The sequence below is a fragment of the Triticum aestivum genome, chromosome 4B, assembly GCF_018294505.1.
Source record: "Triticum aestivum cultivar Chinese Spring chromosome 4B, IWGSC CS RefSeq v2.1, whole genome shotgun sequence".
NCBI lineage: Eukaryota > Viridiplantae > Streptophyta > Magnoliopsida > Poales > Poaceae > Triticum > Triticum aestivum.
In genome coordinates this window covers 149,079,752-149,151,840 of record NC_057804.1, presented here as the reverse complement: position 1 = coordinate 149,151,840, position 72,089 = coordinate 149,079,752, and the positions used below count along the sequence as shown (strand labels likewise).

The 72,089-nt window shown below is 44.4% G+C and overlaps 1 long non-coding RNA gene and 1 pseudogene across 2 annotated transcripts; both read left to right on the top strand.

Annotated features, from left to right (window-relative positions):
• The first annotated feature begins 46,154 nt into the window (after positions 1-46,154).
• LOC123094656 (uncharacterized) lies at positions 46,155-47,965 on the top strand. 2 transcript variants are annotated; one of them, XR_006445906.1, is made up of 5 exons: positions 46,155-46,506; positions 46,579-46,706; positions 47,224-47,296; positions 47,387-47,519; positions 47,934-47,965. It is a non-coding gene; the product is annotated as an uncharacterized lncRNA (long non-coding RNA). The 2 variants fall into 2 exon arrangements; XR_006445905.1 differs by lacking the exon at positions 47,934-47,965 and having other exon boundaries at positions 46,250-46,506; positions 47,387-47,574.
• A 208-nt stretch (positions 47,966-48,173) lies between these two features.
• LOC123091556 (ubiquitin-fold modifier-conjugating enzyme 1-like) lies at positions 48,174-54,084 on the top strand (annotated as a pseudogene).
• Positions 54,085-72,089: the final 18,005 nt, after the last annotated feature.

The following is a 72,089-nucleotide window of genomic DNA, read 5'->3' as shown; positions in this document are numbered from 1 at the left end:
CACGGCTGGATGCGGGCGAGCACCAGCTGCCCGTAGCTGCTTTCCGCGTAGAAAATGGAGCCCTGTGGGCAAATCCTGCAGCACACCGCCGCGTCTGGCCTCGCCGGCGGCTAAACGCCGGCAGGATTTGACCCGCTGACCAGCGGGTTTGACCGTTGACATTGACTTGGTGGGCCCAAGCTGACACCCCTGAGTCAATGACAAGTGGGACCCCCCTGCTAACTAACCAGATTAGTTTAACTAAAATTAGTTAGTCTAATTAATTGCTGACAAGCGAGACCCACTGGTCAGGTTGACCTGGACGCCCCGTTGACCCCCTGACGTCACTCTGACGCACTGCTGATGCAATAACTAATTTCTGGATTTATTTTTATTTAGAAAATTCTAGAAATTGTTGCAAACTTCTAAAAATCATAGAAAATCAACCGTAGCTCCAAATCAAATAAATTATATATGAAAAATGATCAGAAAAATCCAATCTATCCATCTGCACTGGTTTCCTGCATGTTAGAACACATTAACCTTGCTGTTTAGGTGAAACAAGTTAATGCACTATTATGACCTCTTAAAATGGGTTTGCATTTGAATCTTTGGTTCAAATGGACTCATCTCAATCTGTTCTAGCTTGCATTAGCCAAAACACATTCTATTTGCCATGTCATAGCATGCATCATATTGTGCATTGCATTGATCGTGTTTCTTCTCTGTTTGTCGGTGTTGCTCCCCCTCGGTAGACGTTGTATCGACGTTGTGATCGTTGACACTGATGAAGACTCAATGCTATCTTCAGAAGTGCCAGGCAAGCAAAACCCCCTTCTTCATTCCGATACAATCCCACTCTCTCGCTCTTACTCTCTTTTACTGCATTAGGACAACAACGATTCATCTGTTACTTGCTATGGTAGCTGAACCCCTTTATCCTCTGCATGACTTGTCATTGCCACAGTAAATAGATGAAACCCACTAGCATGAGTAGGAGTTGTTTGAGCCCTGTTGTGCCTACTCATTCATGCTTGTTTGTCATGCCTGCTACTGCTTAGAGTTGAGTCAGGTCTGATTCATCGGGGATGAATCAGAGGTGTGTGAACATGTCCTATTGTGTGTGAGCTAAGTGTGTGAACACGATTTGGTAAAGGTAGCGGTGAGAGGCCATGTAGGAGTACATGGTGGGTTGTCTCATTGCAGCCGTCCTCAGGAACTGAGTTCTGTGTTTGTGATCCATGAAACAGCTACTACCACGCATTGGGCCCGAAACCAATGGACCCTCTCGGCTTCTTATTCATCCTAGTTCTCTGTCCACGAGTTGCAAGTAGTTTTTGGTGTTTGTAGCTTACTGGAGGCCGTGGACAGCGCTGACCGTAGGGGTGGGCTGTGATGTGGTAGGTACGTGGCCGGGTATACCGGGCACCCGTTAGGTGTCTCGGAACCCTGTTCACATCGTTTGGGGCTGTGAGCGAAACCCCGGCCGGATCTCCTCACGGATGGAACCCGAATAGGCGATAAACCTGGACTAGAGACTTGAGTGTTTAGGTAGGCCATGGCCGACACCCACGTTGGGCTTCCGCTTGAAGGTTGCTGAGTACATGTCATGTAAACGGCGGTAACTGGTGAGAGCGTATGTGAAGAAGTACACCCCTGCAGGGTTAACATCATCTATTCGAATAGTCGTGTCCGCGGAAAAGGACTTCTGGGTTGCCTGTACAGTTCATAGACAAGTGAAAGTGGATACTTTAAAATGCGCAAGATAAGCGTGAGTGCTATGGATGGAGTTCTCGTAGGGAGACGGGAGCAGATCCATAGTGGTGTATTGGTTGGTGAATATGTGGACTCGTGTGCGCCACCTCAAAAGGGTTACTTGCAGTCGTAGTTCAGGATAGCCACCGAGTCAAAGCTGGCTTGCTGCAGTTAAACTCCACCACCCCCTTTGTTGATAATGATGCATATGTAGTTAGTTCTGATGTAAGTCTTGCTGGGTACATTTGTACTCACGTTTGCCTATTTTATGTTTTTGCAGAGAGACTTCAGTCTCACTAGTAGTTCTGCGTGGACTTCGACATTTAGCTTGTTACCTCAGCTACGATCTTGTGCCCTCGGCAGGATCTGGTAGTTAGTCAGGCTTCTCGGCCTTTTTCTTTTGTAGATGTCTGTACTCAGACATGTTAAGCTTCCGCATGTGCTTTGACTTGTATGCTCTGAATGTTGGGTCACGAGACCTATGTTGTAATATCTCGCTCCTCGGAGCCTATTGAATAAATACTTGAGTTGTAGAGCCATGTTGTGATGCCATGGTGTATTTGCACATATCGAGCATATTGTGTGTATGTTATTGAAATGCTTGGTATGTGTGGGATCTGACTATCTAGTTGTTTATCCTTAGTGGCCTCTCTTACCGGGAAATGTCTCCTAGTGCTTCCACTGAGCCTTGGTGGCTTGCTACTGCTCCGGAACACTTAGGCTGGCCGGCATGTGTCCTTCTTCGTTCATGTGTCTGTCCCTTCGGGGAAATGTCACGCGATGAATACCGTAGTCCTGTTAGCCCGCTATAGCCCGGTTCACCGGAGTCCTGCTAGCCCAGTGCTACAGCCTGGATTCACTCGCTGATGACCGACACGTTCGATGCTGGGTCATGGATGCCTGTCCCTGTAAGTTTGTTCCACTTTGGGTTCACGACTAGCCATGTCAGCCCGGGTTCTTTGTCATATGGATGCTAGCAGCACTATCATATACGTGAGCCAAAAGGCGCAAACGGTCCCGGGCCAGGTAAGGTGGCACCCGTGGGAATACCATGCGTGAGGCTGCAAAGTGATATGATGTGTTACATGCTAGATCGGTGTGACTTAGGATCGGGGTCCTGACATGTTCACACTTATCACTGGGCTATAAAAACTACCCACTCGAAAATTACTTCACAGTTCCTCTCCTCATCACCCACAAAACTGGTCTTTCCTGTCAAGTCGTTCCGCCATGACCGGTAGGAGAAGTTTCGGGTGGGCATATAACCACGCAGCAAAGACCAAGGCTGCAGAAGCACTAGAGAGGTCTCGCCACAAAGCGGCAGCCGCAGCAGAGATGTCCCGGCGCGCCGTGGAGCCCTTGAACAAACTCCCATGGGCACGCGAGGGTTCTCACAAGTGCACTCACCACATCGGCGATCGCGATGAGCTGGTGTTGCTAAAGTCCTTGGCCGGCGATGATGACATTCTCGCTGGCCTCATTAAGCAGCAGGAGCTGGTCGACGACCTGATGAAGCTGCTTGAGATCAGTGATGCCTCAGTTGACAAGGCGACCGGCCTCATCAAGCAACTCATGGGTGACAATGCGAAGCTCCTCAAGGCGCTCGCCGAGAAGGAGGAGGAGGCCATCGGCTGGAAGATGTTGCATGAGCAAAGCAGTGCCTTGGGGATGACATTGACAGCAGTCATCGAGGAACTAATGGGTGACTTGAGGAAGCTCCGGATCGAGCGCGAGCAGGAGGTGGAGGAATCTGTGGCTGCTTTCAAGCAAAGTCGTTGGGAGTTGAGGAAGGAGCTGGAAGATGTCATCACCCGGTGATCCATCGAAGAGTAGATACAGTAGCGATCTAGATCGTTGTCTGCAATTTCCTTCTTCTCTTGCCCCCGTGTCTTTCGGGCTTTGCCGCATGTGGCATTTAAAATTATCCGGAATATGTAAGACAACTATTATCTGCGCCATTGTAAATTTGTCGTTGTACTATCCGTTGCCATTTTAATTGTCGTCGTATTATCTGTTGCCCTATGTGGCAATTTAATTTAGGCCGAAATACAAGTTGAAAACACGAACAAAGCAAATGCTGCCATGGAATCGCAACCAAACACCCTCCGTCCACCCCTAGAAAAACCTTTGTCCAGGTGCTTTAATTAACCCATTAACGGAGAAGTTTTGAGCGAGAGAGGAGGCGGCTGGTGTATGGAGGTCAAAGAGCTCGCTTCCCGGTGAGCATGGGCGGCCTTGCTCCTCACACGTGTCCCATCCAGCCTATGAGGTGGACAGGATGCACACATCCCGTCGAGCCTGCACGGCGGACTGCTTGCACGCATCCCGTCGAGCCTACACGGCGGACTTCTCACGCTCGTCCTGTCTAATCAAACAGCTGCACGCATGCCACTGAGTATGGTTAAATATTGACACGGTTCATATAATACAACCATTTGTGATATTAACATGTCAGCTTATTGTTTCAAAAAGGACTTCATTGGCTACTAATGTGTGCGCCTCTTCTCAAACTGGACGATTTTTTTTACCACGGCATATATGTGCCATGTCATGAAACCATGCCAAGTTTCATGTTTTTTGGGTGAGTTTTTGATTTACTAGGATTTAAAAACCGAGATTTTCAATGTTTCAGGACGACGACAAGTTTGCAATTCATTCCCATTCCTTAAATGAGACCTAAACATGCACCCAATGACACACGTATGATTTCCCACCCATTTTGCTTCACTGGAGCATGTGCTTGTAATTCAAATTTGAATTATGGACTACATTAAATGCGTAGAAAACCTAATTAGTAATATATACAATGGCCAAACAAACCCTAAAGAGTTTCAAATTTCGGCACGACACTCCTGCTATTCTATGTTGCCTGTAGAAAACAAAGTTCAAGGCTTGAAGAGGCAACGATTATCGTTTCGCCCACCGAAACCACGAGGGTTACGAGAAGCTTCAGTTTATAAGAGGCTTGTAATATAGCTTCACCCAAATTGGACAATTATATGTACCATGTAGTGACACCCTGCCAAGTTTCACGATTTCCTGGTGAGTATTGGATTTACAAAGATTTATAAATCGAGGTTTGCAATGTTTGTGGCCAAGGCTGGACGACGAGACGGTTGAATTCATTCCCATTCGTTCCATGGGACCTAAACATGCACCCCAAGGACACACATGTACATTTTTTCTAGCCATTTTCATGCACTGGAGCATGTATTTGTAGTTTGGATTTGAACTATGGACATGAAATGCCTAGAAAACTCAATTACTGAAGAAAAAGGGTCAAACGAACCCTAAATATTTTCAAAGTTCAGCGCAAATCTCCCATTGTTCCGTGTTGCGTGTAGAAGAAAATAAGAGGCTAGAAGAGGGAGCGATTATTGTTTGGCCCACAAGGGTACACGTTTCCCTATCGAAACCATGAGAGGGTTCTTGCGGCAGGCTCCGGTTTGTAAGAGGTTTGTAATAAAGCTTGGCCAAAATTGGCAATGTTTTTACCACGACATATATGTGCCATGACGTGACACCTGCCACCTTTGATGACTTTTTGTAGAGTTTTGGATTTATGGGGATTTGAAAAACAAGATTTCAAATGTTTGAGGACGAGCCAGGACGCCGGTAAGGTTGTAATTCATTCCCATTCCTGGCATGGAACCTAAACATGCACCCAAGGACACATGTATAATTTTTCTAGCCATTTTGGTGAACTGGAACATGTATTTGTAGTTCAAATTTGAATTATTGACATTAAATGCCTAGGAAACTCAATTAGTGTATAAAAAGTCCAAACGAACCCTGAATAAGTATAAATTTTAGCATGGATATCATGTCGTTCCATGTTGCCCGTAGAAGAAAATACAAGGCAAAAGGAGGCAGTGATTATGTTTCGACAACAAGGGGAACACGTTTCCCTATCCGAACCACGAGGCTTCTTTGAGAGAATCTCCAGTTTGTAAGAGGTACCAATAATAAAACATGCAACTCAAACCAATCACGATCATTAATTAACCCATAGGACAAAACGGATCTACTCAAACATCATAGGATAGCCATACATCATTGGGAAATAATATATAGCATTGAGAACCATGTGTAAGTAGAGATTACAGCGGATAAAAGAGGGGTTACACCACTGCATAGAGGGGGTAAGAGTTGGTGATGAGGGTGGTGAAGTTATTGGTGTAGATCGCGGTGATGATGATGGCCCCGGCGGCGTTCCGGCGCCATCAGAAGCAAGGGGGAGAGAGCCCTGCTTCTTCTTCTTCTTCCTTGACCTTCTCCCTAGATGGGAGAAGGGTTTCCCCTCTGGTCCATGGCCTCCATGGCTTGGGAGGGGTGAGAGCCACTTCGAGATTGGATCTGTCTCTCTGTCTCTCTCTGTTTCTACATTTCAGATTCTGGCCTTTCACCATTTCTTATATTCCCGGAGATCTGTAACTCCGATTGGGCTAAAATTTTAACACGGTCTCTATATGGATATTATATTTCTTGTGGCAAAAGAAGGGCACCAACCGCCTTACGGGGTGTCCAGGAGGGTCAGGGGCGCACCACCCCCCTGGGTCGCGCCCCCCTGCCTTGTGGGCCCCTCGAGCATCGTCTCGTGTTGATTCCACTTCCCAAAATTCATAAATATTCCTAAAAAATCTCCGTCAATTTTTATCCCGTTTGGACTCTGATTGATATGGGTTTTATGCGAAACAAAAAACATGCAACAAACAGGAACTGGCACTGGGCACTGGATCAATATGTTAGTCCCAAAAATAGTATAAAATGTTGCCAAAAGTATATGAAAGTTGTAGAATATTGGCATGGAACAATCAAAAATTATAGATACGACAGAGACGTATCAGCATCCCCAAGCTTAATTCCTGCTCATCCTCGAGTAGGTAAATGATAAAAAAGATAATTTTTGATGTGAGTGCTACCTAGCATAATCTTGATCATATATCTAATCATGGCATGAATATTAAGACATGAGTGATTCAAAGCAATAGTCTATCATTTGATATTAAGACAATAATACTTCAAGCATGCCAACCAAGCAATTATGTCTTATCGAAATAACATAGCCAAAGAAAGCGTATCCCTACAAAATCATATAGTTTGGACATGCTTCATTTTCGTCACACAAAATGCTCCCATCATGCACAACCCCGATGACAAGCCGAGCAATTGGTTCATACTTTTTAACGCGCTTTAGCTTTTTCAACCCTCACGCAATACATGAGCGCAAGCCATGGATATAGCACTATAGGTGGAATAGAATATGATGGTGGAGGTTTATGTGGAGAAGACAAAAAGGGAGAAAGTTTCACATCAACGCGGCTAATCAACGGGCTATGGAGATGCCCATCAATTGATGTCAATGCGAGGAGTAGGGATTGCCATGCAATGGATGCACTAGAGCTATAAGTGCATGAAAGCTCAAACTGAAACTAAGTGGGTGTGCATTCAACTTGCTTGCTCATGAAGACCTCGGGCATTTGAGGAAGCCCATCATCAGAATATACAAGCCAAGTTCTATAATGAAAATTCCCACCAGTATATGAAAGTGATAACTCAAGAGACTCTCTATATGAAGAACATGGTGCTACTCTGAAGCACATGTGTGGTCAAAGGATAGTAACATAGCCCCTTCTCTCTTTTTCTCTCATTTTTTTCTTTTTTTTGGTGGGCTTCTTTGGCCTCTTTTTTTATTTGGGCTTCTTTGGCCTCTTTTATTTTTCATGAAGTCCGGAGTCTCATCCCGACTTATGGGGGGGTCATAGTCTCCATCATCCTTTCCTCACTGGGGCAATGCTTTAATAATGATGATCGTCACACCTTTATTTACTTACAACTCAATATTACAACTCGATACTAGAACAAAAATATGACTCTATATGAATGCCTCCGGCGGTGTACCGGGATGTGCAATGATCTAGCATAGCAAAGACATCAAAAAACAGACAAGCCATGAAAACATCATGATAGCTTCTTACGATCATGCAAAGCAATATGACAATGAATGCTCAAGTCATGTATATGATGATGATGGAAGTTGCATGGCAATATATCTCGGAATGGATATGGAAATGCCATGATGGGTAGTTATGGTGGCTATTTTGAGGAAGATATAAGGGGGATTATGTGTGATAGATCATACCGTATCATGGGGTTTGGATGCATCGGCGAAGTTTGCACCAACTCTCGAGGTGATAAAGGGCAATGCACGGTACCGAAGAGGCTAGCATTGATGAAGGGTGAGAGTGTGTACAATCCATGGACGCACATTAGTCATAAATAACTCATATACTTATTGCAAAAATTTATTAGCCCTCGAAGCAAAGTACTACTATGCATGCCCCTAGTGGGATAGATTGGTAGGAAAAGACCATCGCTCGTCCCCGACCGCCACTCATAAGGAAGACAATCAAAGAAACACCCCATGCTTCAAATTTGTCACACAACGATTACCATATGTGCATGCTACGGGACTTGCAAACCTCAACACAAGTAATTCTCAATTTCAAATAACTCAACTAGCACGACTCTAATATCACCACCTTTATATCGCAAAACTATTGTAAGGAATCAAACATATCATATTCACTGATCTACAAGTTTTATGTAGGATTTTATGACTAACCATGTGAATGACCAATTCCTGTCATCTCTCTAAATAGAAATAAGTGAAGCAAGAGAGTTTAATTCTTTCTACAAAAGATATTCCCACGCTCTAACAAATATAAGTGAAGCAAAAGAGCATTCTACAAATGGTGGTTTTCTATGTGAAGAGAAACAGACAATCCAAACTTCAAATGATATAGGTGAAGCACATGAAGCATTCTATAAAGCCATACTCAAAAGATTTAAGTGAAGTGCAATGAGCATTCTATAAATCAACCAAGGACTATCTCATACCAGCATGGTGCATAAAATAAAAGTGAAAACTAAATGCAAAAGACACTCCAAGATTTGCACATATCACATGAACGAAACGAATCCGAAAACATACCGATACTTGTTGAAGCAAGAGGGGATGCCTTCCGAGGCATCCCCAAGCTTATACGCTTGAGTCTCCTTGAATATTTACTTGGGGTGCCTTGGGAAATCCCCAAGCTTGAGCTCTTGCCTCTCCTCCTTTTCCTCATACCAAGACCTCCTCGATCTTCGAACACTTCATCCACACAAAACTTCAACAGAAACTCGGTAAGATCCGTTAGTATAATAAAGTAAATCACTACTTTAAGTACTGTTGCAAACCAATTCATATTTTGTTTTTGCATTGTAGCTACTGTAATATAACTTTTCCATGGCTTAATACACTGATAGAAATTGATAGTTTCATCAAAACAAGCAAACTATGCATCAAAAACAGAATCTGTCTTAAACAGGACAGTATGTAGTAATCTGAAGGTTCACCATACTTATGGTACCCCAAAAATTCTGCAAAAATTAGCAAAAATAAACACTTTGTATATAAATACATTGCAGAAAGTTCCAGAACTGTTTGACGTTCCAGTGAAAAATGTAAAATCGCGCACTACAGCCAAAGTTTCTGTCCTGCACCGCACAAACCAACAAGCATTGTAAACATTCTAAAGGAAAACCTTAGCACATTATTTTTATAATACAATGGAATTGTACAAGGGGATAATTATTTTTGTTGAAAAGTTTCTGTAATCAAGATTCACAAAGTTTCCGTGAACATGAACAAAGTTCAAGGCTAGCTCCCACTTTAATAATGCTCGTCTTTCTCACTTTCGCTTTTCTTTTTGAAAAGGTTTTGGGTTCCCCTCTTTATTTTTTTGTTTTTAAACTTTATAAAAGCACTCAACAGAAATAAATGACTCTTGAAAACTTCCGGGTTGTGTCCCTGGTAGCGCTTTCTTTAAAGCCATTAAGCTAGTTATATAGTGCTCAAGTAGTGGATCCACCCGGATCCCAAGGTATATCAAAGCCAATTTTAATTAACAATGATTTGTAATTTAGTAGTGAGCACAAAGTAACATATCTCATGCAACAACGAATTCTAACTCTCTTCCTATGCATCAGCATGTCATAAAAGAACAATTTATGCACACCAAGTAAAGGCCAATGCATAGTATAAGCAGTTTCTTGCAATTCTATCATGTTGGAAACATAAAGAGGCGGAGATATAGTTCCTCTCTCATAATAATTACAAGTAGGAGCAGCAAGCACATGCATATTATATCTATCAAAATCATCATGTGTAGTAGTAAAAGGCAACCCATCGATATAATCCTTAATAAGTGCAAACTTCTCCGATATAGTGTAGTCGGGAGAAGTCAAAAAGATAATAGGACTATCATGCGTGGGTGCAATAGAAACAATTTCATGTTTAACATAAGGAACTATAGCAAGTTCATCTCCATAAGCAACATTCATATTGGCATCATTGCCACAAGCATAGCAAGCATCATCAAAAAGGGATATTTCAAGAGAATTAACGGGATCATAACAAGCATCATAGCAATCATCCTTCGGTAAGCACGAAGGGAAATTGAGCAATGTATGAGTTGAAGAGTTACTCTCATTAGAAGGTGGGCACGGGTAGCTAATCCGCTCTTCCTCCTTTTGTTCTTCGCTCTCCTCATCATCCTTTTCATCCAATGAGCTCATAGTTTCATCAATTTCTTCTTCCATAGACTCCTGCAAAATATTAGTCTCTTCTTGGATAGTGGAGGAGTCCTCAATATATGGTTCAATATAAGGATTAGAAGCATAATTATCATAGAAATATTTAAGTAAGGCCAAATTTTCAGATTTGTAAAGAGTAGCATCATACTTTTCAATCAAAGAAGCAATTTCATAAGCACCCTTAAAAGCAACAAATTCTTCAATTTGTTGAACATCATAGTAATTATAAACACCCTTAGCATACGAAGATACTATTCCATTATCACTAAACTCACATTGGTAGGGAAGGTGTTTCTTAGGGTTTCAGAACAACAAGTAACATCATATATCTCACATAAATTCCAAGCATAGCATTGCAAATGATGAATTTGATCCAATAAAAGTTTCCATTTTCAGATATGTGGTGTCGCACATAACAAGCATGCTCATCTAAAGATTTGCCCTCAACTAATCTAGTTGGGGTTTCAGCATAAGCACAAAGGGATCAAAGATGATCCAAGTAAAAAGCTTAAATAGTGTGATAGATTTTGAGTGGTTCATCAACCATTAGTGTAGTAGGTACAACTATTTTTTTGGTATTTTGCATTTCCTACCCATAACTAAAGATAGAAAACAACTAAGAACAGCAAATAAAAATTACTTAGTGATAAAGCAAACAAGCACACACGAGAATATTCACCCCACGCTATGACTCCCCGACAACGGCGCCAGAAAAAGGTCTTGATAACCCACAAGTATAGGGGATCAATTGTAGCCTCTTTCAATAAGTAAGAGTGTCGAACCCAACGAGGAGCTAAAGGTAGAACAAATATTCTCTCAAGTTCTATCAACCACCGATACAACTCTACGCACGCTTGACATTCGCTTCACCTAGAACAAGTATGAAACTAGAGGTACTTTACAGGTGTGATAGGACAGGTCTGCAAGATAATAAAAAGCACATAAATAAAAAGTAGGGGCTGTTTAGATAAAGAAGCAATAAAGTTAGTTTTAGTAGAGAGCTTTTTTGTCACGAGAAAGTTATTTGTCACTAGGCAATCGATAACTAAGCCGGTAATCACTATTGCAATTTTATTTGAGGGAGAGGCATAAGCTAACATACTTTCTCTTCTTGGATCATATGCACTTATGATTGGAACTCTAGCAAGCATCCGCAACTACTAAAGATCATTAAGGTAAAACCCAACCATAGCATTAAAGTATCAAGTCCTCTTTATTCCCATACGCCATGACCCACTTATCCGTGTTTGTGTTTCAGTCACTCACGCAACGCAGACAATAAGCAAACCATGAACATATTGCAACACCCTACAGCGGGAATCCCTCATGCTTGCGCGACACGGAGAGCACCATAGGACAACACCAATAATAAAACATGCAACTCAAACCAATCACGATCATCAATTAACCCATAGGACAAAACCGATCTACTCAAACATCATAGGATAGCCACATCATTGGGAAATAACATATAGCATTGAGCACCATGTTTAAGTAGAGATTACAACGGGTAAAAGAGGGGTTACACCGCTGCATAGAGGGGGGAAGAGTTGGTGATGAGGGCGGTGAAGTTGTTGGTGTAGATCGCGGTGATGATGATGGCCCCGGTGGTGTCCTGGCGCCACCGGAAGCAAGGGGGAGAGAGCCCCCCTTCTTCTTACTTCTTCTTCCTTGACCTTCTCCCTAGATGGGAGAAGGGTTTACCCTCTGGCCCATGGCCTCCATGGCTTCAGAGGGGCGAGAGCCCCTCCGAGATTGGATCTGCCTCTCTGTCTCTCTCTATTTTTGCGTTTCAGATTTTGGCCTTTGGCCGTTTCTTATATTCTCGGAGATCCATAACTTCGATTGGGCTGAAATTTTAACACGATCTCTATCCGGATATTAGCTTTCTTGCAGCGAAAGAAGGGCGCACACCGCCTTAAGGGGTGTCCCCGAGGGTCAGGGGCGTGCCCCCCTGCCTCATGGGCCCCTCAATCATCGTCTCGCGTTGATTTGACTTCCCAAAATTCATAAATATTCCAAAAAAATCTCCGTCAGTTTTTATCCCGTTTGGACTCCGTTTGATATGGGTTTTCTGCGAAACAAAAAACATGCAACAAAAAGGAACTGGCACTAGGCACTGGATCAATATGTTAGTCCCAAAAATAGTATAAAAAGTTGCCAAAAGTATATGAAAGTTGTAGAATATTGGCATGGAACAATCAAAAATTATAGATACGACGGAGATGTATCAGTTGCTTCGGGAGTCGAGAAAGGATCCCGGAGCGTTGATACAACAACATAAATTTGACTTATGTTATACTACTCTACTCCCTCACGTTGCTGCAAGATGGTGGTTTCCACAAGATTCTAGTCTTCGATAGGACTAGCTTTTCCCCTTCTCTTTTGGCATTCTGCAGTTCAGTCCACATATACAGCCTGTTTCAATTGACACCGATGCATATGTAGTGTAGATCCTTGCTTGCGAGTACTTTCGATGAGTACTCACGGTTGCTTTGCTCCCTCCCCCCCCCCTTTCCATTCTTCTCGGATGATGCAACCAGATGACGGAGTCCAGGAGCCAGATGCCACCTTCAACGACGACTACTACAAACTCGAGGGTGCCTACTACTACGTGGAGGCCGCCGCCGACCAGGAGTAGTTAGGAGGCTCCCAGGCAGGAGGCCTTGCCTTTTCCATCGATGTTACTTTTGTGCTAGCCTTCTTAAGGCAGACTTGTTTAACTTATTTATGTACTCAGATATTGTTGCTTCCGCTGACTCTTGTGTATTCGAGCTTATGTATTTGAGCCCTCAAGGCCCCTGGCTTGTAATATAAAGCTTGTATTATTTTAATTTGTGTCTAGAGTTGTGTTGTGATATCTTCCCGTGAGTCCATGATCTTGATCGTACACATTTGTGTGTATGATTAGTGTACGATTGAATCAGGGGCGTTACAATTGTGATCGGAATTATATATATAATTTTTAGCCTCGTGAAGGAGGAAGTATGGCTCTAGCTTGGGGGAGGCTTAAGTCAATGTTATATTCATGCCCCAATCATGAGCTCTCAAGAGAAATTACCATTCCAATTTTTATGCTCTGCTTTCTCGTGGTGATCAATCCATGGTCGATACTTCTTGTACTAGTTCTTTTATGAAGAAGACTATTGAATTCAGGTGGGATATTTTTGAAAGAATTAAACGCAACTCTGAAGATTGGGAACTCGAAGAAGGTAATTAAGAGTCAAGTATTAAGCTTGAGTTTGATTGTGTTAAATCTTTTATGAATACCAATGCTTTTCACAAGTTTAGCACTAAATATGGACTTGACTCTGAGATAGTGGCCTCTTTTTGTGAATCATTTGCTACTCATGTTGATATCCCTAAATAGAAGTGGTTTAAATATCACCCCCTATTAAAGAAGAAATTAGAGAACCGGACATAGCTAAAGATGAAACTATTATTTACAATGTTGATCCAGTTGTGCCTACTGCTTATATTGAAAAACCACCTTTCCCTGTTAGGATAAAGGAACATGCTAAGGTTTCAACTGTGGTTCACGGAAGTAATATTAGAGCACCTGAACCTGCTAAACAAATTAAAGTAGAACCTAGTGTTGCTATGGTTAGAGATCTCCTGGTGAAAAATATTGATGGGCATTTTATTTACTGTTGTGATGAAGCTGCTAGAATTGCCAAACCCAATGAAAAAGATAAACATAGACCTGTTGTTGGCATGCCCGTTGTCTCAATTAAAATAGGAGACCAATGTTATCATGGTTTATGTGACTTAGGTGCTAGCGTGAGTGCTATTTCTTTTACCTTATACCAAGAAATTATGAATGATTTCAACAAACAAAAGAAATTATGAATGACATAGCACCTGCTGAAATAGAAGACATAGATGTTACTATTAAACTTGCTAATAGAGACACCATCACACCACATGGGATTGTTAGAGATGTTGAAGTATTGTGTTGGAAAATAAAATACCCTACTTATTTTCTAGTTCTTGGTTCCCCACAAGATGATTTTTGTCCCATTATCTTTGGTAGACCTTTCTTGAACACTATCAATGCTACTATAGATTGCCATAAACAAACTGTCAGTGTTCGCTTTGGTGATGAATCTCATGAATTTAATTTTTCCAAGTTTAATAGACAACCTTGTAAGAAATAATTACCTATTAAGGATGAAATAATTTGTCTTGCTTCTATTGCCGTTCCTCCTACTGGTCCACTAGAACAATATTTGCTAGACCATGAAAATGATATGCATGAAAGAAATGAAATAGATAAAAATTTCTTTGAACAACGACCTCTGCTCAAACACAATTTGCCTATTGAAACTCTAGGAGGTCCTCCCCCACCTAAGGGTGATCCTATGTCTGAACTAAAACAATTTCCTAACACTTTGTAATATGCTTATCTTGATGAAAAAAATATATATCATGTTATTATTAGTGCTAACCTGTAACATCCCAATTTTCAATTTGGATGTTATACATAGATCATCATATACATAACATATTTATTCTTGCATTTGGTTGAGATCCTAGAAATCTTAAGCAACTCAAGGACCCAAGGAGAGAGTTGGAGGTTTCACAAAATTCATATTTAAATTTATTTCAAATTTGAAGAAACGGTCAATTTGATTTTATTATTTTCTCTCCAATTATTTCCAAAATTAAAAACATATGAGAGAAGAAAATATGAATTCTTCAACCCAAGAGAAATATTGGAGAAAGAATTTTAAAATCAAATTATGATTTTATTGGTATTTTATTTTCTATTTTATTTGAATTCGAAAAATATTGCATTTTTGAAAATTGCATCTTAGTCCAGAAAAATGTTCATATTGTCCTAAATATTAGGTTTGGACGGTGAAAAATGTATCTAGAATTTTTAGAATTTTTTTATATTTTTTGTTAGGATTTTTCTTTCGGGTGAAATTTGTATTAAAAAAAATCTTTCCGCTCAACTGGGCCGAAGGACCAGCCGAGCAGGCCGAAGCCCAAGCCGCCGCCGCCTTCCTCGAATCCGGCCGGGACATGGAAGTCGCGCCGCCGTCGCCGCTCGGGACTCCGCCCCCGAGGCCGAGCTCCCCCTCCCTTTAAATAGCTGCACCCGGGGGCCCCCTGGACCCCGTCCGCCGCCGCCTCCCGCTGCACCCCACCACCAAGCGTGCCGCCGCTGAACCCCGTCGCCGCCGCCGTCGCCGCTTCGCGCCGCCGCACCGCACCACCGCCCATAGCTGCGCCGCCATCCCGCGAGCCCCGCGCCACCCGCGGCCATCGCCATCTCGCAGGAACCCGCCGCCGACCCCATCGGTTTTTAGGTAAAAACCTAGATCGGTTTTTTAGGGTTTCGTCATTTTTTTTGTTTAGCCGGTTCGTTTATTAGATCGGTTTAGCTTTGGTTTTTCTTAGTAAACGAGCGTCCGTTCGTTCGTTCGTTATAATGAACGGTTTTCGCCGGTTAAGTTCTGTTAGCGAACGTTCGCGACGTAGGATTTTTCTTTTTAGTTTATTTTCGGCCAGGGACCTACCTGCGAATAGTTTTATCATGATTTAGCCCCTGATCTTTAAACTAGCGTAAATCTTTACTCGTTTATGCAAATTAGATGAAACCAACGCCTAAATCTTCGTATCCTTCTGTTAATTCCAGTTAACCAACTTGAACATGATTTTGGTACTGTAAAATTTAAGTTTAGTCCAGATTAGTAAACTATCTTGTTTCGTTCGTATTTTGAGTTTTGTTTCTCCGTTTGAGCTGAATCTTTTTGGGAACCGTAGCTAATCACTTGTACCTACTGTTAAGATCTAATCCACATGATAGTATTTCTGTTAGGTTTTGTTAGTTTAAGCCATTTGCTTGTTTCGTGTTCGATTTGGATATTTTCTCGGTTTTTCTCGTGTTTTGTTTGAGTGATTGCTTATGTGTGCTACTGTTTGTCTACGCTAGATTACCCGGAGTGCGAAGCTTGTTACTCTGAATCTCTAGAGTTTGCAGATCGTCAGCAAGGCAAGGTACACTTTGATCATATTCTTTTATACATAGTTTTTACTATGCATTAGTTCTGCCCCTGAAATATTTGCATGAGTAGGATTGGGAACATTGGTTTGGTTGTAGTGCTTGAGGTAGGAACCTAATACCTTTTGATCACCACAGGAATATACGTTATGCTTATTTATTGCTTAGCCATGCTCATAGACGGGGGTTGGATCGTGATTCACACATGGGAGTTTGAGAGTTATTTAATCATGGATAACATTAAGGTGGCAACTTTAACATACCTCTGGGTGGGTTGGTTGAGGCACCTGGGGAACCCAGTGTTGTCTATTTTGGGAAATCACGGAGTACCTGTGTGATTTTTCCTATGGAATGCCACCCAGGCTCTAAGGGATCATAAGATTATTCATGCTAGGAACTTCCCGTGTGCAGCCACAAGCCATTATGGGCTCTGGCATAGTTGAGTAAGTTGTGTGAGCTATTGAAGAGGTGGACTAGCAGATGTAGGGGGATTGTAGGTGTACTGGTCCACCCGGAGTAGAGAGTAAATGCTTTAGAAAGACTGTGTCTCGGTCATCCCATTCTCAAACACCAGGCAGTGCGAGGACTTCAAGGGAGGCGATCGAGTCTTGTGGGGAAAAGTGTGCAACCTCTACAGAGTGTATAAACTAATCATGGTTAGCCGTGTCGCCGGTTATGGACATCTTGAGTATCTAGTACTTGAATCTATTGATGTGATCTCATCACATTACTTTAATTAATTTGATTTGGGTTAATGATGATATTCTTAATTGGGATTTGAGTTGGGGTTACCTTCTCAAATATTGGGCAACTTGGGAGTAGTTAAATAAATTTATTCCTTTGTTGTAGGGAAAAACTAGCTTTATGCAAAATCATAAACTTACAGCCTCCACCAGCAAAATATTGCATGTAGATATAGTTCTTGCATTTCATAGCTTTACAGTGTAACTCTGCCAGCATATTCAATGTGCTGACCTACACGGCTGCAACGTCTCATGTTGTAGACTACTCGGACGACGAATAAGGTGCGATAGGTTGTTTTTTTACATCAGCTATGCCGTTGGAGTTGATGGACTCATTTACCTTTGAAGCTTCCGCAGTTATCAAGTTTAGATGGTCTTCAGCCATGATATTTTTGTGTAATCATACTCTTTATGAGGACTCGATGTAATAAGTGTGTGATTGAAACTATATTATAATTCCTCAAGGACTGTGCGTGCCAGCAATTACCGATCTAGGGATGACACTGATGCACAGAGACCTGACTGTTTGAGGTCTGGTCGCTACAAGATGGTATCAGAGCACACGCTGACTATAGGACGCGACCACTAGAATGAGCCACAGGATTTCTCTTCTCTACTCATTTCTAATTCTCCTTTCTTTCTACTCTATAGATGGCGGATCCCAGGAACAAGTTCACTCAGCCGGATGACGACACCCCTTTCGGAAAACACCTGAAGGAAGTCACTAAGTATCTAAACATCGTACTACCAAGCTTCACGGGGACTTTCTCTACATCAGTATCGGAAGAGGAGCGCTGGAAGATCAAAGTCTGGGTACCTGGGAAGACATTTGCGCCAACAATGAAGCCTATTGAGTTCTACCTGGATGCACCAAGCTGGAGTGTAGGAAAGAGCATGGCAGCACATATCACCTTTGGACGCATATGTGAGGTGTATCACAAGGAGCTGGAGAATACCGTTTATCAAATATGTGGCCGTCGAGATGACAAATGGGAGATGATTCATACTAGGAGGGATGGATCAATTGCAGCCTACATTCAAGAGATGGGAGATCATATTCGTCGACAGGAGAATCAACAAATTATCCACATGAAGAAGATCAAGAAACTGGTGAAGAGAAACAACGAGCTAGAAGAGGAACTCAAGTCTACACGTGATGGATATGAGGAAGAGATTGCCGTACTACCGGAGAAGCATGAAGACCTGAAGAGGAAGATGGGAATATCAGTGGAGAATATGAAGCGAGCAACAGAGATCCGTTCGGAGGACTACATCATCTTGGACGACACCGACACGGATAGTGATGCAAATGATGACAGCGATGACGACTACATTGACGAAGCTAGAGCAGATATCATGGAGTCTTTCTCTGATGAAAATTTCTAGATGACCACCATTGTAACTAGTAGTATTTCCCTCCAAGTAGTTAGCAATGGTCGAGTTTGTAATCATAGATTAGACCGATTGTGTGATCTTGTGTGATATTGATTGAAGTGAAATTGATTGTGTTTGTCTCATGAGCATTATGGGTAGTGAATTTCTCTTAGACCTCACTTCTGTTCTGTTTTCTCACCCCTTCTCTCCCATTAGATGCCTCCGAGACGTGACAATGGATTTGCCTTCCCATCGGAGCTCACTCAGTTGATCCAGCATCAGAATGCCTTGATGTAGATACTAGTTCAGAACCAGAACCAAGGCAACAACAACAACAACAAAAACAACAACAACCCACCACCACCACCCTGTCAATCACCTAGCCCACTTTCTAAGGTTAAATCCGCTGGCGTTCTCTAGTAGCACTGAGCCGATTGTTGCAGATGATTGGCTCTGCAAGATTGGAAGAGAGCCGACCACTGTAGGATGCACAGATGCGGCGAGAGTGTGTCTTGCCGCACATCAGCTTAATGGACCCGCAACATCTTGGTGGGAGAATTTCACAGCCACTTACCCCATTGACACTGTTACATGGGATCAGTTTCAGCAGGCTTTCTGCACTGCCCATGTTTCAGCAGGAGCTATGAGCATGAAGAAGCGCGAGTTTCGCAACTTGCGCCAAGGAGGGCATACAGTGGGCCAGTATGTGGATGTGTTTAGCAAGTTAGCACGCTATGCCCCTGATGACGTAGCCATAGATGCCGCTAAGAAGGAGAAGTTTCTAGAGGGACTGAATGATGAGCTGAGCATGTAGTTGATGGTGGCAACATTCAACAACTACCAGGAGTTGGTAGACAGGGCTCTCATGATTGAAGGCAAGTAGCAATAGATTGATAATCGCAAGAGGAAGTATGGACAAGGGAGGTACACCTCTGGAGCATAGCAGAAGCCCCGCTATTCCCCGTACTCAGGAGGACATACCCACAACCATGGAGGCCATAACCATGGAGGACATACGCACAATGGAGCAAGTTCGCACAACCATAGTGGACCCAAGAATGGCAATGGGAATGGAGGAAGCAGCAGCCAGAACCATTCGAACCCTTCAACACCAGCCAAGAGGGATCTGAGCTACATTACCTGTTTCAAGTGCCGGAAGACCGGACATTATGCTACTGAATGTCCTGAAGCTAAGAATGGAAATGGCAATGGAGGTTCTGCTAAGAAGCCCAACCCCTTCACAAAGGTTAGGTGAACCACATCAATGTGGAGGAGATTGAGGATCAACCCGACGCAGTTGTCGGTAAGTTTTTGATTAATGCATTTTCCGCATTTGTTCTTTTCGATACTGGTGCATCGCATTCATACATATCAAGGGGATTTGTGGATAAGTATAACCTGCCAACCGTAGCCCTTAAGTCACCTATGTTAGTAAGTTCTCCAGGAGCGGACTACATGGCTAGTAGGGGATGCTATCAGTTGCCACTAAACATAGGTAGACATGTTTTCCCTACCGACCTGATTGTTCTGGAGTCACAAGGATTGGATGTGATACTAGGAATGGATTGTCTATCCAAGTTTGAAGGAAATATCGGTTGCGCCAGTAAATCAATTCTTCTCACCACCCAGAAGGAAAGAGGATCAAGTATGTATCCCGGAATGCGCCGAAGAGGACTCAAGTGAATTCCTTATCAGGAGTTGTACAGGAGGAAGTACCAGTGGTGAAGGATTACCCCGACGTATTTCCGGAGGAGTTACTAGGCATGCCACCGGATCGAGACATTGATTTTTTGATATAGCTATTGCCAGGCACCGGACCAATATCAAAGAGACCGTATCGGATGCCCGCAAATGATCTGGAGGAAATTAAGACGCAGATAAAGGAGTTACTGCATAAATGTTAAATTTGACCGAGTTCATCACCTTGGGGAGCCCCAGAGCTTCTAGTGGAGAAGATGGATGGATCTTTAAGGATGTTTGTTGATTATTGTGCTCTGAATGAGGTGATGATCAAGAACAAATACCCTTTGCCGATGATCAATGATTTGTTTGACCAATTGCAAGGAGGTAAAGTTTTCTCTAAGATCGATCTTTGATCAGGTTATCACTAGTTGAAGATCCGAGAGCAGGATATACCTAAGACAGCTTTTACCATAAGGTACGAGCTATATGAGTATATTGTTATGTCATTTGGTCTGACTAACGCGCCTGCCTATTTCATGAACATGATGAACAAAGTGTTTATTGAGTTTTTGGTTAAGTTCATCGTGGTGTTCATTGATGATATATTGGTCTACTCGAAGAATGAAGAAGATCATAAGGAGCATTTGTGTTTGGTTCTTGAGAAGCTCGGAGAACATCAGTTGTATGCCAAGTTCAGCAAATGTGAGTTTTGGTTAAAGGAAGTTGGATTTCTCGGACATGTTATATCCAGAGAAGGAATAGCAGTAGACCCTATGAAGGTTACTTCTGTTACTAAATGGGTGGCACCCACATCAGTTGGAGAGATCGGGAGTTTACTTAGACTCGCAGGTTATTATCGGAGGTTCATTGAGAATTTTTCCAGGATTGCAAAGCCCATGGCGGAGTTGTTGAAGAAGGGCACCAAGTTTAAATGGACTAAGGAGTGTGAAGCTAGTTTTCAGGAGTTGAAGAAACGTTTGGTTACAGCACCAGTGTTGATTCTCCCAGACCAACGTAAGGATTACCAAGTTTATTGCGAAGCTTCACGACGAGGACTTGGAGCTATACTTATGCAGGAAGGAAGAGTTGTTTCATATGCCTCACGACAACTTAAATCTCATGAGCTGAATTATGCTACGCATGATTTGGAGTTAGCAGCGGTAGTGCATGCGCTGAAGACATGGAGACATTTTCTTATCGGAAACCATTGTGATGTATACACGGATCATAAGAGTTTGAAATATTTCTTCACGCAGAAGGAGTTGAACCTCAGGCAAAGGAGATGGTTGGAGCTCATCAAGGATTATGATATGAAATTGCACTATCATCCCAGAAAGGCCAATGTCGTAGCAGATGCGTTGAGCCGCAAGAGTTATGTTAACACGCTCATAACCGGAGGATTACCTAAGGAGTTAGCAGATGATCTTCGAGAGCTTTGCTTTGAGATAGTTCCGAGAGGTTATGTTGCAGCATTGGAAATTCAGTCAACTCTTTTGGGTAAGATCAGGGAAGCCCAAACGACTGATAGGAGATTGTTGAGATAAAGGAAAGGATGAGTAAAGGAAAGTCTAAATGATTTCGTGAGGATGAGCACGACACTTTATGGTTTGAGGATCACATATATGTGCCTAACGACCCCGAGATCAGGAAGTTGATTCTGCAGGAGGCCCATGATTCACCATACTCGATTCACCCAGGAAATACTAAGATGTATCTGGATTTGAAGGAAAGTTTCTGGTGGACAGGAATGAAGAAGGATATTGCCGAGTATGTAGCAGAATGTGATGTATGTCAGAGAGTCAAGGCAGAGCATCAGAAGCCAGCCGGATTGCTACAACCATTGCTGATACCCAAATGGAAGTGGGATAAGCTTCGCATGGATTTTATCACTGGATTACACAGGACTTGTTTAGGCTATGAATCTATCTGGGTTGTAGTCGATCATTTGACGAAAGTAGCTCATTTCATCCCCGTGAAGACAACATATACGAGTGCTAAGTTGGCAAAGATATACATGACCAGGATCGTATGTTTGCATGGAGCTCCGAGGACCATTTGTAACGCCCCGAATTTGATGCGCCAGGTGTCTTCCAGTTATTCGCCGTTGTTGCCATGTCATTTTCTTGCGTGTTGCATTTTTCCATGTCATCATCTGCATTTCATCTGCATGTTTTTCAAAATTTGCATCCGTTCGGGTTCCCCCGGTTCTCTCTGTTGTCCGTTCTGAGCCCAGACACACTCGCACGCACCTGTGGCACCTCCGAAATATTATTTTATAAGTGGCATAAAAATGTTCTCGGAATGGGTTTAAACTTGGTGTGCGGTCTTATCATAGTGTACGTAGACCGCCTCTCAAGTTTCATCGCATTCGGAGTTTGTTTGATAGTACAACCATTAAACTTGTAACCGCAATGTAGTCGGTATATTCGTCGGGTGTTTTTGGTCTCCGAAAACCCGTGTCGGGCTGCACTCTTTCCCTCTCATCTCAGCCCAACTCCTCTTCATAGCCCACTAGCCCACCTACCTAACCCCCCCCCCCGCTCCGGACCGTCCGATCAAGATCGAACGGCTCCGAAATGGTCTCAAACCCCTAACCCTAGCCCCCTTACTATATATAGAGGTCTCCCCTGCCAATTTTGGCCTTCCCCTTCCTCCCACCTTGTTTTCCACGCAGCCCAATCATCAGCGCCGCTGCTGTAACACCCACGATGCGACTATATCTCCCACATGTCGAAGCACGACTTAGAGGCATAACCGCATGGTGGTTTTGTCGCAAGAAGGGTCATCTTCACACAATCCCATGTAATGAATAAGAATGGGATAAAGAGTTGGCTTACAATCGCCACTTCACACAATGAACATATAATTCATACATCATTCAGAGTGCACACATATAGTCCGACTACGGACGAAGCCAAAAGAAAAGAAGATAACCAAACTGCTAGATCCCCGATCGTCCCAACTGGGCTCCACTATTGATCACCATGAAACAAAACATAGCAACGACCAAGATCTGCGTTGAGCTCCCATCTGAGCTCAGTTGCATCATCTGCACTGGTATCATTGGCACCTGCAACTGTTGTGATAGTATCTGGTGAGTCACAAGGACTCAGCAATCTCAAAACCCGCGAGATCATGAATATTTAAGCTTATGGGTAAAAAGGGTAATGAGGTGGAGTTGAAGCAAGCACTAAGAAAATATGGTGGCTAACATACGCAAATAAGAGCGAGAAGAGAAGCAAAGGAACGGTCGTGAAGCTAGCAATGATCAAGAGGTGATCCTGAACTCCTACTTACGTCAAACATAACCGAAAACCGTGTTCACTTTCCGGACTTCGCCGAAAAGATACCATCACGGCTACACACGCGGTTGATGCATTTTAATTAAGTCAAGTGTCAAGTTCTCTACAACCGGATATTAACAAATTCCCATCTGCCACATAACCGCGGGCACGGCTCTCGAAAGCTTATACCCTGCAGGGGTGTCCCAACTTAGCCCATCACAAGCTCTCACAGTCAACAAAGGATATTCCTTCTTCCAGGAAGACCCGATCAAACTCGGAATCCCGGTTTACAAGACATTTCGACAATGGTAAAACAAGACCAGCAAGACCACCCGATGTACCGACAAATCCCGATAGGAGCTGCACATATCTCGTTCTCAGGGCAACACCGGATGAGACTAGCTACGAGTAAAACCAGTCCTCAAGTTTCCCCAAGGTGGCCCCGCAGGCAGCTTAGTTCGGACCAACACTCGAAGGAGCACTGGACCGGGGGGGTTAAAATAAAGATGACCCTTGAGTCTGCAGAACCCAAGGGAAAAATGCTTAGGTGGCAAATGTTAAAACTAAGGTTGGGCCTTGCTGGAGGAGTTTTATTCAAAGTGAAATGTCAAGGGGGTCCCATAAATCACCCAACCGTGTAAGGAACGCAAAATCAAGGAACATAACACCGGAATGACGGAAACTAGGGCGACAAGAGTGGAACAAAACACCAGGCATAAGGCCGAGTCTCCCACCCTTTACCAAGTATATAGATGCATTAATTAAATAAAAGATATTGTGATATCCCAACATAATCCTGTCCGTCATGGAGCAATCTTCAACTTCACCTGCAACTAACAATGCTATAAGAGGGGCTGATCAAAGCGATAACATAGCCAAGCAACGGTTTGCTAGGAAGGGTGAAAAAGGTTAGAGGCTGACATGGCAATTTGGGAGGCTTGAAGAGCAAGTGATAGGTAGCACAGCATAGTGATAGAACGGAGCAACTAGCAAGCAAAGATAGAAGTGATATCGAGGGTAATAGTCATCTTGCCTGAGACCCCGCAAGGAAGAAGAACGAGTCCATGAAGAAGACAAACGGACGTAGTCGAACAAATCCTCACAACTCCGGAACGAAACCGAAGCTAACGAGAGAAGCAAACCGGAAAGAAGCAAACAACATAGTAAACACACAAGCATAATCATGGCATGATGCACAATCAAGTATGATGCATGTCCGGTTTAATGAGGCATGGCATGGCAATATGCACAAACAACACTACAAGTTAAGTGGAGCTCAATATGCTACGAGTTGCCTATTAACGAAACACCACATTCATGTATTTAGTTCACTCTCGTTTATGCTACTCATCAATATTAAATGTTGTTAAGCATGGAAGGGGTGAAGCATAATAAAACTATCTATTTAGGCAAGTTTAAATGAGGCCGGAACAACAAACAACAATTCCGGAAAATCCCCGTGTGCATATTTTAGATTTGGCACTGTTCTGACTAAAACACCATTTTAATGTTGTTAAACAGGGAAATAAAGTGCAGCATGTTAAACTATGCATTTTTCCACCCCATTTACTATAAAGTTTGTTTAATTTGGATCTACGGTTATTTAGTTATGAAATAAATCATTTTAGCATGGCATTTATGCAAAATAATAGCAAACATCAAGTTAAACATTTAACACAAGGATGAAAGTGGCATAATGTGAAACTAGATGTAATTCTAAGCACTTTGCATATATAGTTTGTTTAATTCCGATGCATGGGTGAAAAGTTATTAGATGCATGACTTTGGGGACTAAACTGTAAAACAGTTGTCCTGGACAAATGGAAAAACCGTTGAGCAGAGAAAAAAAACAATACTGGGCCGGAATGAGAAGGTCAGTGCAGACCACCGGCGGATGAGGCCCAAGAGCGTGTGAGTCAGCGTTGACAAAAGATCCAGAGGAAAAACCTGATGCGCCTGGGACTCGATCCCAGGACCTCTTGGACAGAGCAAGGATTTCTGACCAGACGGACTACTACTGAGCTCGTGGAGAAACCTAGTGGCAATTATAAATGAACTATACATGCCAGAACGGATCTAGGAAAAGAAAGAAGGTTCGGTTATGACGGAAGTTGCTCACAGCGAGGAAACAACGAGGCCGGTGACCATGGCGAGGCAGGGGCGCAGCTCGAGGTTGGGACTTGAGCGGCTGGTGCTGCTGGCGCGGTGGGGAGGTGGAGGAGGCCGGCGAGGAGGCGTGGAAGAAGGTGGCGGCTCATCTGCTGGGTTTGCCGGTGAGAGGGTGTAGCGGTTGCTGCTGTTGCCTGAAGAAAGAAAAGAGAGAGAGATTCAGAGAGGGAACAGGGGAAGGAAGCAAAGAGAGACGACAGGATAGGGGTCTCCTACTGCCGTCGTGGAGGAACTCCGGCAAGGTTCGACGAGGAGGTCCGAGCGCGGAGCTTGATGAGGACCGAGAGCCATGGCGCTCTTATTTGAACAAAGAAAGAGAGACAGGGAGGTGAGACGAGGAAAGCAGAGGAACAACATGTGACGCCCGGATAATCAAGCTACAGTAATCCCGTGTTAACGATGCCACGTCACCTCGATTATTGTTGATAATCCCACGTTAGATCGAAATAGGTTCAAATTCTAAATTTGAATTAAAGTTAAAACAATTAAAGTTTTCAAAAGTCAAAACTAAATTGTTCCTAATGTGTCAAATAATCCATAATAAATGTTGGTGAAGAAATCATCATTTAATAAAATATTTAAATGCACTAAATAAACTAAAACAGTAGCAAACACAATTATTTAAATGCTTTTAAAATGATAAACGATTACAAACTAATATATTTAGGTGCCAAATTAATTGTGGCAGTGGTATAATTTCTATTACCAATTTAGGGATCATTTTTGTACTTTACAAAACTAAAATACAATGAGGAACAAAATAAAACAAAAAAGAAATAAAATACATAAAAGAATAGAGAACTAAAATACAAAAAAGGCCCCTGGCCAACTGGGCCAACGGCCCAGCCGGCCACCTCACTGGCCCAACCGGCCCCAGCACCACTTAACCCCCCCCCAACCCGACCGAAACCCTAACCCGACCGCACTACCCCACTCCTCCCCCCCACATCGCCCACTCCCCCCTCGATCTGGATCGAGATCGAGGGCTCGACCCCGACGCCGCTCGGTGCTTCCTCACTGTCGCCGCTCATCCCCTTGCCGCCCTCGTCGCCGGCGGCCCGGTTGCTGCCCCGTCCTCACCTCCTCCTGACTGGTGCCCAGTGCTCGGGGCCCCCACCCCGTCATCGCTCGACGCCGCCACCACCGGATCGCCCGCTACCTCGCCGGCATCGCCTCCCCGCCAGACTGCGTCGTCCCTGTCTTCTTCCTCGACCCCCACTGCCCGGACCCTACATCCCCTCGTGAGATTCCTCTCCTCCGGTCCCCTTGCTCGCCGTTCCCCGCCTGTGGCCTGCACCCGCTAGCTCCCGCCGTGCTCCCCTGCTGTCGCCCGCGCTGCCGTGTGGCCCGCTCGCTCCCCCCACCCGCGCCCCCTCGCGCTCGTGCCGGCGCCTGGCCATCGGCTCGCGCGCCCGCAGTCCCTGGCCACCGGCCTTATCCCGGTCCGCCACCGCGGTGCTCCGGTGCTCCTCCGTCGCCGCCGCCGGTGGTCACCTGCCATGGGTCTGCCATCGGCCATGGCCTCGCCCCCTTCTGTGCGGGTGCCCGATCGGTCCCCGCCCCGCTTTGCGCCCAGCGCCCAGCGCCCTGCGCCCGATCCGCTAAGGCCCCCGGGGCCAATGACAAGTGGGCCCCGCCCAGAGAACATTTTGATAAAATAAAAATAAAAATATAAAATAAAAATAATTAGAAAATAATAATAATAATAATAATAATAATGAAATTAATTAATTAACTAATTAATTAACTTAATTATTTCTAATTAAATTAACCAATTAAAATCAATTAACCTAATGATTAATTAACTTAATTAACTACTGTTAATTAGCTAATTAATTAGTATGACAGTGGGGCCCACCCCCTTAATTAATTATGATTAGTTTTATTAATCTGTTAATTAAAATGTGTCACTGACCAGTGGGACCCACTGGTCAGGTTGACCAGTCAACTCTGTTGACTGCTGATGTCAGCATGACATCATGCTGATATCATTAATTCATTTTCGAATTAATTAAATAATTAATTGATTAAATTCCAGAAATTAATAAAATCTTTAAAAAATCATATCTTTTAATCCGTAACTCGGATTAAAATAATTTCAACATGAAAGTTGCTCAGAACGACGGGACGAATCCGGATACGCGGTCCCTTCGTCCGCCACACCCCCCTAACCTATCGAACTCGCAACTTTCTCCCCCTCCGGCTCCTCTGCCCGAAAATACGGAACCCCGGGAATACTTTCCCGGATGTTTTCCCCCCTTCACCGGTATCACCTACTACCGCGTTAGGGCACACCGAACACCGCGTATTGCCTTGTTATATTTTGTGATGCTTTGTTTGCTCTGTATTCATTATGTCTTCCCCCCTCTTCTCTCCGGTAGACTACGAGACCGACGCTGCTGCTGACCAGTTCGACTACGGAGTTGACGACCCCTCTCTCTTGCCAGAGCAACCAGGCAAGCCCCCCTTTGATCACCAGATATCGCCTACTCTTCTCTATACTGCTTGCATTAGAGTAGTGTAGCATGTTACTGCTTTCGTTAATCCTATTCTGATGCATAGCCTGACATTGTCGCTACATCTGTTGATACCTTACCTGCAATCCTAAATGCTTAGTATAGGATGCTAGTTTATCATCATTGGCCCTACATTCTTGTCAGTCTGCCTTGCTATACTATCGGGCCGTGATCACTTGGGAGGTGATCACGGGTATATACTATACATACATACATACTATACAGATGGTGACTAAAGTCGGGTCAGCTCATTGAGTACCCGCAGGTGATTCTGACGAGGGGGCTGAAAGGACAGGTGGCTCCATCCCGGTAGAGGTGGGCCTGGGTTCCCGACGGCCCCCGACTGTTACTTGTGGCGGAGCGACAGGGCAGGTTGAGACCACCTAGGAGAGAGGTGGGCCTGGCCCTGTTCGGCGTTCGCGGATACTTAACACGCTTAACGAGATCTTGGTATTTGATCTGAGTCGGCTACGAGCCTATACGCACTAACCATCTACGTGGGAGTAGTTATGGGTATCCCGACGTCGTGGTATCAGCCGAAGCACTTCAGACATCAGCGACGGAGCGGCGCGCGCCGGATTGGAACGTAAGCCTGCTCTTGTATTAAGGGGGCTAGTTCTGCTTCCGGCCGCCCACGCAACGTGCAGGTGTGCTATGGGCGATGGGCCCAGACCCCTGTGCGCTTAGGTTTAGACCGGCGTGCTGGCCTCTCTGTTTTGCCTAGGTGGGGCTGCGACGTGTTGATCTTCCGAGGCCGGGCATGACCCAGGAAAGTGTGTCCGGCCAAATGGGATCGAGCGTGTTGGGTTATGTGGTGCACCCCTGCAGGGAAGTTAATCTATTCGAATAGCCGTGATCTTCGGTAACAGGACGACTTGGAGTTGTACCTTGACCTTATGACAACTAGAACCGGATACTTAATAAAACACACCCTTCCAAGTGCCAGATACAACCGGTGGTCGCTCTCTCTCAGGGATACGAGGAGGGGATCGCCGGGTAGGATTATGCTATGCGATGCGACTGGAGATGCTACTTGGAGTTGCTATTTGGAGATGCTATTTGGAGATGCTACTTGGAGGACTTCAATCTACCCTCTTCTACATGCTGTAAGGCGGAGGCTGCCAGAAGCGTAGTCTTCGACAGGATTAGCTATCCCCCTCTTATTCTGGCATTCTGCAGTTCAGTCCACTGATATGGCCTCCTTACACATATACCCATGCATATGTAGTGTAGTTCCTTGCTTGCGAGTACTTTGGATGAGTACTCACGGTTGCTTTCTCCCCTTTTTTCCCCTTTTCCTTTCTTTCTGGTTGTCGCAACCAGATGCTGGAGCCCTGGAGCCAGACGCCACCGTCGACGATGATTCCTACTACACTGGAGGTGCCTACTACTACGTGCAGCCCGCTGACGATGACCAGGAGTAGTTTAGGAGGATCCCAGGCAGGAGGCCTGCGCCTCTTTCGATCTGTATCCCAGTTTGTGCTAGCCTTCTTAAGGCAAACTTGTTTAACTTATGTCTGTACTCAGATATTGTTGCTTCCGCTGACTCGTCTATGATCGAGCACTTGTATTCGAGCCCTCGAGGCCCCTGGCTTGTGTTGTGATGCTTGTATGACTTATTTTATTTGTAGAGTTGTGTTGTGATATCTTCCCGTGAGTCCCTGATCTTGATCGTACACATTTGTGTGCATGATTAGTGTACGGTCAAATCGGGGGCGTCACAAGTTGGTATCAGAGCCGACTGCCTGTAGGAATCCCCCTTCCACACTCCTTGGCCGAAGTCGAGTCTAGACATTACAAAAACTTTTACTAACTTGGCTGTGTGCCTTACGGGCCCACGTCGCCATTGGGTGGTATTAGGATCTTTTACTCCTCGACCTTTACTCTGGGACTCTGACATCTCTTCTATTCGGGTTAAATGAATTTTACTAAATCTAACATTAGGATCTCGTTATCATTTTCACCCGGAGAGCCCCTTATTATTGATGATCGTCTGCTGCACCAGAAGATTCCGAAGATACTCTACGATGTGCTCTCGAGACTATGTGCCATCGCTTTTGCAATTCACTTCCATCGATAAATCCCTCTGGATAACTATTTACACCTATCGTTCATATTGTCATCCCCAGTTGCTCTTGTTATTACAAGATGTCCTGAAATACTCTTCGATATTCCGAGAATTCTTTACGCTTACTGCCCTGCAGTTCCTTGCTGCATGAATACCCCTACGAATAATTACTCGCGCTTGCCGAGTATCCGCTCATCCCCAGTTGTTCAGGTGTTTCACAAAAATCTTCAAAATAATATTCGATCTTCCAAAAATCCTCTGGAGCCTTTGGCTCTTGAAATTCTTGCTTGCTTGCATTATGGTTAATCCCATAAGTCTCGTAGTCCTAATGACATTCCTTGTCATTATCATTTTGAGTCTGTTGACTCAATATGTTTGCGAATACACGCAATCATCATTGATCCTTATAAATTACTTTTCCGGCCAAGCTGCCATTCTTTTAACTGGAACTGGTTCCCGACCAATCCAATTGTCTTTGATTGTACCCTAAGTCTATTGAACTTATCCATCCTTGGTCAGAGCGTCTGCTTCTGATCCTTTGTTTTGGAAATCATAATTCCTTTGTTATCTAAGCATCAAATTATTCAGTTGTCCTATAATATGATGCCTGTGCATTTTTTTTCTTCCTCTGATTGAGTACCGATACTCACATCAGCTCCGTTGTGGATCGCCCGATCCATTGTTGGATTTTACCTGACAACGCCCTTCATATTCAATAACCTTGTGAGCCTTTCCTCGGATACGTAATGCCTTTGGTAAATTGTATCCTCTGCTTTGTCAACCATGCTCTACCTCCGAGCTTGAGTTATTTACCCCTGAAGTTGATGGTATACGTTCCTAAGATGCCACGATGGGTTGAACGTATACCTTCCTTAATTTGTGTGAACCCAAGAGTTTTCATGGGTCATAACGTTCCGGTATTCCGCAAGTTAAACTTTCAAACTCTAAACATTCTTAACTTAGAGTAGTAAATGGGAAGTTGTGTATTGGAGAAGTGGGAGTCGACCTTGAACCTTGCGTTCATGCCCATGGACACGATGCTAATCTTATCATGGGTGCTCCTCTTAAACCCTCTTTGGTATAAGTTTTTATATCTGGGATTCGGCCTTTTGCAATCGTGGTTCCGGCCATGTTCTCCTTTTTACTACCGTTTCTTGGACAAGTTGAAGTACTTGCCTTCTGCAGATCATTGCACCTGTCCAACCTTTACTTTGCTCTACTGTTGAGTATTAAACTCTGGTATCTCAAGAATATCATGGAACTGCATAACTTATTATGTGTTCTTCATCAACTATTAATTCTCACTGATTCCAATTTTCTCGGGTTCTGGGTTGTTGTCAATCGAGAACACCGATTCCACATTTCGGTTCGATAACCCTAAGTAATTTTCGTTGCTTATGAGTTTAATATTCCTTCCCATCATTCCTAGCCTGTTCGGCTATATCATTGTCGTGACGATTCTAACGGTGCTACCTGGTCCTTATTCTCGGAGCACCAATTTTCGACGATGAACTATCCTTACGTCGATTTTCCTCGTCATACCCTTTCACCTTAAACAACAAGCTTGAGTTCGAGTTTGTGTCGTGCCTATGGTTCCAATAACCTCTTGCTTCATTATTCTTTTGACTTGATGTGATCGCGGATCGATTACATCTTCGTGGAATCTCTCGACAAATGTGTCATGATCACCATCTACATTCTGATGCTCTTCCAGGATATCAATTGAATTAATGATGAGAAATACCATCCTTGCCCTCGATGATTTGTGTTGTCATCAACCTCTTTATTGCGTTCCCTCCAACAAAAACTTGTTCGTGTTTTGTGTTATACCTTGAGACCCTTGCTATCCAGCATTGTTCTCCTTTACCTTGGAGTATTGCCATCTTTTATGTCAAGAATGTTGTGAGAATTTCACCACCTCTCAAGAATTCTTGGTATCGTGATACTTCTCACCATCACCATTCTTTCTTGGTCCTCGTGTTGATTCCAACCGGGGTACCAACAAGTGAACGGTGTTGTTTGGATTCTGCACTTCTAGCAACCCTATTGCTTTGAAGTTAATGGTCGGTCGTTCGTTCTTAAACTATTGATTATTGAATCACCATTCTAACATTGGTCGTGCAACCCAACCCATATTTTGGGCGCACCTTTCAACCAATGTTTAATTGTGTATGTTTTCCGCGAGCATACATCATTATACCATTTGAGCTGACAAATGTCATCTTCTTGTTCACATTATCGTGGAAATCCATCCGTTTGGAATTCTCGATGAATTGTCGCTGAGCCCATCAGCCACCTTCTCATCCCCTCCTTGGTTTAATGATGAACTATTGCTTCAGAAACCCGCTCCCATAGTTCATTTCTCGAGAATCTTGCAATGTCATTTCGTCGATTTGTGTTGCACCTTATCCTCTCGGACCCCCTGAGTCTGAGGTATCATGACACCAATTGGATATGAATCTCGGTCAGATATGATGGTTGGGACAACTTTCCGAGAGTTATGATGTTGATCCTTTGGTGACCCGGTAACCTGATGTCATGCCTAGCACCCCCCCCCCCCGGCTGGAGGACCTATCCTTATAGATTCCTTTTCAGCAAGGTTATCCGTTCATCCATGAGGAAATTGTAAGACTTATTCTACAAGTTATTCCTGATGGATCCTTCGTGTTTCCAAAGTCTGATCTCCACATGAAGACCATGTCAATGCTATCTCGAAGCATGTCTGCGATACTCTGATTTTCAACAAGAACATCCGAAGCCCAATGCTAAATGTTTCTTGCTCAATTATCCGAACACCGTTGTATGGGTAATGTCATGAAATTTCTCTCCCCTACCTAAAGGGTTTTCTACATTATATCCTGTCATGGATATCATGCTCTGCTTATCCTTGGGAAGGATATACCCCCGAAATATGTGTTTAAACACATTTTTCCTTTCCATTGTTCTGTTTAACCTAATGATCACATTTTCCTTTCCATGGGTCTGTTTGACCCTTCTTGTGACCTATATAATCTAAGCAGTGATAATCCCCTGCTTAGGTAAGCACCTCGTTGTACCACTCTGTAAGTAAGACCCTATTACTATTGTTGATGACATTCCGGTAACCACCGATGGACGAGAACCTTGCCTATTGGTCCGCCTCGTTCAACGAGCAGGAAAATGGTTCTCTTCGACCCTCGCCCTTGGTACCTATGTTGTTGCCGACATGACCCTCAGACTCTCCTCTGACATGCCTAGCTTACATGATCATGCAAGATGTCACCAACCTTTCTACTTTTAACCACATGGTGGGCCCATAACCCACAGTTCCACAGGATCGGAACCAGACTCTCCTGTACACCCCCTGTTCCCAAAGTTATTCCTCCCGCGTGGACTCGTATGTAATTCACGGGCCACCGTCATAGTGATCTATTCTGGTATCAGACGCGATACTTACTCTCGCTACTCTGAACCCCTTTCTCACCGCTTGGAGCCTATTATGGTACCTTCGTACCTTACTCTCGAGGTATTACATATGTTCAACTCGAGAGATGATCTTATACTAATTCATGGGTTAGCCCCAGATTGTTTCCCTTAAAAGCTTTATGTCGTAGTGAGCTGGCCCTTATCTTTCGTAAGTATGATGGAGTTCCCGAAGAAATGATGACCAGTCTATCATGATGCATCGGAATAAAGGATTGAAGACATCAACGAAAGGGATTAACTTCTTCGAGAAGATCCGTTAGATTATCGTAACCAGACCTTTCCCCCTTGCTCCCCTCTTAAATCTCGGGACGAGATTTCTTGTAGTGGAGGAGAATTGTGACGCCCGGATAATCAAGCTACAGTAATCCCGTGTTAACGATGCCACGTCACCTCGATTATTGTTGATAATCCCACGTTAGATCGAAATAGGTTCAAATTCTAAATTTGAATTAAAGTTAAAACAATTAAAGTTTTCAAAAGTCAAAACTAAATTGTTCCTAATGTGTCAAATAATCCATAATAAATGTTGGTGAAGAAATCATCATTTAATAAAATATTTAAATGCACTAAATAAACTAAAACAGTAGCAAACACAATTATTTAAATGCTTTTAAAATGATAAACGATTACAAACTAATATATTTAGGTGCCAAATTAATTGTGGCAGTGGTATAATTTCTATTACCAATTTAGGGATCATTTTTGTACTTTACAAAACTAAAATACAATGAGGAACAAAATAAAACAAAAAAAGAAATAAAATACATAAAAGAATAGAGAACTAAAATACAAAAAAGGCCCCTGGCCAACTGGGCCAACGGCCCAGCCGGCCAGCTCACTGGCCCAACCGGCCCCAGCACCACTTAACCCCCCCCCAACCCGACCGAAACCCTAACCCGACCGCACTACCCCACTCCTCCCCCCCACATCGCCCACTCCCCCCTCGATCTGGATCGAGATCGAGGGCTCGACCCCGACGCCGCTCGGTGCTTCCTCGCTGTCGCCGCTCATCCCCTTGCCGCCCTCGTCGCCGGCGGCCCGGTTGCTGCCCCGTCCTCACCTCCTCCTGACTGGTGCCCAGTGCTCGGGGCCCCCACCCCGTCATCGCTCGACGCCGCCACCACCGGATCGCCCGCTACCTCGCCGGCATCGCCTCCCCGCCAGACTGCGTCGTCCCTGTCTTCTTCCTCGACCCCCACTGCCCGGACCCTACATCCCCTCGTGAGATTCCTCTCCTCCGGTCCCCTTGCTCGCCGTTCCCCGCCTGTGGCCTGCACCCGCTAGCTCCCGCCGTGCTCCCCTGCTGTCGCCCGCGCTGCCGTGTGGCCCGCTCGCTCCCCCCACCCGCGCCCCCTCGCGCTCGTGCCGGCGCCTGGCCATCGGCTCGCGCGCCCGCAGTCCCTGGCCACCGGCCTTATCCCGGTCCGCCACCGCGGTGCTCCGGTGCTCCTCCGTCGCCGCCGCCGGTGGTCACCTGCCATGGGTCCGCCATCGGCCATGGCCTCGCCCCCTTCTGTGCGGGTGCCCGATCGGTCCCCGCCCCGCTTTGCGCCCAGCGCCCAGCGCCCTGCGCCCGATCCGCTAAGGCCCCCGGGGCCAATGACAAGTGGGCCCCGCCCAGAGAACATTTTGATAAAATAAAAATAAAAATATAAAATAAAAATAATTAGAAAATAATAATAATAATAATAAATAATGAAATTAATTAATTAACTAATTAATTAACTTAATTATTTCTAATTAAATTAACCAATTAAAATTAATTAACCTAATGATTAATTAACTTAATTAACTACTGTTAATTAGCTAATTAATTAGTATGACAGTGGGGCCCACCCCCTTAATTAATTATGATTAGTTTTATTAATCTGTTAATTAAAATGTGTCACTGACCAGTGGGACCCACTGGTCAGGTTGACCAGTCAACTCTGTTGACTGCTGATGTCAGCATGACATCATGCTGATATCATTAATTCATTTTCGAATTAATTAAATAATTAATTGATTAAATTCCAGAAATTAATAAAATCTTTAAAAAATCATATCTTTTAATCCGTAACTCGGATTAAAATAATTTCAACATGAAAGTTGCTCAGAACGACGGGACGAATCCGGATACGCGGTCCCTTCGTCCGCCACACCCCCCTAACCTATCGAACTCGCAACTTTCTCCCCCTCCGGCTCCTCTGCCCGAAAATACGGAACCCCGGGAATACTTTCCCGGATGTTTTCCCCCCTTCACCGGTATCACCTACTACCGCGTTAGGGCACACCGAACACCGCGTATTGCCTTGTTATATTTTGTGATGCTTTGTTTGCTCTGTATTCATTATGTCTTCCCCCCTCTTCTCTCCGGTAGACTACGAGACCGACGCTGCTGCTGACCAGTTCGACTACGGAGTTGACGACCCCTCTCTCTTGCCAGAGCAACCAGGCAAGCCCCCCTTTGATCACCAGATATCGCCTACTCTTCTCTATACTGCTTGCATTAGAGTAGTGTAGCATGTTACTGCTTTCGTTAATCCTATTCTGATGCATAGCCTGACATTGTCGCTACATCTGTTGATACCTTACCTGCAATCCTAAATGCTTAGTATAGGATGCTAGTTTATCATCATTGGCCCTACATTCTTGTCAGTCTGCCTTGCTATACTATCGGGGCCGTGATCACTTGGGAGGTGATCACGGGTATATACTATACATACATACATACTATACAGATGGTGACTAAAGTCGGGTCAGCTCATTGAGTACCCGCAGGTGATTCTGACGAGGGGGCTGAAAGGACAGGTGGCTCCATCCCGGTAGAGGTGGGCCTGGGTTCCCGACGGCCCCCGACTGTTACTTGTGGCGGAGCGACAGGGCAGGTTGAGACCACCTAGGAGAGAGGTGGGCCTGGCCCTGTTCGGCGTTCGCGGATACTTAACACGCTTAACGAGATCTTGGTATTTGATCTGAGTCGGCTACGAGCCTATACGCACTAACCATCTACGTGGGAGTAGTTATGGGTATCCCGACGTCGTGGTATCAGCCGAAGCACTTCAGACATCAGCGACGGAGCGGCGCGCGCCGGATTGGAACGTAAGCCTGCTCTTGTATTAAGGGGGCTAGTTCTGCTTCCGGCCGCCCACGCAACGTGCAGGTGTGCTATGGGCGATGGGCCCAGACCCCTGTGCGCTTAGGTTTAGACCGGCGTGCTGGCCTCTCTGTTTTGCCTAGGTGGGGCTGCGACGTGTTGATCTTCCGAGGCCGGGCATGACCCAGGAAAGTGTGTCCGGCCAAATGGGATCGAGCGTGTTGGGTTATGTGGTGCACCCCTGCAGGGAAGTTAATCTATTCGAATAGCCGTGATCTTCGGTAACAGGACGACTTGGAGTTGTACCTTGACCTTATGACAACTAGAACCGGATACTTAATAAAACACACCCTTCCAAGTGCCAGATACAACCGGTGGTCGCTCTCTCTCAGGGATACGAGGAGGGGATCGCCGGGTAGGATTATGCTATGCGATGCGACTGGAGATGCTACTTGGAGTTGCTATTTGGAGATGCTATTTGGAGATGCTACTTGGAGGACTTCAATCTACCCTCTTCTACATGCTGTAAGGCGGAGGCTGCCAGAAGCGTAGTCTTCGACAGGATTAGCTATCCCCCTCTTATTCTGGCATTCTGCAGTTCAGTCCACTGATATGGCCTCCTTACACATATACCCATGCATATGTAGTGTAGTTCCTTGCTTGCGAGTACTTTGGATGAGTACTCACGGTTGCTTTCTCCCCCTTTTTTCCCCTTTTCCTTTCTTTCTGGTTGTCGCAACCAGATGCTGGAGCCCTGGAGCTAGACGCCACCGTCGACGATGATTCCTACTACACTGGAGGTGCCTACTACTACGTGCAGCCCGCTGACGACGACCAGGAGTAGTTTAGGAGGATCCCAGGCAGGAGGCCTGCGCCTCTTTCGATCTGTATCCCAGTTTGTGCTAGCCTTCTTAAGGCAAACTTGTTTAACTTATGTCTGTACTCAGATATTGTTGCTTCCGCTGACTCGTCTATGATCGAGCACTTGTATTCGAGCCCTCGAGGCCCCTGGCTTGTGTTGTGATGCTTGTATGACTTATTTTATTTGTAGAGTTGTGTTGTGATATCTTCCCGTGAGTCCCTGATCTTGATCGTACACATTTGCGTGCATGATTAGTGTACGGTCAAATCGGGGGCGTAACACAACATGAGGAGGAGAAGGGCAGTGGTGATTATCTCATGGTCGCCGGCGGCAGCACCGGTTGCCAGACAACGAGGCGAGGTGGAGGAGCACGGGGAGGCTCCCTGGATTGCGGTCGACGGCGGGAGGCGGCATGGATGCAGATCAGTAGCTGTTGGTCTCGAAGAAGCAGGGCGACGGCCATGGTGGATGGATCGGGAGGAGGGTGTGGCTGGCTACCTGCGAGTGGAATTTGGGCGGCAACGAGTGGTTGGTCCGGTTGGAAATTCGAGGGAGGATTTGGATCGGGGAAGAACCTGAGGTGGGAGGAGACTAGAGGAGTGGCGGCGGCGGGTAAGAGGATCCCTGGAAATTAGGGATTTGGTCTCGGTTTAGACTAATATATATATATTGAGTGGGTTAGGTTAGGGGATATCTCGTCCCTCCAATCATAATCGGACTGTCGAGAATAAATAGGGTAGGAAGTCTAAATAAGAAAACGGAGATATTTTATAGATGTTAGGAGATGATCTGAATGCAACGGTGATGACTGAGCAGTTCAGGTTCGGGGCAATTTTCGGATGCACGCAAGAGGGGGTCGGTGGTTTTGCAGAGAGGTTGCGTAGGCAGACAAATAAGAGGGGAACGAAACTCGGTTGGTCTGGAACGACCAACGAAGGCAAAGCGGCCCGAGGAGGTCAACGAGGACAAGGGGCCTGACAAAATGACAATGGAGGCAAAGAGAGAAAGGTCAACTGCGTACGGTTACGAGTTTTCTTAAAACATGTAGATGCAATGTGCATGATGCAATGATGAATGCAACAAGCAAAACAAACACACGACGAAACTCAGAATAGCTGGAAGTCTTCTGGAACGTCGGTCTTGGGGCATTACAACACTCCACCACTACAAGAGGATCTCGTCCCGAGATCTAGGATGGCACCAGAGAGAAACGGAAGAGGAAGAGAAGAGGTAAAACTAAGTTGCTTCTTCGACAAAAGAGTGAAACCAATGAACCTCGAGAGGTTGAAAACTTGAAAGAATAACACAATAGAGTTGAACAAAATTGAGAGCACTGCGGTAGAGAATAGAAAGAAGGAACACCATGTGAACCTTGGAGGCTGTAAAGCTATGAATGACGAGTACAATGGACAAGAAGGAATTGAAATCACTCTGGTTGAAACGAGATAAACAAGGAACAAGGAAGATCAAAATCGGACAGCACTCCGGTTGAAAATAGATGCAAGACTTGATAAGATGAAAAAGAACTTAAAAAAAACACGACACTCGGTTAAATGGATAAGCATGGAAAGAACACGATCCTGACAAAACAAGATGATGAGTGAAGAGAGCAACATCACAATGCCTCCAGAAGAAAGAATAGAAGATAGATCATTGGAATAACAGAATGGTGAAGAAAATAATAACTTCTACCACAATTGAATTTGGAAAGCATCCTTGCAAGAAGGTTAGAGCGGAGTTGTTGGGAAAAAACAACAACAAAATGAATAAGCTTGTAGTGGGCTTATGGAAAACATCTCAAAACTATGAGGTGACAACCGGCCACTAACTGAAACAATTTCTTGCTTGAGATCAACGAAGAGATGAAAAACTTCTTCACCGAGATGAGAAGGAGAAAATTGGATCATTGATAAGCACCACAAATAGCTACATTCCTTAGGGAAGGCTGTAGGTGAAATCTATACCAAGATAACTCCAATGAAGAGATTGATGGATTGAGAAGAACTCATGCTCGAAGGAGTTGATGGGTTTAACTACCTCATTCTTGACAACTGTTGAATCACGAAACATGAATGAAAATTGTCAAGAATGATATAACACCACCTCAAAAGATAAGGTAGAAAGAATTGCACTTCGAAATTCAAGAAGAAGAATACTTGATCTCCTCAAAACAAAGCATGTGTTGAGCACCATGTTTAATTTTGAGTATAGCTTGGCGGATCATAACTTCGAGAGAAATCTTGAAGAACAATTGAAGAATGAAAAGAATCCTTGACGAACCACCATGTAGAGCCTCCATGAAGAACTCCGGTAAAAAAAGGATGATAAAAAGAAAGGGAAGTTGAAAACACAAGGTGAAGCCTTGCAATGATTTAGATGGAGCTTCGCGACGAGATAAAGCGGAAAACTTGGAACTCCGGAAAAGAAAAGAAGAAACACATATAACTGAGAAATTGATATCACTACGAACTCTGGAAGAAGGAATTAATCACTTGGATGAAACAAGAACAAGAATTATGTTATGCGTATCCTTCACCAATTTAAATTGATAACAAGCAACGGATTTGGCATGCCACTTATTCTTCTTGAAAAGATTGACGAGATAAATAGCGCAACTTGGGAAGGTCTTCCATGAACCACTGGTGGGATTTGGAAACAATGAATGAATTGATACGATAATGAAGGAAGTGAAATCTTGAACGAACCACCGTAAGAATTGAAAATGAACGTAGCAAAGGCACAATTCACCGAGAATAATTGGAAAATGAATGAAGATACTTGAGGGGATTTAGATACATGAGAACGAAGAGATCATAAACTGATTAGAGGATATTTGAACGATGCACCGGAAGTATTCAAGAATGAGAGCTGAAAGCTGAGAATGAGTAATTCTGAGATGATTGGCTCCGGAGATGAAACTGAAAAGACTCCTGAATTGCTCCGGATGGGTGAAAAGAATTCTCACAGTCGAAAGCAATTATGAGAGGATGGCATCACGCTAGAACCATGAATCTTCAAGAGAACGGACAAGATTTAAGAGAACCTCTTCTTCGGTCTTCACATGCTGAGAATGATGACGAGAACCACCATGAATTGTTGAGGCACTCCGGAATGACAATTTGAAAGGTTGAACCAACAATGAAAGAATTGGAAAGCAATCTTGAAGAAGACATCTGACTGATGGAAATTCATTCTTACGTCAAACTTGGAAATGAATTTGAGAATCGCTCCTGATACTTAGAAGAGTCAGGTAAGATCCTGGAAAAAGACCTGTGGGTTAGGGCCCACTCAAAAGAAAACACCGTTGAACAATTTTGAAGAGAGATTGCACCGGTTGAATTAAATGACTAGAATGAGATAATAATCTCCAAATAGCTTGAACGGATCTTGAATGAAAAGACGAGCCTTCTGAGATATATTCAACACTCGAGAACGAAGGAATATCGAGAAGTGAATGATTAAGAGGTGCACCGGCATGAGAAAACATTTGAAACGAGGAAAGGATATGATCGACAAAGCTCGAATTGAATCCACCAGAGAAGAAAAGAGAACAAAGAATGATAAACTTGAAGCTTCCTTAGTATCTTCCTGAGAATCACTGGATAAGAACATTGACGGAAAAGAATGGAGAGACTTGCCATCAATAAAAGGATACATGATTAAGAAATCTAAGTCCTTGAAGAAAAAGGGTGGGAAAACAAGGACAACTTGGGACTGATGAAACAAACGCCGTTGAGAAAACTTAGAATTGATCTCGCAAATGTTGAAATGATCGGATTCATTTGAAGAGAAGCACACCGGTCGGAAAGAATTGACATGACAATCTCGATGATCAAGAAGGATTAGTATTCACATAGCAATATGAGAACAACGTTTAGGAAAGGTATGGATCAACACTTGACATCGAAGCAACTCGAATACCACATATAACACAAAACAAAGGATTTGGCTTGCAGAATAAGCCGAAACAAACATATCATAGAGATTTCGTCCGAAGTTTTTGTGGTGGGGCCCACACGGGCTCGATTGTACAACACCATCATGTACAAGGCAGTGCACATGACATATGAAGTGTCCCCGAACCAGCATAGCCAAGGGTTCTTTAAGACACAACGAGACCACTGTAAAAACGACCGTGGATAGGCGGACCACTAGACGTCGAACCCCAATCTCATATCATGCATCTGTCGGAAAAAAAACTAGAGCTACTTGAATTCCCACCTATAAAACTCCCGAAACTTTCTGGTTATGCAATCTGGTGTTGGGGATACAGGGGAAGCAATATATATCTCACCCGAAACTAACAATACCTACATCCAAGTTGTATCCATCTGTCAACACATAACCAAGAAAACTCCAGAAATCGTGAACCTCAACCTTCGAGAAGCATCCGTTATACGAGCTATGGCAATACTCCCGAACTCCCGCCCCAGTACTGGGTGGCGTCGAGGTTATCTCACCAACAACTGCATAAAAGAGATTTTCGATGTCGGCAAAACTCAGGTATTCCAGAACTGCAACGATAAAATTATGACGACAACACCTCGAAGCTCAACTCCCCGGGACACTGCCACAACCCCTAAATGTCAGGACGCACCAAGAACAATGTTCTCATCATAAGAATATCGGAACGATCCCAAGTGACCCGCGTGATCCTAAATTTTTTTTTAGTGAAATTTGAGGCGAGGAAAGACAAAACATCTACGTCAGGAGGCCTCACCAGAGCGACGAAGGGCTGAGGAGTAAAAATAATCCTACTCTCCGATATATATAATCCTAAGACTCAAAACATTTTTGTTCTAGACTCAACAACGCCAACGATTCGATCAAGCAGGGGGCTCCTAAGTCGGGGATGGCTCTGATACCAACTTGTAACACCCATGATGCGGCTATATCTCCCACGTGTCGAAGCACAACTTAGAGGCATAACCGCATGGTGGTTTTGTCGCAAGAAGGGTCATCTTCACACAATCCCATGTAATGAATAAGAATGGGATAAAGAGTTGGCTTACAATCGCCACTTCACACAATGAACATATAATTCATACATCATTCAGAGTGCACACATATAGTCCGACTACGGATGAAGCCAAAAGAAAAGAAGATAACCCAACTGCTAGATCCCCGATCGTCCCAACTGGGCTCCACTACTGATCACCATGAAACAAAACATAGCAACGACCAAGATCTGCGTTGAGCTCCCATCTGAGCTCGGTTGCATCATCTGCACTGGTATCATTGGCACCTGCAACTGTTGTGATAGTATCTGGTGAGTCACAAGGACTCAGCAATCTCAAAACCCGCGAGATCAAGAATATTTAAGCTTATGGGTAAAAAGGGTAATGAGGTGGAGTTGAAGCAAGCACTAAGCAAATATGGTGGCTAACATACGCAAATAAGAGCGAGAAGAGAAGCAAAGGAACGGTCGTGAAGCTAGCAATGATCAAGAGGTGATCCTGAACTCCTACTTACGTCAAACATAACCGAAAACCGTGTTCACTTTCCGGACTCCGCCGAAAAGATACCATCACGGCTACACACGCGGTTGATGCGTTTTAATTAAGTCAAGTGTCAAGTTCTCTACAACCGGATATTAACAAATTCCCATATGCCAAATAACCGCGAGCACGGCTCTCGAAAGCTCATACCCTGCAGAGGTGTCCCAACTTAGCCCATCACAAGCTCTCACGGTCAACGAAGGATATTCCTTCTTCCAAGAAGACCCGATCAAACTCAGAATCCCGGTTTACAAGACATTTCGACAATGGTAAAACAAGACCAGCAAGACCGCCCGATGTGCCGACAAATCCCGATAGGAGCTGCACATATCTCGTTCTCAGGGCAACACTGGATGAGACTAGCTACGAGTAAAACCAGTCCTCAAGTTTCCCAAGGTGGCCCCGCAGGCAGCTTAGTTCGGACCAACACTCGAAGGAGCACTGGACCGGGGGGGTTAAAATAAAGATGACCCTTGAGTCTGCAGAACCCAAGGGAAAAAGGCTTAGGTGGCAAATGTTAAAACCAAGGTTGGGCCTTGCTGGAGGAGTTTTATTCAAAGCGAACTATCAAGGGGGTCCCATAAATCACCCAACCGTGTAAGGAACACAAAATCAAGGAACATAACACCGGTATGACGGAAACTAGGGCGGCAAGAGTGGAACAAAACACCAGGCATAAGGCCGAGTCTTCCACCCTTTACCAAGTACATAGATGCATTAATTAAATAAGAGATATTGTGATATCCCAACATAATCTTGTACGTCATGGAGCAATCTTCAACTTCACCTGCAACTAACAACGCTATAAGAGGGGCTGAGCAAAGCGGTAACATAGCCAAGCAATGGTTTGCTAGGAAGGGTGAAAAAGGTTAGAGGCTGACATGGCAATTTGGGAGGCTTGAAGAGCAAGTGATAGGTAGCACAGCATAGCGATAGAACGTAGCAACTAGCAAGCAAAGATAGAAGTGATATCGAGGGTAATAGTCATCTTGCCTGAGATCCCGCGAGGAAGAAGAACGAGTCCATGAAGAAGACAAACGGACGTAGTCGAACGAATCCTCACAACTCCGGAACGAAACCGAAGCTAACGAGAGAAGCAAACCAGAAAGAAGCAAACAACATAGTAAACACACAAGCATAATTATGGCATGATGCACAATCAAGTATGATGCATGTCAGGTTTAATGAGGCATGGCATGGCAATATGCACAAACAACACTACAAGTTAAGTGGAGCTCAATATGTTACGAGTTGCCTATTGACGAAGCACCACATTCATGTATTTAGTTCACTCTCGTTTATGCTACTCATCAATATTAAATGGTGTTAAGCATGGAAGGGGTGAAGCATAATAAAACTATCTACTTAGGCAAGTTTAAATGAGGCCGGAACAACAAACAATAATTCCGGAAAATCCCCATGTGCATATTTTAGATTTGGTACTGTTCTGACTAAAACACCATTTTAATGTTGTTAAAGGGAAATAAAGTGCAGCATGTTAAACTATGCATTTTTCCACCCCATTTACATATAAAGTTTGTTTAATTTGGATCTACGGTTATTTAGTTATGAAATAAATCATTTTAGCATGGCATTTATGCAAAATAATAGCAAACAACAAGTTAAACATTTTTAACAAGGATGAAAGTGGCATAATGTGAAACTAGATGTAATTCTAAGCACTTTGCATATATAGTTTGTTTAATTTCGATGCACGGGTGAAAAGTTATTAGATGCATGACTTTAGGGACTAAACTGTAAAACAGTTGTCCTGGACAAATGGAAAAACCGTTGAGTAGAGAAAAAAAACAATACTGGGCCGGAATGAGAAGGTCAGTGCAAACCACTGGCGGATGAGGCCCAAGCGAGTGTGAGTCAGCATTGACAAAAGATCCAGAGGAAAAACCTGAGGCGCCTGGGACTCAATCCCAAGACCTCTTGGACAGAGCAAAGATTTTTGACCAGACGGACTACTACTAAGCTCGTGGAGAAACCTAGTGGCAATTGTAAATGAACTATACATGCCAGAACGGATCTAGGAAAAGAAAGAAGGTTCGGTTATGACGGAAGTTGCTCACAGCGAGGAAACAACGAGGCCGGTGGCCATGGCGAGGCAGGGGCGCAACTCGAGGTTGGGACTTGAGCGGCTGGTGCTGCTGGCGCGGTGGGGAGGTGGAGGAGGCCGGCGAGGAGGCGTGGAGGAAGGTGGCAAGCTCATCTGCTGGGTTCACCGGCGAGAGGGTGTAGCGGCTGCTGCTGTTGCCTGAAGAAATAAAAGAGAGAGAGATTCAGATAGGGAACAGGGGAAGGAAGCAAAGAGAGACGGCGGGATAGGGGTCTCCTACTGGCGTCATGGAGGAACTCCGGCAAGGTTCGACAAGGAGGTACGGACGCGGAGCTTGATGGGGACCGAGAGCCATGGCCCTCCTATTTAAACATATAAGGCTGCTAGCCAACTTGCCTCCACGGTGCTCCCCCAATTTGGCCTTTGTTGGCCGTTGGATCTGGTCATTTAGAGCGTTTGAGCCGTTGGATGTTTACCTGCTGTCAAACCCAATTTCACCTCGTGGTCATTTTTGCCGTCCAATGACTGGTGGGCTCGCGCTATGCGTTTATTGGCTGGGTCGATCGTTCTCGCGTGGAAGAGGCTTTTGCCCAATCCCCGCGCGTGCTCCACTTCCAATCCTCCTCGCGGGGTTGCTGCGCCAGAGCCCATACCCGCCCCAACCCTAGCCGCCACACCTCTCCTTCCTCCCTCGCTTGACACCATAGGCGTTGCACCCCCTCCCCTCCTTCCTGCTCGGGCGGATAGCCGCCGGTCGCCGCATCCCTTCTCCCCCTTCCTCCTCCTTCCTCCTTCCCGCTGGCGCCCATCGCCCTCGTCCTCGGACAAGGGGCCTTCCACAGGGATGCCCACGTCTTCAAACCAGGGGCAGAGGAGCAGGGGAGGGCCAAGAAGCCGGCATTGGGGGTGGAGCAGCCAGGGCAAGGAGGACCCAGGTGGTGGACGCGTCATGGGGTTAAGGACAGGCCGATGATATGGATAAGTAGGAGGAGTGCCATGGATCTGCAGGGAAAGGAGGGCGACGCCCTCGGCGGGCGTCCGAGCAGGAAGCCGGCAGGGAGCACGTCATCGTAGGCATCAAGGGAGCCATGGACAAGCCGCCAGGAGGAGAAAGCTCCCAGTTTGTGGAGGAGACTATGTGACAGGTGTGTTTCTTCCTGTTTTTCTAACCCCTTTTCTCATCTTTCCATGAAGACCTGCAAAATTTTCAAGTTTTTCAGGTGGTGTTTTGGAATCTAGATTGATTTAGTATTGTATGTTGTGTGATGTGCCCTTGCCAAGAATATTTGATGTGTGTGATGACACGAGCAATTGTAGAGGTAAAGATTACTCTCTCTGGTTCAAAGAGCATTTAGATTTCAAAAATTGATTGCTTATATCATTGTCCAAAGGAGTGAACACCATGCTCGATTAGTGGACTGCCGCTTGAGAAGAAGCTTGTCATTTGTCTCTTCGAGCCGCGGCGGATAGGGGCCTTCGAAGAACTTGGGGTTTGACATAGCCATCGAGGAAGTGCAGGGTAATACTCTTATATGAAGCATGATAATTCCACATGTGGTGATGTTGGCATATGTTTTGGTATGATAAACTTCAAAAAAATACTGAAACGTGGAGCTACAACCTGTGGATAATCTATAAGCCAACCAAGGTGGCACTGTTTCAGTTGATGTGTTGATAAATCCATTTTAAGTGCAGCTCACTAGAAAGTGATTGATCTTACATGTATTTTTTCCTCTTACTGGATGCAAGAAGCAGCAGTGTTAGTAGAGAAGAGGTGGTGTTAGTCGGGATATTTGTGAGCTATGAGAAGCCTCTCTTATACTACTAAGTTTTTTAACTCCAAGCAACCAAATGTTCAAAGTATGTTTCCTTTTTATTTGAAAACTACTTATTAGATTGGGATCTGGGAGACGATCATGTTAAAGATCATCTCAATTCTCCATAGTTAGAAATCAATATTTAAGAACATGCATGCAGTATTTTTTTCGAAGCATTATATTGTAAATCTTCACCAAGCTGCCATTTGTTTTTTGCAGATACAAACCAAGTGTAATCAAAGAGGATATGGATTCAGTACAGACATGAGTGAAGGAATGTTACTCCAATTTGGTACTTTATTTTATTGTTTTCATTTAGTCTGCATTAGCTTAACAAATAACATTTGTGGGACAACTAATATTTGAACATGGATTTTTTCAGGATCTTGGAGAATGTTTTCTCAGTGTGGTTCAGGTTAAATTGTTGTCCTACTGTTCCTGCTCAACCTCCTAATGTTCTATGTCTTCGCCGTGCCTTCTTCCAACTTCTCTATTGGTTTTCTCTTCACACCGATGTAAGTGCATGACCTTTTCACACCGATGTAAGTGCATGTTTCATGCGTATAACTAGAGCCATATTGAAAATGCAAGTGGTGCGAAAAGGTCACATCCATGTATAAATTAATAGCTAGGTTGTGTTTAAGAATACAACAAGGTCTTATCAGCATACAGAAAAGATATAGCAATGTTATATTAAGTTATATTGCATTTGTGTTATCTCCTTCCAATAATGAGATGGTGTAGGTGTCATTTCTTTATATTTTAATTAAATAGTGTTATCGATGATATGTAGTATTTGAAGTTCAAACAGACATATGTATTATATTTATTTATTACATGTTTCGTTAAATTTGTCGCCATATGTGCTTGCCCGAAACTAAATCAACTAAACCATGGATTTCCTTTCATCGCTAACATGAAATCAGCAGGTCTCTGCGCCATTTGGCGCAACGGGTCCACTAGTTTAAAACAAAAATGAGGCTAGCCAACTCACCTCCAGAAGGCTCCCCCGATTGGGCCATTTGTGGCCGTCGGATCGGGGTAAAAATCCCACCTCGGCTCTCCTCATCCGTTAGATATTCACTGCGTGTTTCACCTTACTGTTTCTTTCACGCGTGTATGACGAGTAGGCCGCTTGCGATGTGTTGGCTGGGTGCGGGGTGAAACGGTACGATTGGTCATTCATCCTGAAAAGCCCATTGGTCGCCCAAACCCCACAGCGCACGCCCCCACCTCCTTCCTCCCTCACTCGTCTCAGTCGCATGAACCCTAGCCGCCGCCCCACCCGCATCCGTCCTCCATCCCTGGTACGATCTCTTCCTCCTCTGTCTATGTCTGCCCCGAGCTCTTCCTCCTCCGTCCTCACATGCTCCACCCCGAGCCCCGCCTCTTCCACCCCACCTGGACTTCGCCTCGTCTGTTCGCGCACCAGTTCAAAGGGCAGGGCCAGAGAGCCGTGGAGAGTCCTCGGGAGAGGAGAGAAAGGCAAAGGCGGAGCAGAGGAAATCAAGAAGGTCAGGGGGCGAGGGAGGGATGGGACAGGCCATGAAGAGCATGATGGGCGAGATCCCGTTGCTGTCGACACGGGCGGGTCCATGGGTCTGCGATGCGTGGCAGCGGCGGCTCAAGGAGGAGTACCACGCCCTCATCACCTACACCTCGGTGAACAAGGCCAAGGACAACCACTGGTTCCGCATCTCCGCCGTCTCGGTCGTCAACCCATAGGGCACCCGCTGGGAGGGCACCTGCTGGTACGTCCACAACCTCAGCCGCTATGAGTTCCCCCTCCGGTTCAACATCCCCCTTGCTCACCCCACGTCGTGCACGAGATCGAGCTCCCCACGCTTGATGTCAAGCCCCACAAGGTATGCATCCTATTTTCTTTTCCGTACTTTCTACATGGGTGGATTCCTGATTGTAGATTGTGATTCTTGTTGTGGATGAGATATTGATGCAGATATACCACGAAGGGAAGATCTGCCTCAATGTGCACTTCAGGCGCGCGCGATGGTACAGGATTGGCTTCCTGGTGGAATCAGGTGCGCATCGTCCATGGTGGCCTGTCGTGGGTGTTGGTGGGCGGCTGTAGGCGGCTGTAGCAGGTCGACTTATCTGACTACTGAAAATGAGCTTCAGAATATCTGTAGAACGTAGCCATTTCCAGCCAAATATCAATTATGATAAATCCACCATGTACCATGATCATTTGAATAGTCTTGCTTAAGTTTATGTTAGCCCTGTATGCTAATTTGAGGAGATTGTTAACTTTAAGGTGTGAACATTTATAAAATGATAATTGTACCGATTTTTTGGGATTTTGCGATTCCTATGGAATTAATAGGTCATCTATTGGCCTATCCCTATTTGTAATTTCAAATAGTTATTTTTTGGTGCACTTCTATTTTAGAAATGAATCACTGAGGGAGATGGGGTTGATGGAGAAGAAGAGGAAATAGAGGTGGGTGTTCTTGCGGCACTCGGCTGGTTCCAAAACCGTGAGGGGAAGGACTTCATGGTGCGCGCGTGCTTTGCCTTCGAACCAAATCGAACCCAATAGAAAAACACACGCACATGCATCTTTTCCTTGTCCCTGATGTTGTGTTGTGATTGGTGTAGCCTCTGGAGGGGAAAGAGCAGAGGATTCGGGAGAAGAAGCAACCAGAGGAGCCGGAGAACATGGCCCCTGTCCTGTATATCGGCTAAATCCCCCATGCTTCTATGAGTACCAGATGCAAGGTATGTCTCTATCAGTAGAGCTTGGACAAGTGCAGGTGATGCAAGGGATCTGTTCCTAATGTCATTTTTGTTGGTTTGGATGGGTTTGCAGGTTTCTCAGTAACTTGGGGCTATTAAGAAGAGGGTCAGTTGGTCAGTATTGCCCGGAACTGCAAGATATCCTATACTGCATTATTACAAGATATCTGGCGATTTGTGTGTGTTTTCTACAAGCCTCTAACTTGCTGTTTGGTGATATATATGTAGACAGGAAAATCTAAGCATTTAGATAGTTATAAGTACATATATTTCAGTTGCAACTAAACTGTACATGGCGATGAATGAATATTAACTAACTCATTCACACAAATAAAAAAGTATCACGGCTAGAGTGAATATCCAGTTATCAGTTGATGAAGTCAGACAGATAAAAAAACTGATTCTTAAGCACGAACAAATAGATAGAATCTCGCACAATTGCGACACCTTCGCCTTATTGTTGTTACCTTTTTTGCTTCCCTTCTCTTTATTCCCCTTAATTCTGTTTATCCTACCCCTAGATCGAATATCATTTGGCGGGTGGATGTTAACTTCATTAGTAATGGTGCAGCCAATAAATTCTTCACACTCTTGTTGTACAGTTTGTTGTTTTGCTGGGACATTCAGTTCGTTGCTTTCCATCTCTAGAGAGCATGCCTCATTCTGATTGTTTAGTTTGAATTAGCACATCGAGGACAAAACATCTCTTTTGGTTCCATCTACTGCAGAACCTACTGGACAGAACAAAGTCGAGGGAAGAAGTATGCGAGTCAAGTATCCATGATGACCAACTGATGAAAATCACATTTGAGTGGCCCAGTCGTTTGATCTGCTCCAACACTACCGTTCCGACTCTCAGATTGAGTAACCTATACCCACGTCTACTGGAAACCTACTAGACAGAATAAAATCGAGGGAATAAGTATATAAACTCGTTAGTTAATCAAGATGAATAGATTTGCCTATCCGCAGACAGCTCTGAATCAGTTTTTACCCTTTCTTTTCTAGAAAGATAAGAACGATACCCAGTACGATCCTCTTCTTCTGTACTAGCTTCACTGAGGAGCCAATTAGTACAAAAATGTCTTTTGAATTTCATAGTTTTTGTCATGATGCCATCATACGCATGCATGGTGCTTATGCAACTATAAGTATATAACTACAGAAATGTACCTTTTTTGCCTACAGCTAAATATGACCCATCTTAGATGGTTTGGAAGAACTAATATATGTACTCTCCCTTTTGCCTACTTTTGGGTATGAATAGTTCAACTGGTTTTTGGTGATTCAGATTATAGTCTCCAGCTTTCCTAGCTCTATTTCGTGCATCTAAATTTTTTGTGTGCAAAAATGTTCCTAAAAATACATGAATTGTATAGTTCAGCATCCTGCTTTGTGGTAGGTTGATAATATTCCATTTTTATGATTACCCTGCTTTAGATTATTCTTGTGTGCCTTGTGCAGCCTTTCCATTCTAGGCATCATTTCTCAATTGTTTGGGGTCCAATTCTACAAATGCTTGGATGTGTTGGTTCGGCCTTCTGTTAATCTCCAGATGATAGGTGAGGCAGGCAAGTTCACTCTCTGGTTTCTCATGATACTTCTAAAATCTATTGCATAGTAGGATACGTGCCTCAAATGTGTGCACACTTACAATTTCGGTTGTTGTGGAGTTCAATTCTAAATCGATTTAGTACGATAGATATATACAAAAAAAGCTTTCAACCAAGCAGACTATTCTTTTAGTATATAAATAGTATGGCTATATAGTATATGCACTGATTGCAAAAGATATTTGTTCGCCACTTATGCTTATATTCTCCTATTTTGTTTAGCTATCGTCCTTTGCCATTTTCTTTATGCAATGGTTGGTTGATCAAGCTGAGGACTTCCCTGCGGTGCTTGGTTTGTTGGACCATGTTTCCTTCAGCTAATAAAATAGTATATATGTGTGTGTGATTGCTTCATCAATTTTCTGAAACATTTTTTGCCCAGTAGCTTCCAAATAGTAGTTTAGCTTTCTTTGTTGCATCTATATACTTGCACCATCATGTTCGCAAATTGTCTCTATGAATGTCCTTTCTTTACTCATTTAGGACTTATGAGTTGATTAATATGTCACTCTCAATACAGTGTTTTCTTTAAATGAGGAATGACATATATAATTGGTTCTATTATAGTAGCTAGCATCCATATTTTCCAAATAAATTGTACTGCCTTTTGCTTTATCTCTTGGTATATTTTTCATTGCTAAAAATTCATCTGCATAGATGCTATTCTGTCAAGATTTTCTGCTATCAAATAATTCATGGCTAGCTACAATGTTTACCCTTTTATGTAACTATTGAGACCCTCTCAGTTGTGCGATATAATCTCAGCTCTCAGCACTCCCGCCTCCATTATATATTTTTTCTCTTACTTGAAATTTCTGCCATGTAAAGCTAGGTTGTCTTTGATTTGCTGTTGTGTTAGGTATTGAATAGACTGGCTTGTTTGGCTAACCTTCCTTTCGTTTTATTTTGCAGGCTCTAGAATCACTAACGTTGCTCCTTCTCTGTCCCTTTGGTCAAGGTTTGTCCTTGTCATTCTTTTCTAAGCACTGCAATTTTCTACCCTATTTGTTTACTGCTTATTGTCGTGTTAATTCCTCTGTTCCTGATTTTTCCAGGTGTCGTGTTTGTGTGTTTGTTTTTGTGGTGCTGCTTATATGTGTGACTACCATATGATCGTATATATATGCTGAAAAGTAAAATGATTTTTCCTTGGCACGGTACATAATTTGTAATGAGATGGTAGTGCATCAGTGTATTTACATGAAAAAATTATAGTCGTATATATATATATATATATATATATATATATATATATATATATATATATATATGCTGAGAAGGGGAGCCTTGGCGCAGTGGTAAAGCTGCTGCCTTGTGACCATGAGGTCATGGGTTCAAGTCCTGGAAACAGCCTCTTACAGAAATGTAGGGAAAGGCTGCGTACTATAGACCCAAAGTGGTCGGACCCTTCCCTGGACCCTGCGCAAGCGGGAGCTACATGCACCAGGTTGCCCTTTATATATATATATATATATGCTGAAAAGAACATTCTTCTACTCTTTCTTGATGTATGCTATCATATATTGCTTCTCTACTTGCTCAAAATCAAATTTGCATCTATGAAAAGAAATTAAGGCCAGTGAGATGGCAGTAGATTGGCATGTTTACAGAAAAAACAAATAGCCATGCAAGTTTGAAAGAACATCTTTTTACTATTTCTTGCTATATGCATATTTCCCATCTTCTTCCTTCAGAATCAAATGTGCGTCTACTAAAGGATAAGAAATTAAGGCTGCAATCTAAGAATAGAATCAAATGTGCATCTACTAAAGGATAAGAAATTAAGGCTGCAATCTAAGAATACTTTTATTTGCCATTCTGAATTTCTATCACAGCACAAAGGAATGAGGAAAGGATACTGGAGGCATGGCGTAAGCGTAGGGGTCAGCCAGGGCACGACGCAGGAGTCTGCCCATCTCCTCTCAAAGTTAGTTCTTGCTCTTGTCCCTGCTACCTCGCCTGCAAACTCTCTGATAGAGTATTTTATTTCTGCAATGTATTATATTCTTTGAAGAAATTACAATTTTTTCTTAGCTTCTTGGCATACTATGGATTGAATTCTTTGTGAGAACAAGCAAATGATGGTAGCAGTTCCTACAAGAAGATACCAGACATGTAATATCTTGATAGAAGAGAAAATCTACATTTTATTCATGTGAAAATTTAGGGTGGATTTGTATTTTTCAGAAATGAGGCAACCTTACATGTTGACAGTAAGTTGACTACCAATTTAAAAGCTTATGTTTGCAAAGTGTTTCCTGGGATAACACCCCCCTCTCTCTTGATTGATATATCCATATATCATAGGGGAATGATAGTTACTTTTAACAGGGATTGGTGGTTCATCACAATTTTTCTAGCTTCTTTTGTCCTCCAAATGATAAAGAAGGTAGTCAAGTTGCATCCTCTAATTTCTCGTGATTTTTGTAGGACCTACTATGATGCATATTTGAAAGAGTGCATCTATTGTTTCAGCTGAAAATTGATCTCTATTCGAAGGAGTGCATCTATTGTGCATCTACGCCAGAAGACAATGTGCTGTTTTTTATTCCATGCTCCAAATATTTCATGTTCGATTCATAGACATCCTTGAATTGCTTAACGATGATGGCATGTTTGGTGTTCATATTTTTGTCAGCCAAATAATAATAGGTGCACTTGACTGTTTGAGGAAATGCCAACTGAAAGCTAAATTTAGTTAGAATTAGATTTTTGCACGTGTGTTTTTGATGCTTCATGTTAGATTTTTGCACGGGTCAACTAGTTTGAACAGAGAAAGAGAGACAGGGAGGTGAGATGAGGAAAGCAGAGGAACAACAGGAGGAGGAGAAGGGCAGCGGTGATTATCTCATGGTCGTCGGCGACAGCGTCGGTTGCCAGATGATGAGGCGAGGTGGAGGAGCATGGGGAGGCTCCCTGGCTTGCGGTCGACGGCGGGAGGCAGCATGGATGCGGATCAACAGCTGCTGGTCTCGAAGAAGCAGGGCCACGACCATGGTGGATGGATCGGGAGGAGGGTGTGGCTGGCTACCTGCGAGTGGAATTTGGGCGGCGATGAGTGGTTGGTCCGGTTGGAAATTCAAGGGAGGATTTGGATCGGGGTAGAACCCGAGGTGGGAGGAGACTAGAGGAGTGGCGGCGGCGGGTAAGAGGATCCCTGGAAATTAGGGATTTGGTCTCGGGTTAGACTAATATATATAGCGAGTGGGTTAGGTTAGGGGATATCTCGTCCCTCCAATCATAATCGGACTGTCGAGAATAAATGGGGTAGGAAGTCTAAATAAGAAAACGGAGATATTTTATAGATGTTAGGAGATGATCTGAATGCAACGGTGATGACTGAGCGGTTCGGGTTCGGGGCAGTTTTCGAACGCACGCAAGAGGGGGTCGGTGGTTGTGCAGAGAGGTTGTGTAGGCAGACAAATAAGAGGGGAACGAAACTCGGTTGGTCTGGAACGACCAACGAAGGCAAAGCGGTCTGAGGAGGTCAACGAAGACAAGGGGCCTGACAAAATGACAACGGAGGCAAAGAGAGAAAGGGCAACTGCGTACGGTTACGAGTTTTCTTAAAACATGCAGATGCAATGCGCATGATGCAACGATGAATGCAACAAGTAAAACAAACAGACGACGAAACTCAGAATAGCTGGAAGTCTTCTGGAGCGTTGGTCTCGGGGCATTACAGCTGATCCCCTCCATTTCTGCGCCCCTCCAACCCCTGCTTGCCACTTGGCGAGTCACCAATGGGCGCGCCGCCGCCGGCCGACGCTCTCGGCCTCTCCCGCGCTGCCACGCATCCCCTATCCAGCCCTGCCGCCGCGGCCTGCGAGGACCCAGATCGGGCACTGGGAAGCCCATCTAGGCCCCGAGCCGCCTAGCTCCTGCGCCCGAGCGGCTCCCTGCTCGCCCGACCTCCAGCCGACCTCGGTCGCCGCCGACCTTGTCATCCGTACCCTCTTGCCACCTCGCCCTTGTTGGATCCTCGCCTTCGGTCTTCTCCGCCTCGCCCTCAACTACGGATCCGGCTGCTCCCTCCGTTCATGGCCTGCCGAACCAACACCGGCGCCCCTCTCCTCGCAGCAGAGCCTCACCGCCCTCCATGGCGCGGCCTCCCAGTGCCTAGTCGCTGCCCGGCCCCGCCATCGCCCAGAAACGGAGCCGCCGCCTCCGGATCCGTCGCCTCGCGTCCTTCCTCGACCTCCTTGGACGCCCCTCGCCGGAGATCAGGTCACCGTCGTCCCTGCCTCATCCTGGAGCGAGAGGAGGACGGCCCCCGTGGCCTCCTCGCTCGCCCTGCGGGTGGGACGCGTCCTCGCTCGCCGGCCCACCGCTGCTGCTCCCCGCGTCGGCCCTGCGCGCCGGCTTCCAAGGCCCAACCTGAGCTTCCCCACCGACCGGGCCAAGGCCCCTAGGTGAGCGTCGCCCGCCTAAGTTCCGCCCGAGTGCAATATTGCTATCGTGCGCTCACTTGTATTTTTTTTCAGATTTTGGCTAAGTCCCTGGAATTTTAATTTCATGTGTGCTAGTTTGTCATGGTGTAACTTTGTGCTTGTGGCTCCGTTTTGCGTGTATAGTATGTCAAAATGTTCATATCAGAGTGCTCTCATGATGGTTCAGTTTGCATTCATGTTACTGTTCATATTGATGCCTTAAGTTTCATTGCAAAACTGCTATATGATATAAACTGCTAGAATCTACTGATTGTTAACATCATTTATGCATCTTGTGAGTGTCAGAACTTTGTCCTTGTTGATCCTATGATGATGTTCTTGATATGCACATGTTCCACTATTCATGCTCTACATGATGGTGTGCTTTGCATTCATGTTAGGGTGCATCTTGATATCTTAATCCCTGTTACAAAAGTGCATGTTGCTGTTAACTGCTAAAAAACTGTTGTAACTTGCTGACTTGTCATTTTTGTTGCATTTTGTGTGTGCATCCTATGAGCATGATGTCTACATGTTTTAGGAACATATTTATGCATCTTTACACGGGTGCAATGCATGTATCTTTATATGCCCTGTATTGAGTGCATCAAGCTTGTGAAGTGGGCTACATGCTGTTAATGTTCTGTCAATGCTGAAACTGCTATATAATGTTGCCATGTTTGCTTGATGCTACCAATTTATCCATGCATATTCGAGAGATTCTTAGTTGACATGCTTTGTTGTACATATTATGCTATATCATTCAATGCCTTTTGATGCCTCATATATGTTCTGTAGCATATGTTTTCATTGCCATGAACATGCTTATATACTGTTCCAGATTTCTGTTAACTTCATGATGCTATGATGTGAGCTTGATAGTAATTATTATATGCCTCTTATGGAGATGCTCCATTTACATGATTTTAAGTATATTATGAGTGAGTTATTCACATGCCATGTTTGCTAATTTTGGAGATTATATGCCTCTGTTCCATGCTTGTGAACATGCTATCATAATGTTGCTGTTTTACACTTGCTGAAATTGTTTCAACATTCAATCTTGTCTTGTTGGTTCCCACTATTCCATGAGCATTTTGTATATGATGCCAGGATTTTATTTGCTCTTTGTTATGTGTAATTTGATGCCATGCCCTTGGTTGCTATGTTTACTTGTTGTAGCTTGTCTCTTTCTTGCTCTCAAGTTGTCATCATATTAACTCTGCTCAGGCATATGCTGCTGTGTTATAAAGTTGCATTTTGCATTGATCATATTGGTTTAATCTTAATGCCTATGAAACTGAACCTTAATTACATTTGAAGTATGTTATCTGTACATGAAGAGCATGTCAAGTTTGTGCTCATATGATTCATGTAGCATGTTGTTTTGATATTTGCAAAGTGCCTACTTGCTGTTTTGGGCAGATTGTTGTTATAACTTGTTTGGAGTGTATGTGTTGCACCGTAGCTCCGTTTTGAGCATGCTCTAGATGAAACTTGCTTAGAATTGCATGTAGTTTCATCATGTCATGTTGCATCCATGTGTTGAGAGTGTTTGCTTGATGTTTGAATGCATTTTGCATCAATGCCATGTTTGACTAGTTTTGCTCATATCTTCTAGGCCGTAGCTCCGAACTAAATGAACTTTATATGTAACTTGACTAGAATTTCGTGTAGATCATCTTGGTGCATCTTAACTTGCTGTTTAACAACTTGAACATAAGGTTTATTCAGATCTGGACCAATTTCGAAATTAGCATATGAGGACTTACCGGATTTGTTATATGTTGATTCCAGCCTCATTTAAACTTGCTTTGATGTGTTACTCTTGTACAATATAGCCTTGTCATGCATCATACTTGGTTGAGCATCATGTCATGTTTATATGTTGTGTGTTTACCTTGTTGTTTGCTTCTTTCCGGTTGTGCTTCTTCTCGATAGTTCCTGTTTCGTTGCGATCGTGAGGATTCGTTCGACTATGCTTCGTTCATCTTCGCCCATTCATCTTCTTCATGGACTCGTTCTTCTTCCTAGCGGGATTTTAGGCAAGTGATCGTTACGCTGGACCGCTACCTATCACTTGTTTATCAAGCCTCCCAAATTGCCATGTCAGCCTCTAACCTTTTTCATCCTTCCAAGCAAACCGTTGCTTGGCTATGTTACCGCTTTGCTCAGCCCCTCTTATAGTGTTGTTAGTTGCAGGTGAAGTTGAAGATCGCTCCATGTTTATATGATTATGTTGGGATATCACAATATCTCTTATTTAATTAATGCATCTATATACTTGATAAAGGATGGAAGGCTCGACCTTATGCCTGGTGTTTTGTTCCACTCTTGCCGCCTTAGTTTCCGTCATACCGGTGTTATGTTTCTTGATTTTGCGTTCCTTACGCGGCCGGGTGTATGGGAACCCCTTAACAGTTCGCTTTGAATAAAACTCCTCCAGCAAGGCCCAACCTTGGTTTTATATTTTCCTAACAACCTATAACATTTCCCTTGGGAGTAATTAACCCAAGGGTCATCTTTATTTCAAACTCCCTGGGCCAGTGCTTCTCTAAGTGTTGGTCCGAACTAGAGCCACTTGCAGCGCCACCTCGGGGAAACTTGAGGGCTGGTTTTAGCTGTATGTAGTGTTCATCCGGTGTGCCCTGAGAACGAGATATGTGCAGCTCCTATCGGGATTTGTCGGCACATTCGGGCGGTCTTGCTAGTCTTGTTTTACCATTACCGAAATGTCTTGTAACCGGGATTCCGAGACTGATCGAGTGTTCCCGGGAGAAGGAATATCCTTCATTGGTCGTGAGAGCTTATAATGGGCTAAGTTGGGACACCCCTGTAGGGTTTAAACTTTCGAAAGCCGTGCCTGCGGTTATGTGGCAGATGGGAATTTGTTAATATCCGGTTGTAGAGAAGTTGACACCAGATTCGAATTAAAATGCATCAACCACGTGTGTAGCCGTGATGGTCTCTTTTCGGCGGAGTCCAAGAAGTGAACGTGGTTTGGGTTATGTATGAACGTAAGTAGTTTCAGGATCACTTCTTCATCACTTCTAGCTTCTCGACCATTGCGTTGCTTCTCTTCTCGCTCTTATTTGCGTATGTTAGCAACCATATATGCTTAGTCGCTGCTGCAACCTCACCACTTATCCTTTCCATACCCTTTAAGCTTTGCTAGTCTTGATACCCATGATAATGGGATTGCGGATTCCTTGTGGCTCACAGATTACTACAACAAGAGTTGCAGGTGCAGGTAATGCAATAATCATGACGCGAGAGCGATGCTTGCTTGTTTTGAGTTCTTCTTCTGATTCATCGTTCAGGGGATAGGTTCCTGGTCGGCAGTCTGGGCTAGCAGGGTGGATGTCGTTTGAGTTTCTATTTGTGTTTCATCCGTAGTCGGATGCTGCTCTTATGTACGATGTTGTTGTATTCATGAGGCATTGTATGCCTCTTGTATGTATCCCCAACTATTATGTAATGGTACGATGTAATGATATCCACCTTACAAAAGTGTCTCCAATATGCGCTTCTATCCTTGGTGGGACCTTCGAGTTCCTTTAGGATAGGGTCGCATATTGGGCGTGACAAGTTGGTATCAGAGCCTCGACCGACCATAAGAGCCCCCCTTGATTGTCCGTAGTTGGCCGTTATTGAGTCTAGAAGAAAACTGTTTTCGGAGTTTAGTTATATCAGAGAGTAGGAATTCTTTTTACTCCTCAGCCCTTTCGTCGCTCTAGTGAGGAATCTTGACATAGGTGTTTTGACTTACTTCTCTTCCCCTTCAAAAAAAATTTAGGGTCGCGCAGTTGGTTTTTCGTTCGTTGGTTCTCAGCTATTTTCATCCGGTGCGTTTCTCGTCAAGTTGACTCGAGCCTCTTCATCTTTGACATTATCAATCCTTAGTTCTTTCTCAACCAAGTTGTTTCCTCGTCCTCAGTTGTTTTCTTTCCCACCCGTCCCCCTTTTTTCTCTTCTCGGAGCAGGAGTCACTAATCGAGTATCCATCCTACTCGTGCGAAGCCTTTGCATTCTTTCAATCGGTGTTTTCTATTCAAGTTATTCATCGGTTCCCCCTTCCAAGTTGCCTTTGTTTTTCCCGCCCTCCCACCCTCTTCTTCCCGGAGTCTGCATCTCTATTCGACATCAATTTCATTCGTGCGGAACCTCTTCAGTCTTCCCTCAATTATTTCAACCGGTGAATTCTCGTTTCGTTCAACATTCTTCATCTCCTTTTCTTTTCCAGTCGACTCAATGCAAGTATTCGGTGTTGTTCATATTCTTGTTCGTCTGTATTCAATTAATTCGAGGTTGTCACCTCATTCAAATATTTCAACTGTTCCGGTACATCATCTATCTCGGCAACAATCTTTTTCAATGGTGTTTTCTTTTTAGTGGGCCCTAACCCACATGTCTTTTCCCAGGATCTTACCTGGCTCTTCTAATTATTCCGGAGCCATAGCTAGTTCTTTTTGGAGTTTGACGTAAGAATGAATTTGATTAGTCAGATGCCTTTCCAAGATCGATTTCAAATCATTTCATTGTTGGCTCAACCTCTTCGCTTTTCATTCTTCTGGAGTGTCTCAACAATTTTGGTGGTGTTTCCCGTCGTCATTTGAAGACCGAAGAAGAGTTTTTCCTCTAAATCCTGCCCGTTCTCTCGAAGATTCGTGGTTCTAGCTTCAGGTTATCCTCTCGAATTATTCCATTTGTCAGATATTCCTTTTCTTACCCATCCGGAGTATGTCAGGAGTTGTTTTCCATTTCTTTTCACCGGAAGCCATCATTCTAGAAGAATTCTTCGTCCTCACATTTTAGCTACCATTATCCAATTATCCCGGCGCTTTGTTCAAGTGTTCTTTAATCAGCTCGTGATCTCTTTGTTCTTTTGCATCTAAATACCCTCGAGCATATTTGTTCCTCTAATTCTTCCCGGTGATTCATTCTCTTTTGTCAGTCATTTTCAAATTCTTACGGTGGTTCCTTTAGATTCCTTTTCCTTGATTGTCATTTTAATCCATTCGTTCTTTCCAATCCTACTGGTGGTACATTGGAGACCTTCCTCAAGGTTGCGCCATATTCCCCTTAATCCTTTTTGAACAAGAATAAGTTGCATGCCAAATCCGGTTGTCATCAATTAAATTTGATGAGGATAAGCATAACGTAATTCTTATTCTTACTTCATCGTCATCAAGTAATCCCTTCCTTCGGAGTTTGTTCTTGATGAATAAATTCTAGTTCCAAGTGTTTTCATCTTTTCTTTTCCGGAGTTCAAATTTCCTCAGCCATTTCATCGGAACCTCCATCTAGATCACCACGAGGCTCATCTTATTCTTTCATCCTTCATTCTATCTCATCATCCTTTTGTCACCGGAGTTCTTCATGGTGGTTCTTCATGATTTAATTCATTTTTTCAAGTGTTCATCAAGATTCTCGATGGAGGATCTCAACTATCTTTTCTTCTTACGTCTCGAAGTGCAATTAATTTTGCGTATTCTTCTGAAGTGGAGTTTTGCATTTCTTCGTTCTTCTCAGCTATTCAGACATTTGGTTGTGCTTTAATTTCACCTCAAGTTTTGAGATGTTTTTTTGATAAGTCCACAACAAGCTTATTCCTTATTATTGATTTTCTCAACAACTCCGTTCAAAACTTCCTTCTAAGGATGCTATCTAATTCATTCGTGGTGGAAGTTCTTATTCTCTCATCCGTTCTTTTCAATCAATTCTTTAAATTCTTCCGGAGGCATTGTGTTGTGGCCCTCGTCAAGTGTCATTCCATCTTGTGAAGTTCATGTTCTAATCCTTCCATTTTCAGCCAGAGTGCTGCTGGAATTCTTATGTTCTTATTCCTTTTCTACCTTGTTCTAACCGAAGTGGTGTCAGAGTCTATCTTGTTTCCATGAGCTTTTGATTCTTGTCATATTCGCCGTTCCTCTTTTCTACTCGAGTGCTCTCGACTTGGTTCATCTTTTCTCTTGCGTTCTTACTTCACCACATCCTCTTTCTCTTCCGTCTTGTTCTTAAGATCTCGGGTCGAGATCTCTTGTTAGTGGAGGAGAGTTGTAATGCCCCGAATCCGATGTGCCAGGTGTCTTCCAGTTATTCTCCGTCGTTGCCATGTCATTTGCTTGCGTGTTGCATTTTGCCATGTCATCATCTGCATTTCATCTGCATGTTTTTCAAAACTTGCATCCGTTCGGGTTCCCCCGGTTCTCTCCGTTGTCCGTTCTGAGCCCATACACACTCGCACACGCCCGCGGCACCTCTAAAATATTATTTTATAACTGGCATAAAAATGTTCTTAGAATGGGTTGAAACTTGGTGTGCGGTCTTATTATAGTGAGGTAGACCACCTGTCAAGTTTCGTTGCATTCGGAATTCGTTTGATAGTCTAACCGTTAAACTTGTAACCGCAATGTAGTCGGTATATTCGTCGGGTGTTTTCGGTCTCCGAAAACCCGTGTCGGGCTGCACTCTTTCCCTCTCATCTCAGCCCAACTCCTCTTCACAGCCCACTAGCCCACCTACCTAACCCCCCCTCTGCTTCGGACCGTCCAATCGAGATCGAACAGCTCCGAAACGGTCTCAAACCCCTAACCCTAGCCCCCTTACTATATATAAAGGTCTCCCCTGCCAATTTTGGCCTTCCCCTTCTTCCCACCTTGTTTTCTATGCAGCCCAATCATCAGCGCCTCCGCTCCCTCCGTTTCCGCGCCCCTCCAGCCCCTCCTCGCCACTTGGCGAGTCGCCAATGGGCGCGCCGCCGCCGACCGATGCTCTCGGCCTCTCCCGCGCTGCCACGCATCCCCTATCCAGCCCTGCCGCCGCGGCCCGTCAGGACCCAAATCAGCCCCTGGGAAGCCCATCTGGGCCGCGAGCCGCCCAGCTCCAGCGCCCGAGCGGCTCCCTACTCGCCCGACCCTCCAGCTAACCTTGGCCACCGACGACCCTGTCATCCACGCCCTCCGGGCACCTCGCCCTCGCTGGATCCGTCGCCTCCTGTCTTCTCCGCCTCGCCCTCAACTCCGGATCCGGCTGCTCCCTCCGTCCATGGCCAGCCGGACCAATGCTGGATCCCCTCTCCTCACAGCAGAGCCCCGCCGCCCTCCATGGTGCGGCCTCCCGGTGCCTCGTCACCACCCGGCCCCGCCATCGCCCGGAAACGAAGCCGCCCCCTTCGGATCCGTCGCCTCGCGTCCTTCCTCGACCTCCTCGGACGCCCCTCACCGGAGATCAGGTCGTTGTCGTCCCTGCCTCATCCTGGAGCGATAGGAGGACAACGCCCGTGGCCTCCTTGCTCGCCCTGTGGGTGGGCCGCGTCCTCGCCCGCCGGCCCACCGCTGTTGCTCCCCGTGTCGGCCCAGCACGCCGGCCTCCAAGGCCCAACCTGAGCTTCCCCACCGACCGGGCCAAGGCCCCTAGGTGAGCGTCGCCCGCCTAAGTTCCGCCTGAGTGCAATATTGCTATCGTGCGCTCACTTGTTTTTTTCCAGATTTTGGCCAAGTCCCTGGAATTTTAGTTTCATGTGTGTTTGTTTGTCATGGTGTAACTTTGTGCTTGTGGCTCCGTTTTGCGTGTATAGTATGTCAAAATGTTCATCTCAGAGTGCTCTTCATGATGGTCTAGTTTTCATTCATGTTCCTGTTCATATTGATGCCTTAGTATTCGTTGCAAAACTGCTATATGATATAAACTGCTGGAATCTACTGATTGTTAACATCATTTGTGCATCTTGTGAGTGCCACAAGCCCACAACTTTGTCCTTGTTAATCTTATGATGATGATCTTGATATGCACATGTTCTGCTCTTCATGCTCTACATGTTGGTGTGATTTGCATTCATGTTAGGGTGCATATTGATATGTTAATCCCTGTTGCAAAAGTGCATGTTGCTGTTAACTGCTGAAAAACTGTTGTAACTTGCTGATTTGTCATTTATGTTTCATTTTGTGTGTGCATCCTATGAGCATGATGTCTACATGTTTTAAGAACATATTTATGCCATATTTACAGGGATGCAATCCATGTATTTTTATATGCCCTGTAGTGAGTGAATCAAGCTTGTGAAGTGGGCTACTTGTTGTTAATGTTCTATCAATGCTGAAACGGCTATATCGTGTTGCCATGTTTGCTTGATGCTACCAATTTATCCATGCATATTCTGGAGATGCTTAGTTGACATGTTTTGTTGTCTATGTTATGATATATCATTCCATACCTTTTGATGCCTCATATATGTTCTGTAGCATATGTTTTCATTGCCATGAACATGCTTATATATTGTTCCAGATTTCTGTTAACTTCATGATGCTATGTTGTGAGCTTGATAGTAATTATTCCATGTCTCTTATGGAGATGCTCCATTTACATGATTTGAAGTATACTATGATTGGTTTGTGCATATTCCATGTTTGCTAATTTTGGAGATTATATGTCTTTGTTCCATGCTTGTGAACATGCTACCATAATGTTGCTGTTTTACACTTGTTGAAATTGTTTCAACATTCAATCTTGTCTTGTTGGTTCCCACTAATACATGAGCCTTTTGTGTATGATGCCATGATGTTATTTTCTCTTTGTTATGTGTACTTTGATGCCAAGCCCTTGGTTGCTATGTTTACTTGGTGTAGCTTGTCCCTTTCTTGCTCTCAAGTTGCCATCATATTAACTCTGCTCATGCATATGCTGTTGTGTTATAAAGTTGCGTTTTGCATTGATCATATTGGTTTAATATTGATGCCTATGAAACTGAACCTTAATTATATTTGAAGTATGTTATCTGTACATGAAGCACATGTCAAGTTTGTGCTCATATGATTCCTGTAGCATGTTGCTTTGATGTTTGCAAAGTACCTACTTGTTGTTTTGGGCAGATTGTTGTTATAACTTGTTTGGAGTGTATGTGTTGCACCGTTGCTCCGTTTTGAGCATGCTCTATATGAAACTTGCTTAGAATTGCATGTAGTTTCATCATGTCATGTTGCATCCATGTGTTGAGAGTGTTTACTTGATGTTTGAATGCATTTTGCATCAATACCATGTTTGACTTGGTTTGCTCATATCTTCTAGGCCGTAGCTCCGAACTAAATGAACTTTATATGTAACTTGACTAGAATTTTGTGTAGATCATCTTGGTGCATCTTAACTTGCTGTTTAACAACTGAACATAAGGTTTATTCAGATCTGGACCAATTTCGAAATTTGCATATGAGGACTTACCAGATTTGTTAATGTTGTTTCCGGCCTCATTTAAACTTGCTTTGATGTGTTATTCTTGTATGCTTCATCTCTTTCCATGAGTAGCATAATATAGACTTGTCATGCATCATACTTGGTTGAGCATAATGTTATGTTTATGTGTTGTGTGTTTACCTTGTTGTTTGCTTCTTTCCGTTTGTGCTTCTTCTCGATAGTTCATGTTTCGTTGCGATCGTGAGGATTCATTCGACTACGCTTGGTTCGTCTTCGTCCGTTCATCTTCTTCGTGGACTCGTTCTTCTTCCTAGTGGGATTTCAGGCAAGATGACCGTTACCCTGGATCTCACTAGTATCATTGTTATGCTAGTTGCTTCGTTCTATCGCTATGCTGCGCTACCTATCACTTGTTTATCAAGCCTCCCAAATTGCCATATCAGCCTCTAACGTTTTTCATCCTTACTAGCAAACCGTTGCTTGGCTATGTTACCGCTTTGCTCCGCCCCTCTTATAGCATTGTTAGTTGCAGGTGAAGTTCAAGATCGCTCCATGTTGGAATATGATTATGTTGGGATATCACAATATCTCTTATTTAATTAATGCATCTATATACTTGGTAAAGGGTGGAAGGCTCGGCCTTATGCCTGGTGTTTTGTTCCACTCTTGCCGCCTTAGTTTCAGTCATACCGGTGTTATGTTCCTTGATTTTGTGTTCCTTACGTGGCCGGGTGTATGGGAACCCCTTGACAGTTCGCTTTGAATAAAACTCCTCTAGCAAGGCTCAACCTTGGTTTTACATTTGCCTAACAACCTATAACCTTTCCCTTGGGAGTAATTAACCCGAGGGTCATCTTTATTTTAAACCCCCCGGGCCAGTGCTTTTCTAAGTGTTGTTCTAAACTAGAGCCACTTGCAGCGCCACCTCGGGGAAACTTGAGGGCTGGTTTTAGCTGTATGTAGTGTTCATCTAGTGTGCCCTGAGAACGAGATATGTGCAGCTTCTATCAGGATTTGTCGGCACATCCGGGCGGTCTTGCTGGTCTTGTTTTACCATTGCCGAAATGTCTTGTAACTGGGATTCCGAGACTGATCGGGTCTTCCCGGGAGAAGGAATATCCTTTGTTGGTCGTGAGAGCTTATAATGGGCTAAGTTGGGACACCCCTGCAGGGTTTAAACTTTTGAAAGTCATGCCTGTGGTTATGTGGCAGATGGGAATTTGTTAATATCCGGTTGTAGAGAAGTTGACACCAGATTCGAATTAAAATGCATCAACCGCATGTGTAGCCGTGATGGTCTCTTTTCGGCGGAGTCTGGGAAGTGAACACGATTTGGGTTATGTATGAATGTAATTAGTTTCAAGATCACTTCTTGATCACTTCTAGCTTCTCGACCATTGTGTTGCTTCTCTTCTTGCTCTTATTTGCGTATGTTTGCCACCATATATGCTTAGTCGCTGCTGCAACCTCACCACTTATGCTTTCCATACCCTTTAAGCTTTAGTAGTCTTGATACCCATGGTAATGGGATTGCAGAGTCCTCGTGGCTCACAGAGTACTACAACAACAGTTGCAGGTACAGGTAATGCAATGATCATGACGCGAGAGTGATGCTTGCGTGTTTTGAGTTCTTCTTCTGCTTCGTCGTTCAGGGGATAGGTTCCTGGTCGACAGCCTGGGCTAGCAGGGTGGATGTCGTTTGATTTTCTGTTTGTGTTTCATCGGTAGTCGGATGTTGCTCTTATGTACGATGTTGTTGTATTCATGTGGCATTGTATGCCTCTTGTATGTATCCCCAACTATTATGTAGTGGTACGATGTAATGATATCCACCTTGCAAAAGCATCTCCAATATGCGCTTCTATCCTTGGTGGGACCTTCGAGTTCCTTTAGGATAGGATCGCATATTGGGAGTGACACCATTGTATCACATAGAGGAACTCAGTTTACTTCTAAGTTTTGGAATCAGTTGCATGAAACTTTGGGTACCAGGCTAGAGTTCAGTACAGCCTTTCATCCACAGACAGATGGACAAACAGAGAGAGTTAATCAGATTTTGGAGGACATGTTGAGAGCTTGTGCGCTAGAGTATGGATCTAGTTGGGATGATAATTTGTCGTATGCAGAGTTCACTTATAACAACAGCTATCAAGCCAGTTTGAAAATGGCCCCTTTCGAAGCCTTGTACGGAAGGAGGTGCAGGACACCGTTATCGTGGGATGAAGTTGGAGATCGACAGTTGTTCGGACCAAACTTAATCAAAGACTCTGAAGAAAAAGTTAAGTTGATTCGCGACAGACTCAAGGTAGCCAGTCCAGGCAGAAGAGTTATGCGGATACTAAACGCAAGGAGATAGTTTACGAAGTTGGAGACAGAGCATATCTTCGTGTATCCCCACTTCAAGGAGTTAAGCGTTTTGGAGTCAAGGGAAAGCTAGCACCCCGTTTTGTGGGGCCATATAGACTATTGAAACGCATGGGAGAAGTTGCATACAAGCTGGAATTGCCAAAAGGATTGTCAGGAGTTCATGATGTGTTTCACGTTTCCCAGTAGAAGAAGTGCCACACAAAGATGGACAATATTCCTCTGAGAGATACAGTGCCACTATAAGCAATTCAGTTATACAGTGATTTAACCTATGAAGAGAAGCCAGTCAAGATTCTTGAGTTGTCCAGTCGAGTTACTCGCAGCAAGGTTATCAAGTTTTGTAAAGTTCAGTGGAGCCACCATACCGAGGAGGAAGCCACCTGGGAGCGAGAAGAAGATCTCCGTAGAGACCACTGTAGGATCGAAAGTATGTCTAGAGGGGGGGGGGGGTGATTAGACTACTTGACCAAATAAAAACTTAACCTTTTCTCAATTTTAGTTCTTGGCAGATTTTAATAACTTAGCACAAGTCAAGCAATCTTAACACAATTCAAGCAAGCATGCAAAGAGTATATGAGCAGCGGAAAGTAAAGCATGCAACTAGCAAGAATGTAAAGGAATGGGATTGGAGTGTTCAAACGCAATAGGAGACACGGATGTTTTTGGCGTGGTTCCAATAGGTGGTGCTATCATACATCCACGTTGATGGAGACTTCAACCCATGAAGGGTAACGGCTGCGCGAGTCCACGGAGGGCTCCATCCACGAAGGGTCCATGAAGAAGCAACCTTGTCTATCCCACCATGGCCATCGCCCACGAAGGACTTGCATCACTAGGGTAGATCTTCACGAAGTAGGCGATCTCCTTGCCCTTACAAACTCCTTGGTTCAACTCCACAATCTTGTCGGAGGCTCCCAAGTGACACCTAACCAATCTAGGAGACACCACTCTCCAAAAGGTAATAGATGGTGTGTTGATGATGAACTCCTTGCTCTTCTGCTTCAATTGATAGTCTCCCCAATACTCAACTCACTCTCATAGGATTGGATTTGGTGGAAAGCTGATTTGAGTGGAAAGCAACTTGGGGAAGGCTAGAGATCAAGATTCATATGGTTGGATTGGAATATCTTGGTCTCAACACATGAGTAGGTGGCTCTCTCTCAAAAAATGAGTAGTGGAAGTGTAGGCACGTTCTGATGGCTTCCCCCACGAATGAGGAGAGGGTGGAGGGGTATATATAGCCTCCACACAAAATCTAACCATTACACACAATATACCAAACTCGATGGGATCGAATGAAGGGATCGAGAAGAGATGTCTAGAGGGGGGTGATTAGACACTCAACACACAAAGTTGGTAGTTTTTAAGTTTCTCAAGTTTGGGTGGAGATTTAGCATAAGTTTAACCATTCAGAATACATATCAAGCAAGCATGCAAAGACTATATGAGCAGAGGAAAGTAAAACATGCAACTTGCAAGAAAGTAAAGGGATGGGATTGGAGTGTGCAAACGCAATTGGAGACATGGATGTTTTTGGCGTGGTTTCGATAGGTGGTGCTATCGTACATCCATGTTGATGGAGACTTCAACCCACGAAGGGTAACGGTTGCGCGAGTCCACGAAGGGTCCACGAAGAAGCAACCTTGTCTATCCCACCATGGCCATCGCCCACGAAGGACTTGCCTCATTAGGGTAGATCTTCACAAAGTAGGCGATCTCCTTGCCCTTACAAACTCCTTGGTTCACTCCACAATCTTGTTGGAGGCTCCCAAGTGACACCTAACCAATCTAGGAGACACCACTCTCCAAAAGGTAATAGATGGTGTGTTGATGATGAACTCCTTGCTCTTGTGCTTCAAATGATAGTCTCCCCAACACTCAACTCACTCTCATAGGATTGGATTTGGTGGAAAGATGATTTGAGTGGAAAGCAACTTGGGGAAGGCTAGAGATTAAGATTCATATGGTAGGAACAGAATATATTGGTCTCAGCACATGAGTAGGTCGCTCTCTCTCAGAATTTAGTAGTAGAAGTGTAGGCACGATCTGATGGCTTCCCTGACGAATGAGGAGAGGGTGGAGGGGTATATATAGCTGTAGGTGTCCTAGACTAGGGGGTACTCACCACGTCGTCTCCCGATCAGTTAGATTGGGCCGAGGACCCCCATGGCCGTATACTCATGGGCCAGTTCGGACAGTTGCCGCATACAAGGAAGATTCCACAAGACTTGGTGATCAAGACAAGGACTTCTCCCCACCGGCGTATTCGGCTAGGACTCTTGTTATCCTAGGCCTCTGGTACATTATATAAACCAAGGCCAGGCTAGTCGATAGATTATGACATTACTCATCATACCTCTACGGTTTAGACCACAACATATGATCTCGGGGTAGATCAACTCTTGTAACCCCTATACTCATTAAAGTCAATCAAGCGGCATGTAGGGTATTATCTCATCAAGAGAGCCCGAAGCTGCGTAAAATCCCGTGTTCATGTTACCAACGATCCTAAGACGCACAGCTTGGGACCTCATATCCGAGATCCGCTGGTTTTGACACCGACATTGGTGCTTTCATTGAGAGTTCCGCTGTGTGATCGGCAAAAGGATCAATGGCTCGACTGCAGGTCAACTGCGACGTCGGCTTCTTCATCACCAGCTCGACTAGCCACCTTGGCTTGACCGAGGACTGCGCCCTACCTCCAATCGTCATGTTCAGATGAGGGCCTTCATCAACATCTACTCCGATCTCTATCAAGATCATGGAGGAATCATCCATGGAGCTCGAGGGCTCAACGTCAACATTGTCCTCGGGCGGCCGTGCTATTTTTCTGGACAGCGAACTTGTATCCGCCGTCACCGCTTCCTCGAGTGTCGCTTAAACGATTACTTCAGTGGAATTGTGCAGAATTGGGTCTACAACAACCCTGCAAAATTTCGTCGAGTTCCGACGGAGGAATCTCCGGCAATCTCTGATATACCGGAGCCCTGTTGAATGTGGACGAGAATCCGGACGAGTTTGGAGCGTGGTGTCCAGCATCTAGCTCGGACGTCCTTTGGAAGATCCAACCGTTGATCTGCTTCGAAATTCCTATATCTACCACCTGTCAAAAATTCAGCTCGATCCGGCCGTCCAAACTCCGGGAACCTTCGGATTAGTGCATCACTTTTCAGATCTATTTTCTGTGCGAGAACGAATCCGACCCGAGTTCATCTTCTTTATGAACGGGATTTCGGACATCCTTTTTGAAGGAAGTTTTTGTATGGGGTATTGTGTTTTATTCTCAAACACATACCATTAATATTAAAAGTATTTTTACAAAATGATCTTCACCATCGCGCCGGTGTCAAACCGGCTCGAGAACATCACTCCACGGCGGCCGACCTGCGATAGACACGTCGTCGCTTTGTTGAGCCGAGCTCAACTTCTTCGGATCGTCATCTCGGCCAGCCGAACAATAGTTCGGCATCGCAAAGGATAAATCATCACCAACATCGCCGCTACATGGATTACACGGAGCGGGCACACTGGCATCGCTGCATGGTCTCTTCATCAAGCCAGCATTGACCACGTCACAAGTAACGACCTGGGTCGGCATGGCCGCACTGTTGCCTCTTCAAGCCAATGTCCGTCACGCCGAACTACTTCAACACCTTGGCTGACATGGCAGCTGTAACAACTCCTCGCCGGCCTGCTCCGTCACCTCGGCTAGACCGGGGACTTGGCTATTTCTTCATCAACATACTCTGGTGACTTCGGCGTCACCAACCGACCAGCTTCGTCACGTTAGCTGGACCGGGGGCTTTGCCTCGGCAAGCCAACCTTTGGCAGCATCGCCATGCCGTCGCTTTATCGCGCATCAGGCAATGGGTGTGCGGATCCATTCCAATTTTGGGAGTCGCTTTTCTTCGGACTACTACAACAAATAAACTGGTGCTATTAATCTTAACAATTTTTGCTTGTTGGGCTTATTTTTCTTAAAGTATTATTACTCTGGTTTGTTCCATCATCAGTACACAGGTCTATCAAATGGTGCCACATTAAAAACAGTCACGTGGTGGTTCGGTCAGTTTACGTACATAGTTCGGAAAACGCCGCATCCGAAACTCAGACCACCCTACAAATTCAGGCTTTGTCACACCTTCACTACGTCACGCCGACACCCTGCATCGACATTCGCTTCGGCGCCAGGCCACATCTCTTTAAATAATTTATTCTCGCGTAAAGCAATTATTGAAGGATTATATATATTATTATTATTTCCTGGACCGCACTGTTTTATTTGTGCAGGTAATCGATTTTGACCGCGTTACGTGGTCACTACTCCGGAATGCCGAACTCCTTGCTCGGACACCTCGGGCCTGGGGGCTGGGACCACGGCCATGCCGAGGACTGCGAACCTTGTCGGCTCAATGGGCGTCTTCGTCCCGCCACAAGCCCGAATCGCGTCGTCAACACCGAACACATTAACCAGCTAAGTTGCTTTCATGCTCAAAAACTTTCAGTTTTAAATTTTGTTCGGTTCGACCAAGCATTATACTTTTTGGCACAAAGTTGTTTGTGACAAAGTTCCTTGTCAAAACTTTGTTTGTGACGCACATATTCAAATACCCCGTTTATTTGGGGGCTCCCTTGATGGAGCTTTTCCTCTTGCATATGATTATACTTGTACGGCTTCGTTCCTTGTTCGTGTATTACGCCACAATATGCACCATGTTGACTTAAGCGATTT